The sequence below is a fragment of the Nicotiana sylvestris genome, chromosome 8 (assembly GCF_000393655.2).
Source record: "Nicotiana sylvestris chromosome 8, ASM39365v2, whole genome shotgun sequence".
Taxonomy (NCBI): domain Eukaryota; kingdom Viridiplantae; phylum Streptophyta; class Magnoliopsida; order Solanales; family Solanaceae; genus Nicotiana; species Nicotiana sylvestris.
In genome coordinates, this window is record NC_091064.1 from 67,064,900 (window position 1) to 67,136,469 (window position 71,570).

General features: G+C 37.3%; 2 long non-coding RNA genes across 2 annotated transcripts; both read left to right on the forward strand.

Moving 5' to 3' along the window:
- Window positions 1–29,055: 29,055 nt before the first annotated feature.
- LOC104243243 (uncharacterized) lies at window positions 29,056–46,860 on the forward strand. The gene is made up of 3 exons (XR_011401724.1): window positions 29,056–29,543; window positions 46,089–46,147; window positions 46,809–46,860. It is a non-coding gene; the product is annotated as an uncharacterized lncRNA (long non-coding RNA).
- A 9,591-nt stretch (window positions 46,861–56,451) lies between these two features.
- On the forward strand, window positions 56,452–60,092 carry LOC104232742 (uncharacterized). The gene is made up of 3 exons (XR_712409.2): window positions 56,452–56,575; window positions 56,662–56,917; window positions 59,702–60,092. It is a non-coding gene; the product is annotated as an uncharacterized lncRNA (long non-coding RNA).
- The last annotated feature ends 11,478 nt before the right edge of the window (window positions 60,093–71,570 follow it).

The following is a 71,570-nucleotide window of genomic DNA, read 5'->3' on the forward strand; positions in this document are numbered from 1 at the left end:
GGCCTCCAAATGTTCAGGTCCATTGGGAGTATGCATCGAGGTTTATTTCATCATTAGGAGAGAAACACCTCGAGGCAGTGAGGAGAGACTGCAGATGGGGAGAAGAGGTGGTATTGCAGGTACCTTCTCTGGAAGAGAGCATCATGGCTCAGGTGGAGGGCTTTCTGAACGTATACACGTACCCCTTTATGTTGGGCCCTCTTGATACAGTTGTGCTCGACTTCTATCAAAGATATCGGGCTACCCTGGCACAGGTTCACCCGTCATTCCGGAGGGTAGTATTGATGATGAGGTTCTTCGCGGAGAAAGCCGGGCTTGAGTTCACCCTTATCCATCTCATTAGGTTGTATCGTCCCTTTCATCATCGAGGCCTGATAACTTTGCAATGTCGATCCACTAGGCCCTTCGTTGTCGATGATGAAAAAGATGGGGACCGAGGATGGATGTCACGACCCCAGTTCGCCCTCCGTGAACTGTCGTGACGGCACCTAGTCTCAACGACTAGGTAAGCCTAACAAATGCGGAACATATACGAAACTTGCGGAAGAAATAATCAAAAGCCAAAATAATCGAATGAAAACAATAGTTAAAATGTCGCTCGGTATGTACAACACAACATTCTCAGAATCAAGTACTCTATCCCAAAACCCAAAAACTCACGGAACCACAAGCCTTTGGATATCTACAATGTCTAACTCCAGAATATCTAACAAGGGAAAAGAAATATAGAAGGGCAAATATTTAAAAGCTAGAATAGAAAGGGACTCCTCGGTCTACAGGCGTGGCAGATGTACCTCGAAGTCTCTAGTGCAGTCACCTCGCCTCACGGGTGATAGGACTGAGTCACAGTACCTGGATCTTCACATGAAAAACATGCACAGAAAGGGCATGAGTACACCAAAGCGGTACTCAGTACCAAGCCTAACCTCGGTCGGGTAGTGACGAGGAAGGTCAGGGCCCTACTGAAGTTAAATAAAATACAAAGTATAACGTGTATAACAAGGCAGTATAATTAAGTGCAACAGTAAGAAATAACGTAGAATAGAAAGAGCAACAATCACGGAAAGGAAATAAAACCCAACACAAAGATAACAACCGGGGTACCTTCCAGGATACCATCCTGTACTCCCATTTACATCTCTCCAGAGGATCTCCCGGGATACCGTCCCGTAGTTCATCATATATTTTCGAATGATCTCCCGGGATCCTGTCCCGTAGTCCAACTATCAGTGTGCGGGGATCTACCGAAATCCTGATCCGTAGTCCCAAATATAAATACCCAGTACTGGGGGAATCTACCGGGTGCAGTCCTGTTGTTCCATATAACTGTGCAAGGGGATCTACCGGAATCCCACATCCGTAGTCCCAAATAAATAGACAAGGGGGATCTACCGGAATCCCACATCCATAATCCCAAATAAATAAACAATGGGGATCTACCGGAATCCCACATCCGTAGTCCCAATGTAAATACACAGCAGCAACAGAAAAAATACTCAGAAATGGCAAAATTCATATTAAGGCAACAGGTAATTCTAACCTAGCATGCTGCACAGAATTCAGGTAAGGCAGTTTGAGCAAATAAAGCAATTAAATCACTTAGACATGCTTTCCTAAGCTAACAACAGGCTTAATAGTGCAAGTAATAAAAACAGAAAAGGAAACATTACTAGTAACTACCTAAAGAAAAATTGGATTTCCAACAATTAGCACAAGCACGCACTCGTCACCTCACATACAAGGCCTTTAAATTACCAAATAAACCAATCCTAAGGGGAAGGTCCCCCACGCAAGGTTAGACAAGCCACTTACCTCGAACCGGCTCAAAATCAATCCAAAACCACGCTCTTGCCACGAGTACTTGACTCCAAATGGCCCAAATCTATTCAATTCAATTACATAATTTAAATAACACTTCAAGTAACTGATTCTACAAAGAAATACTAAGCTAATATGTGAAATTAGGTAAAATGACCAAAATACCCCTTGGGCCCACGTCTCGGAATTGGGTAAAATTTATATTTTCAGAATCCTCACGCTCTCCCGAGTTCATGCCTACCAAAATTTTTTATCTAAATCCAAGGTCAAATTCCCAATCAAAAGTCGAATTCAAGGTCTAAGAACTTTCTTCCAAATTTTTCCCAATTTTCATCTCCAATCCAAAATTAAATGATGAAACTAACTATAGATTGATGGAATAAAACTAGAAAGGGTTAAAGAATTGTTACCCAATGATCTCCTCTTCAATTTCCTCCCAAAATTGCCCTCTCCCGAAATCCAAGTCGAATTTCAACTTTTGAAACTAAACCCTCAAAATTTCATATTTCTGCCCAGCTATTTCTGCATCTACAGTCAAATAATTGCATCTGCGTTACTGCTTCTGCGGTTCTTACTTAAAAGCCCAATCTCGCACCTGCGACCTCAAATTCCACATTTGCGGTCACGCAGATGCGGTTCCTTATGCTGCTTTTGTTGTTCCTAGCCCCCTTCCTCATTTCCGCTTCTGCGACCTCTAAGCCGCTTTTGCAGCGCCGCACCCGCGGGACCCAAACCGCAGGTGCGGTTATGATAGATAACAGCTGAAGCTGCAAACTTCAAACTCCAAAAATCTTTCCGTTAACCATCCGAAATCACCCCGAGGCCCCCGTGACCTCAATCAAACATGCCAGCCAATCCTAAAACATCATTCAAACTTGTTCCAACTTTCAGAATGCTTAAAACAACATCAAAACACCTATTTTTCATCGGATTCAAGTCTAAGAATTCCAAAAACTCTAAAAATACGCTTTCGATCAAAAAGTCTATCAAACCTCGTCCGAATGACCTGAAATTTTGCACACATGTCACATTCAATCCTATGGAGCTACTCCAACTTCCGGAATTCCATTCCGACCCTCGGATCAAAATCTCACTATCAAACCGGAAACTTCAAAATTCGACCTTTCGGTATTTCAAGCCTAAATTAGCTATGGACCTCCAAAACACAATCTGAACATGCCCCTAAGCCCAAAATCACCCAACGGAGCTAACAGAACCATCAGATTTCCATTCCGAGGCTATCTTCACACTGTTCCGACTACAGTTAACTTTCCAACACTTAATCTCTCATTTAGGGACTAAGTGTCCCAAAACTCTCTGAAACTCAAAACCGAACATCCCGGCAAATCAAAATAGAAGAAACAAACTTGGGGAAAGTAGTTAATGGGGGATGGGGGCATTAATTCTTAAGACGACCGGCCGGGTCGTCACATCCTCCTACACTTAAACATTCATTCGTTCTTGAACGAGCATAAAGACATACCTGAAGTAGTGAAAAGATGAGGGTAACGACTACACATATCCTACTCGGTCTCCAAGGTCGCCTCTTTGACCGGCTGACCCCTCCATTGAACCTTTACCGATGCAATGTTCTTTGACCTCAGCTTTCTAACCTGCCTGTCCAATATTGCCACTGGCTCCTCAACATAAGATAGATCCTTGTCCAGCTGGACTGAACTGAAATCCAACACATACAACGGATCACTGTGATACCTCCGGAACATCGAAACATGAAATACCGGATGAACTACTACCTGGTTGGGAGGTAAGGCAAGCTCATAAGCAACCTCCCCAACATGCCTCAATATATCAAAAGGGCCAATAAACCTCGGACTCAACTTTCCCTTCTTCCCAAATCTCATAACGCCTTCATAGGAGAAACCCGAAGCAAAACCCGCTCTCCAACCATATAGGAAACATCACGAACCTTCCGGTCCGCATAACTCTACTGTTTGGACTGGGATGTACAAAGTTTATCTTAAATCTCCTTAACCTTCTCTAAAGCATCCTGAACCAAGTCTGTGCACAACAATCTAGCCTCACCCGACTCAAACCAACCCACCGGGGATCTACACCGCCTACCGTATAAAGTCTTGTACGGTGCCATCTGAATGCTGGACTGATAGCTGTTGTTGTAGGCAAACTCAACCAATGGCAAAAACTGATCCCAAGACCCTATAAACTCAATTACACACGCACAGAGCAAATCCTCAAGAATCTGAATAGTGCGCTCGGGCTGCCCGTCCGTCTGAGGGTGAAATGCTTTACTCAACTCCACCCGAGTACCCAACTCATGCTGAATGACTCTCCAAAATTGTGATGTGAACTGAGTACCTCTATCTGAAATGATGGAAATTGGAATACCATACAGACGAACAATCTCCCAGAAATAGATCTCCGCCAAACGCTCCGAAGAATAAGTAGTACACATAGGAATAAAGTGAGCGCACTTGGTCAACCGATCCACAATCACCTAAATAGCATCAAACTTTCTCAAAGTCCGTGGGAGCCCAACTACAAAGTCCATGGTGATCCGCTCCCACTTCCACTCCGGAATCTCTATTTGTTGAAGTAACCCATCTGGTCTCTGGTGCTCAAACTTCACCTGCTGAAAGTTGAGGCACCGAGCTACAAATCCAACTATATCCTTCTTCATCTGCCTCCACGAGTAGTGTTGCCTCAAATACTGATACATCTTTGCGGCACCCGAATGAATAGAATACCGTGAGCTATGGGCCTCCTCCAGAATCAACTCCCGCAGCCCATCAACATTGGGTACACAAATCCGACCCTGCATCCTCAATACCCCATCATCACCAATAGTCACATCTCTGGCATCACTGTGCTGAACCTTGTCCTTGAGGACAAGCAAATATGGGTCATCATATTGATGCTCCCTGATACGATCAAATAAGGAAGATCGAGAAACCACGCAAGCTAGAACCCAACTGGGCTCCGAAAGATCCAATCTCACAAACTGGCTGGCTAAGGCCTGAACATGCATTGCCATAGGCCTCTTCGATGCTGGTAAATAAGCCAAACTCCCCATACTCTCTGCCCGGTGACTCAAAGCATCGGCCACCATATTGGCCTTGCCTGAGTGATACAAAATAGTGATGTCATAATCCTTCAGCAACTCCAACCACCTCTTCTAGCGCAAATTTAGATCCTTTTACTTGAACAAGTACTGCAATCTCGATGGTCAGTATAAATCTCACAGGGAACCCCGTATAAATAATGGATCTTCAGGGTGTGAACAATGGCAGCTAAATCAAGGTCATGAATAAGGTAGTTCTTCTCATGTATCTTCAACTGCCTGGACGCGTAGGCAATCAGCCTACCATCCTACATCAACCCCGCTTCGAGGCCAATCCTCGAGGCATCACAATAGACCGTATAAGACCCCGAACATATAGGCAATATCAAAACTAGGGCTGTAGTCAAAGTTATCTTGAACTTCTGAAAGCTCACCTCACACTCTTCCGTCCACTGAAACGGAGCACCATTCTGGGTCAACATAGTCATAGGGGCTGCAATCGATGAAAACCCCTCCACAAAATGACGGTAGTAACCCGCCAGGCCAAGGAAACTGCGGATCTCGGTAGTTGAGAATGGTCTAGTCAACCCTTCACGGCCTCTATCTTCTTCGGATCCACCTGAATACCCTCATTCGATACCAAAAATGCCACTGAATCCAACCAAAACTCACATTTCGATAACTTAGCATATAACTTCTTCTCTCTTAAAGTATGAAGCACTGTCCTCAGGTGCTGCTCATGATCTTCCCGACTTCGGGAATACACTAGAATATCATCAATAAAGACAATGATGAATGAGTCAAGATACAGCCTGAACACACTGTGCATCAAATGCATAAAGGCTGCTGGGGCATTGGTCAGCCCAAATGACATAACAAGGAACTCGTAATGACCATACCGAGTCTTGGAAGTAGTCTTCGGGATATCTGGCTCCCAAATCTTCAACTGATGGTAACCTGAGCGCAAATCAATCTTAGAAAACACTCGTGCGCCCTGAAGCTGGTCAAACAGATCATCAATACGATGCAAAGGATAATGGTTCTTCACTGTAACCTTGTTCAACTAGCGATAGTCAATACACATACGCATAGAACCATCCTTTTTCTTCACAAACTAGACAGGAGCAACCCAAGGTGATACACTGGGCCGAATAAAACCCTTATCAAGCAATTCCTGTAACTGATCCTTCAACTCCTTCAACTCAGGAGGAGCCATACGATACAGAGGAATAGAAATGGGCTGAGTGCCCGACAATAGATCAATGCCAAAATCAATATCTCTATCAGGAGGCATGCCTGGAAGATCAGCTGGAAACACATCAGGAAAATCCCGTACTACTGGGACTAAATCAACTAAAGGGGTATCAATACTGACATCTCTTACATAAGATAAATACGCGTCACACCCCTTCTCAACCATACGCTGAGCTTTAAGAAAAGAAATAATTCTACTAGGAGTGTGATCTAAAGTACCCCTCCACTCAACACGCGGTACACCTGGCATAGCCAGTGTCACGGTTTTGGCATGACAATCAAGAATAGCATAATGGGGAGACAACCAGTTCATGCCCAAGATAATGTCAAAATCTACCATGCTGAGCAACAATAAATCAGCTATGGTCTCAAAACCACTAAGAGAAACCTAACACGACCGATAAACACGGTCCACAATAAGAGAATATGCCACAAAAGTAGAAACATAAATAGGGGAACTCAAAGAATCCCGAGGTACACCCAAATACGGAGCAAAATAAAAGGGCACATAAGAATAAGTGAAGCCTGGATAGAATAGAACTGATGTATTTCTGTGACAAACTAGTACAATACATATGATGACAAAATCAAAGGCAACATCCTTGGTACGGGCAGGAATGGCATAATATCTGGCCTGGTCTTCCCCTCTAGCTGGCTGAGCAAGTGGGGTAGCAACTGGTGTTGTGATCATAGCCTGAGAACTCTACGGAGCACGTTGTGGTTGAGAACTCTGTGGAGGTGCACTCCTCTCAAGTCTAGGGCAATCCCTCACCACATGGTGTGTGTCACCACACCCAAAACAAGCTCAGGGAGGATGTGACAGTGGGAACTGTGCGGTTCGGGTACTCCAAGGCCCCTGAACACCTGAAACACTGTGTGAAATCTAAGATGCAAACTGAGCTGGCTCACCCACAAAAACTCTACCATGCCATACTCTTCCTCCAAAATAAGGACCAGTGGGTCTCTCTAGTCTACGAGGTCTCCTCACTTCCCTATACTCTTTCTCTTGACCTCGTCTGTCCTCTCTCTCCTGGACCCACCTGTCCTCTACACGGCGAGAGGTCCTCACCATTCGCTGAACTGGGATCACAAGCTGTGTCGCCATGACACCTGGAACTTGAACAATAGAAACTCGCTGCTTTGGAGTGGGGGTGGTGGAAGTTTGGGTCCCTCCCCCGATCTGTGAAGTAGTTGGTACAACCTGAATAAACCCCTCCTGAACCAATGTACCAAACATGCTCAGTTACTGTGTTAAGGTCTCCTGAATTACTGGAGTAGTAGTAGCAGTAGGTGTATAGGGTGTTTGGGCTCAGGCTGGAACTGCTGGTGGCTTCTTGGTGGCAGCTCGCGTGGGTGCTCTGGCTGCACCGCGTGCACATCCTCGGCCTCTACCCCGACCCCAACTTCTGGCGACTCTCGTAGGGGCGCGGGTGCCTGATCATCTCTAGTAGCGTGTGTCCTCATCATAGGTGAGAGAATAGAAGATAGAAGTTTAGAATTGTGATATCAAAATATCGCACGACGAGGAAATTAAATGAAATGAAATTTTCCTAATAGTTACATAGCCTCTCGTAGATAAGTATAGACATCTCCATATTGATCAACGAAACTCTAATAAACCGGCTTGTGATCCATGACTACTATGAACCTAGAGCTCTGATACCAACTAGGTAAGCCTAACAAATGCGGAACATAAATGAAACTTGCGGAAGAAATCATCAAAAGCCAAAATAACCGAATGAAAACAATAGTTAAAATGTCGCTCGGCATATACAATACAACATTCTCAGAATCAAGTACACTATCCCAAAACCCAAAAACTCACGGAACCACAAGCCTTTGGATATCTACAATGTCTAACTCTAGAATATCTAACAAGGGAAAAGAAATACAGAAGGGCAAATGTTTAAAAGCTAGAATAGAAAAGGACTCCTCGGTCTGCGGACGCGGTAGATGTACCTCGAAGTCTCTAGAGCAGTTGCCTCGCCTCACGGGTGATAGGAGTGAGTTGTAGTGCCTGGATCTACACATGAAAAACATGCGCAGAAGGGGCATGAGTATACCACAACGGTACTCAGTAAGTGCCAAGCCTAACCTCGGTCGGGTAGTGACGAGGAATGTCAGGGCCCTGCTGAAGTTAAATAAAATACAAAGTATTACAGTGTAGAACAAGGCAGTATAATTAAGTGCAACAGTAAGAAATAACATAGAATAGAAAGAGAAACAACAACTAGAACAGAGGCAAAATAATCACGGAAAGGAAATACAACCCAACACAGAGATAACAACCGCGGTACATCCCAGGATACCGTTTGTACTCCCAATTACATCTATGCAGAGGATCTTCCGGGATACCGTCCCGTAGTCCATCATATATATCCAAAGTATCTCACGGAATCCTGTCTCGTAGTCCAACTATCAGTGCACGGGGATCTACCGGAATCATGATCCGCAGTCCCAAATATAAATACCCAGTACTGGGGAATCTATCAGGTGCAGTCCGTAGTTCCAAATAACTGTGTAGGGGGATCTACCGGTGTGATCATGTGATTTTTGCCCATACAAAACACTCCTATAAAATCCCAAGAAAAAATAGATTTCTGTTAATTATTGGCCATTTTAGGAATTTCTGTAGAATTTTCTAAATTATTTGCATTTTTCTGTACATGTTTAATTTATTTAAATCATGAAAAAATACCAAAAATATCATGCATTGCATTTAGGATTTGTTTTTATATTTTTAGAATTAATCAGTAATTATTTGTTTTATAAAATTTGAAAATCACAAAAATAGCTCATTTTACATTTTTATCTTTTAATTCTTAGTTTATTGATTTTTCTCCTTTAATTTAGAGTTAAGTGATGTTTACAATTTTTATAGTTAATTAATTAGTTTAATTTCACATTTTAGGTAATTTAGGATTTTTAATTGTTAGGATTTTTAAATAAAATAAAAGAAGAAGAGAAGAAGAAAAAAAAGGAAAAAGAAAAGAAAAGAAAAGAATATGAAAATAAAAGAAGAGGAATATGAGGGTATTTAATTTTCCGGAATTGGACCTCCAAAACAGCCCAAATTATGCTCCAAAACCGGCCAAATCCACCCAAAATCCAAGCTCAAACAACTGATCAACCCGGTCCAGCCTTCCCTTGCCCTAATGACCCCGTTTTGGTTATACCACATCACAACCATTGGATTTTAATCATCCAACGGCTCAGAACTGGATTCTCACTTAATATTTAACTGTCCAAAAGACGACCCACCCCCATCAGATCCCATCTCCTCACTTCGTCTCCCTCCTCTCATGCACCAAACTCTAGCCGCCCATGAACCCCACGCCGCCTCCATCATGAATCACTACCGGAAATCGCCTCACGGCCAAAACTTCAACCGTTCCAAATCGCTTCAAACTTACACCCTATGACCTTTACCCCTCTCTAAGCCCCAAACCACCCTTAGCCCCCCTCGAATCACCTCCAGTTTGTTCGAATTTCGGATTTTAGATCCTGGAAAACCCAAAGTATTTTTCTCATCTTTGCCTGGTCAGTGAATGGTCGGATGAAATCCAAACCACCATTGGTTGATTGTCCCTGTTAAGGGAAGTTGATTAATGACGGTTGAGGATTCATTTTCTTTCTTTGAAGAATTCGCCCTAGTTCATGATGGATTCCTGAAGAAGACAAGGTTTCTCTTTCCTCTTTTATTTATTTCCTTTCTGATTTTCCCTCTTCGTTCATTCGTCATGGCTATGTTTTGCTCTAATTGCATGGTTGGTTTTTCTAGCTTTAAGTTTATTAATCATGTTTCTGTTAGTTGCTCATTTATAATAATAATTTGGTTTAGGATTAATGTTCGAGTTGGCCTTTAGGATTTTAGTTTCCTTTTTCAATTGGTTTGTTTGTTAGTTTTTAATGAAAATAAAATCCGCACTTTGCATCATTCGATCCTATGTTTTAGATGGTTGATTTAATTGTTTCCAAAGGTGAAATAGGTTATTCATTATTTGTTAATTGTTAAACGTAAGTTTCAATTGATGAATGTTTGAATTGTTTCCGATTTCAAAACCTTGTGGTACCTTTTGATTCAATTTACCTCTGATTTCCATTAGAGAATTGTTAGTCTAGTTTGTGACTCTTCAAGACTTTTAAGGCTTAAATGAACAAGTGAAAACTTTAGGGACCCGTTTGAATTAGAAAGGTTAGGCTAGAACCTGAAATAAGTAGCAACCTAAAGGGTAAAAAGGAGGTTTCACTTGGGCTAAAATCCAGATATTTCTAGAAAAGTGTACAGCTGTCCTAGATGTTTAAAAATGTGCTGAAATATAGGACAGTTGTATCAAGGGCTGTTAAAAAGGACTGTACTATTATTCCTTAGGATAAGGAATATGCTAAAAGATGCCCTCCCCTTAGGCAGCCTATATATAGACTCTATCTTTTTGAAAAATACAGATCTGGATAGATATTTTCATCAGCAATTTCTCTTAAAAAATTCTAGTTTTCCTCTAAAAAATTCATACTCAAAACAGCTTTGAAAACTCAAAAAAAAATCTCTCAGTCCTCACAAGCTTGAAAGATGGTTTGAAAAGAAAAGGTTTTCTTGGTCGATTAGCTGGGGTTCTGGGGTTTCAGCTATTGACTCTGGGGTTTTAAGTTTGAGTTTTGGGTCTGTTGAAGTTGTCTGGTTCATTGTTGCTGTTTTCTGCTTCTGAGATCTCTCTATCAGTCTTGTCTCCATTGTTACTTTTGTTTCAAGGTACATATGACCATTTCCTTGGTTGATTCCTATGTAGTTTGAAATCTCTGAATGAATATAATTTGTCTCATATTGTTTAATATGGTTTGTGTAAGTTTGTTACATTTTAAATGCTGAAACTACAGCAGTGTTAAAGTTAATCTTTCCCTCAGAATGCATTAAGTTTTCTAAATTTATAGCTTGTGTCATAAAGTTCAGTCTCTTTGTTAGGCTTTATTACTAATTACCTTAAGCTATTTATGCACTTCTGTTTCTTTTTCTGCATTAGTTAAAACTTGTTCAGGCTCCCCTCCTTAAGAATCATGTTTGTCCATTTGGGCCTTACCCTTACATGGTCAGGTCCATGGATTAAATTTCCCTTTCCTTGCTTTTGAGTCTGTCTAGTATTCACAAAGCGGCCTGCTATGATTTTTAGTTTGAAACTTATAGTGATTCATGTGTTTAACTTTTAGTTTGGCATTAATGGAATCCTTTTCTTTTCTTTGAAAGTTATATGGCATATGACTGATTTTATAGAAAATCACTTTTTCCTCTCCTCCTATCATTAGTAATATGAAATTATTTAGGATTCTCTGCAAACCTTGAGCCAAACACCTACAGATTTGGTCATTAGTTGACCAAATCAGCAGGTCCAAAGGCCTATAAATTCAGAATTCAGTTGCCCGAGTCTACTACACTTCAATGACATCCACACGAGAGGCACAATTTCTTCTTTTGGATAGACAATGTCCAAGAGGATCAGTGTTCCTTCGATTATATGGTACTAGTTTGGTTAGTTTAGATTAGTATTTGAAGTATTTTGTATAATTACTATGTAATAATTTTATTTTATTTAAGAAAACTGTATCTGATGAGAAATTTGTAATGAGTAAGGCTTTTAACTGCTTTTAAGTTAGTGAGGATTACCACGAGATTTTGTAAGAATAGTGGAGCAATAGGCTGGGTTGTGAGCTCAATCCATCAGAGTAGTGTTACTTCCGTTTGGAACAGGGATGATTTTTAAAGCCCCAAATGATTTGATCACTGAAAGGAATTTGGACCAAGGCCATTGGGCCTGGATCTTGGGCCCAAATTTAGGCCTTTTTTAGTTCTTCATAAATTGTGTTTTAAGTGTATGCTTTTTTTCTTGCCTCTAAAATCATGGGATTAATTTTCAAATGAAATGGTAATTTGGTATCTAATGCTTTGATTTCATTTTTGATTAGGCAAAAACTAATATTTAGTCCTTGTTAGTTTTAAGGGTAGACAGGCCCAAATTAAAAAATATAGTCATTGGGCCCGCCTAATTTTGATCCCAATGTGGGCTGCCCATTTCAGTTGTAGCAATGATGCTTTTAAGTTCCCTTTCTGATTTTTGGGCCAATTCATGAGCCCAAATTTCACCTCTCAAAGCTGATTTGGTAACCAACGCTATTGCCCCTCTTCTTCTTGTCCAAACGACTTTAAAAAATAAACTTAGTCTATAGTTAATATCCTCTTTGCTAAATTCAAGTTAGTTTTTTAAATGAATGCATCATTATAATCTTTTAATTAAAGAAGTTGTTTCTAAAACAATTTGAGGTGTGCAATATTTTAAAACCCATAACCTATGAACCTCATAAACTTAATTAAAATTTGTGAATTTGACGTGTTCCATGATAAATATAACCCCTAAGTCCATGGCCCTCATATAATTAGTAATAACTCTTTAATATCGAGGTGTGCCATTATTAAATTTTCCATGGCCCTCTCAAACCTCTTATTAATTTGAACCATCGTAGCTTGATTTAAACCCGATTTAGATCAGCATTGCGATTATATATACGTTTGCATAATATATATTTCAAATTTAACTCTAAAAAGACTCGAGGGATGCGTTCGCGTAACTTCAACCAAACTTTCTTAATAAATCAACAAAAGCATTATAAATTGTGGACACGTTCGCGTGATATGATTTTGACGCGCCAAAAGAAAAGAGTATACGTACACGTAACTCAATTCTTTAGTTACGAATAATCAAGCAATTAAAAGCGGCTAATAGATAAATGCATATAGGTCCTAAAAATGAGTAGTTAAACAATTTAAGCCAAGTATAAATCGCTAAGCGACCGTTCTAGAACCACGGAACCCGGGAATGCCTAACACCTTCTCCCGGGTTAACAGAATTCTTTATCTAAAATTTCTGGTTCGCAGACTTATAAAATAAAGTCGAAACTTCCTCGATTTGGGATTTAAAATAAACTGGTGACTTGGGACACCAAATAAACTATTTCAAGTGGCGACTCTAATAAATTAATTAATCCCATTTTGATTAATGTCACTTTAATTGGAAAAACTCCCGTATACCCCTCAGGTGGTAAAAAAAGAGGTGTGACAGCTCTGGAAACTCTGCTGGGGATTAGAACCCAAAACTTTCGGTTCAGGGTTCAGGGTTCAAGAATTTGAGCTTGTTAATGCGATTTTTATTTGGCTTTATTGTTGATATTACTGTATTTTGTGGACTTAATGTGCTAATTGTCATTTACCGCTTTGATATTACTTGAACCGTATTTAAATGTCTTCTTACGCCACCCCTCTGAGTCTTCTGAAAATGGTGCACACTTTCGCATGGACCGCTTTTTCTGTAGAAATTATACCAAATAGATCGAGGTTGGGCCAGCAACAAGGCCGGGTAGACTTTAGTGCTCCCGCTACGTTGCCCCCTCTTCGGCCCCAGTTGTTTGCACGGGTAACCCAAGTCTAGAACACAAACCCCAAGTTATAAACCTATAATAACGCAACCTCATGCCGGATCCCTAGTAGGAACGATTATTTGCATCACGTGCATTTGACCTTGGGGACTCAACACAGGGGTTGGGTCCGTCTAGGACAGGGGTACTCAAAATAAAGATCATCTTGATGTATCCTATGTGCTATGTGAATATTTATCTATTTCGGCTTGCATGTTGACCGACTAGGAAAAGGAAATAAAGAGAAAAACCAAGAGTGAGGTAGGATAGAAAATTTATCCGGTTCTAAAAATCTCGGTATTTGAAAATGTCCCGAAACTCTGCCAAATTTTTGAAAAAAGAGAGAAAAAGGAAAATGTATTTCAAAAGAGTGAGTCAAAATCATGTTTTTATGTCAAAACTGACCTAACTACGCAGGTTTGATTCTCACCGGATGTGGGATACGTAGGCAACTCACATAAGGTTCGGCCTCATTTTTACAAATAATAAAATAAAGTGTGGTTTAGGTCTTTGGTCAAAATAATAAGCCGACCCAGCTTCGGTTGTATTTTAAGCCGTTTCTTACCAGAATAGCCTTATATTACCTTTCAATTGTCGAAAGGCTATTTTCAGGAGGAACGGGCAAGTCTGTCTAAAAGGTGTCTTTTCCAATTAAATACTTACCCCCGGCCTCAATATTTGTTTGGAATTGTGAAGGGGCCACGTTTGCAAAAACGACCATTTTTTAGCAATAAAAGGGGTCTTTGTCCGTTGATTTTCTTTAGAAAACTTGTTTTGCAAAAAAGAGTCCACAATAGTCAACCCTAATCTTAACCCTCCATAGGTACAAATGGATACTGTCCAGAACCTGTCACAAATGAATACTGTCCGGGACCCATCACAGAACCAGTCACAATCTGTTATAGAATCGGCTCAGTTGCAGCTTCACATGTGGTGGAATGATTTAGGTAAAGATGGCCAGGGTTGGGTGAAAAAGCAGTTGGGTTCCCTTATAGACATCATGAGCATCAAACCCCGGGAAGATTTGATCAAAGCCTTGGTAACATTTTGGGATCCTGTCCACAACGTGTTATGTTTCTCCGATTTCGAGCTCACCCCTACTCTAGAGGAAATGGTGGGATACATTGATTTTGGCCAAGACTTGAGGAAGCAACAACTCATATTCCCAAGGGCTCCCTCTGTGCACAAGTTCTTTGATCTTCTGAATATTAGTAAACAAATGAATAAGGCCCACGTGAGCAAAGGATGTTGTTCTTTCTACTTCTTGTACTTCAGGTTTGGGCACTCAGCCGGGTTTGAAACACATGAAAAAGGGGTTGAATAACAAACAAGACAAGAGCAAATGGCAAATTCATCGTCGGTTTGCCTTCATCGTGGCATTTTTAGGAGTCATGTACTTTCCAAATGCGGAGGGCACAATAGACACTCGTATGGCCAGAATCGCACAGATCCTCGTCCCTCAAAAAAATCACACACTTGTCCCGTTAGTGCTGGCAGATGTTTACCAGGCGTTAACCTTGTGCAAATTTGGGGCTTAATTCTTCGAGGGTTGCAATATTCTTCTTCAAATGTGGATGATTGAACACCTTCGCCATCATACTAAGTTCATGAGATATGCTTCGGACGGGAACAATTTCATCAAAATTGTAAGGAAAGGGTGGAAGACTACAAACCCCCAGAAGGAGTTGAAGCTTGAGTCTCCTATTTAAGAAATCTGAGAGAAAATCAAATTGAATGGACCATAGGATGGTTTCCGATAATAGAAGTCATATACATGGCAGCCTCAAAAGGCTACTTGATGATGATGGGATTGAGGAGTATCCAACCATATGCACCACAAAGAGTTTTGAGACAACTGGGAAGATATCAGGTGATACCCGAAGATGCAGATCTAAGTACCCAAGTCATTGAATTACACCCAGAAGCAATGCTACCCGAGGCTTTAGTTCAACAAGATTGGAATGGTTGTCGGGATCTAAAAAGTGACACCCAAGTACCAGACCTGGCTAGGGGCAAAGTTTATCCCAATTATGTTGCTTGGTGTGAAAGAAGGTTGTATGTGAACAATGAGCCAAAGCCCAAGCCCGAGAGGCCTGCCAAAAGGCCCCATGTTCAAGCTTTTGATGACAAAATTCAGGAAAGGTTGGCCTAAGGAGAAAAAGAAAGGAAATATCAAGCCAGCATCCACGCTTTGCGAGAAGAGTTGAGAAATGTCACCTTCAATAATGATCTACAGGCACGAGAGGCCGAGGGTGAAAGAAAAAGGTTGGTCCAAGAAAATGAAGCTCTCAGAGCCTAGGTTCGACAACTGAGAATTGCAGCCGAGAACCCGGGCAGAAGCAAAAAAGATGAAAGGCTCATCTATAACCTTACACAAAAGGTATATGACTGTGAAGATGATTTGCAAAAAACTGAGTCTGATCTAGAAAAAGTACGAACAAAGTTGGCCAAAAATGCAGAAGGACGGGCAGCTTTCATTCAACAGATGAAAGAAATATATGAAAGAGGGGTCACAGGTTGGGAAAAGGAGATTAACAACCTCGAAGGTAAAATGGCTAAACAAGCCAAGGGCTTCAAAGCCGAGAGAGAACATTGCTACACTTTGATGGCACAGCTAGAGGGAGACCTACATCATTTGCAAGAACAGAATCATCCCGCCACCCAGGTCTTAGATGCTAGATCCCAGTAGATTGGGCGTTTGTTGCAAGAAAAGGGCATCATAAGGAAAAGGGTCAGGAGAATCACCGATTACATCATGATGAAATGCAGTGTGTGTGAGGACATGACCAGGTCCATGTTCTTCGCCACGGTAATGATCTTTGTCCGCCAGATAATGGAGGATCTTTATCGTCTCCAAGATGACATGGCGCGTAGGACAGGGTTGGAGGCACTGATGTACTCTTGATTGTATTTTCTTTTTTGAGTCTGTATTTTCATTTTTAAAGTATGTTTCGAGTCTCTTTGAAGTTTTAAATTCCTAGAAAAAGTATGTTTCACTTCTTTTGTAATTCAGTAAAGTAGAAGTTTTATTAATGAAAATTAGGAAAACCCTAAAAAATTGTTTCTTTATTTTTCGCATTTATTTCTTGAACTACGTGATGATCTGATTCACGCGGCATCGTGATACGTAGGCAATCCTCATCGGATCCGGTCATAATTTTATAAATAACTCAAATGAAAGAAAAACCAAAAGAAAAGAAAGAGAGCAAAAGAAAAACCAAAAGAAAAGCGACAAAAGCAAGAAAGAGAAAAAAAAGAGGAAGAGAGGAATAAAAGGAGAAACATTAAAGAGCCAAAGTGGAAAGAAAGGAAAAATGGAGAGATAAACAAAGCCGGGATGAAACATGCAATTGTTGCGAAACATATAGAAATACATTTAACTGTATAGGTGCATCACACCCCAATGTGTGATTACCTATGTGTTATTTGCTTCAAACTAACCGGTTTGCTGTCTACTTTTGAGTTTAGGTTCAATATTAAGGTGGTTGGTTTTGTGGTAATTTGGCTTCACATCCGTACTTTACAAGATCAAAAGGAAGTGTAGAAATATCATCGAAAAGTCATCTGCCAACAGTTCCTATCCTAGTGGATAGCCCGATCTCAGCCATCCCAACTTCTGAGTCAGCAACTGCTGAGGAAAACAGAATTTTGCGTCTCTGCATGATGGAAATGTGGGATGCCTGGTCCAATGGCAGAGAGCCACCGAGTGCGATACCTGGATTCCCTGAGTTACTTCCCATGGCAAGTGGGACTTCCAACGTCCCAATAAGTTATCCGAACACCCCACTTGGATATCCTACCATCTCAGCCCACTTTGCTAGAACACCTTCTGAGGTTCGCCCCCAGGTGTTGATTTCAGGTGCGACCTCCAACATATTCACTACGCCACCTTGTTCGGCCATGACATAACCCACTTTGCCCAGGCCTAGTTTTGATCCATCATCTTTCACCTTCCAAGTACCACCCTTCCCACCGAAACCTACCCAGTTCACTACAAATGCTTACTCTTAGCCACCCAGGTACGAGTATACCGCAGGACAGGAAAAACCACAAAGAACCCTGAACAAGAGGAGATTACCCAAAAAATGAGGAGCATGGAGTAGAGTCTAAAAAATATACAGGGTTTGAGTGTGCAAAAGAGAGTATCCTATGTTGATCTGTGTATGTTCCCACACATGCATTTACCCCTAGGTTTCAAAACCCCAAAGTTTGAAAAGTATGACGGTCATGGGGATCACATAGCCCACCTCAAGAGTTACTGCAACCAATTGCGGGGAGAAGGTGGAAAAGAGGAACTTTTCATGGCCTATTTTGGAGAGAGCCTGGTCGGCGTTGCTTCTGAATGGTACATGGATCAGGATATATGTCGTTGGTATATTTGGGATGACCTGGATTGGGATTTTGTCAGGCAGTTTCAGTATAACATCGACATAGCCCCTGACAGGAATTCGTTGTTAGATCTCAAGAAGAAGTCCTCGAAAAGCTTCCGAGAGTATGTTGTCAAACGGCACGAACAAACAGCCAGAGTCAAGCCTCTAATGGATGAAACAGAGATGGTTAGTGTTTTTCTTCAAGCCCAAGAGGCTAATTATTTTCAAAATATGATGTCTGCGATGGGGAAACCGTTTGTCGAGGCCATCAAAATTGGTGAAATAGTCGAGAATGGTCTAAAAACAGGGCGCATATTGAGTCAATCTACTATAAGGGCTACCTCCCAAGCAATTCAAGGCGGATCTAGAGGTGTGGCGAACCAAAAGAAGAAGGAAGAAGTGGCAATGGAAACTTCAAGTGTGAGAAAACCCCGTCCACCCAGAAATTACTTCTCCACAAGCACCCCACAACATTATTATCCCTATCATGACGCGGCCTATGCTATGGATCCTCAGCCATATGCAGTAATGAATGTCCAACCATACGCTAGGCCACCACAACAATTCCACCAAAACCGTGCTCCATTTCCCAGAAATCAACCTACTCACCAAGCTCAGTATAATCTCCGGCCTCCACAAAATAATTTCCCCTATAATGCCCGTGCTCGGGAGCCGCCCAGGAAAACAAACTTCACATCTATTGGTGAGTCATATTCTAGCCTTTTCCCTAAATTGGTCCAAATGGGTTTGTTATAACCGGTACCCCCAAATAGGCAAAACCTAGAGTCACCTTCTTACCAACCTGGCACCCGATGCGCCTATCATTTTAGGGTGGAAGGGCATGACACTGAAAACTATTGGACTCTCAAAAGGGCAATTGAAAATTTGATAGAGTAAAAGAGTGTAGTGCTGAAAGATGAAGAGATTCCCAATGTGATCAACAACCCATTGCCAGCTCACAACAACGGGCCGGTCATTGGAATGATTTGTGAAGATAAAGAGTTTGACCCAGCTCTAAAAGCCATCATTGCCATAGCCGATGTGACAAAGAAGCCAAAGGCTGCCGCAAAGCAAGATAAGGGGGAGAAGAAGAGTAACTCCACTCTTCGAAGTGAAGAAAAGATTTTGGAAACCAAAACAGGGGTAGTACCCCCTAAAGACGCCATTCTTTATGTTCCCCGAGCTCACAGGAAAGAACAATTGGCATTGAGTCCCCCTAAGAGGCTCGAGTTGAACAAGAGACTTAATATGTATGTACCCAAAGAGACCTATGTGGCGCAAGGACCAGTAATTCCACCCAGTTTGAGCGAGCCCGTGATCATTAGCCGCACACCACAAAGGTCTATGAAAGACCCCACTGCAGTCCCTTGGAACTACAACAGAGCAATTGTGACATACAAAGGGAAAGAAATTACAGGGGAAGTAAATGAAACCAACCCATCTGAGAAGTACCTCCTTAATCTGGAAGAAGTGAACAATGCCAAGCAAAAACACTTCCCGATCAAAAATCCAGTTAGTGCCAAAGAAGTAGAAGAGTTCTTCGAGAAAATGAAAACTACGGACTATGAGATAATTGACCAACTCTGAAAGTCTCCTGCTCAGGGTTCTTTGTTGTCTCTGTTAATGAATTCAACCGAGCATCAGAAGGTGTTGATAAAAACCCTCAATGAAGCTTATGTCCCAATTGAAACCACTATTAGGCAACTGGAAAGGATGGCAGAAAGATTCTTCGCAATCAATCAGATCTCCTTCAGCAAGAATGATTTGCCCTCTGAAGGGGCCGCCCACAACAAAGCCCTTCATCTGACAGTTAAATATGAGGGGTACTATGTGAAGAGAGTCATGCTAGATGGTAGGTTCGGAGTTGATATCTGCCCTCTCTCAACTTTGAAAAGAATGGAGATTGGGACAGAGAGACTCAGGCCTAACAACATCTATATACGTGCCTTTGATGGCATCAAGAGAGATACCATAGGAGAGATCGATTTGATTTTGACTATTGCTCTTGTGGATTTCGAGGTGACCTTTCAGGTCCTAGACATGGACACTTCCTTCAATTTCCTCTTGGGAAGACCTTGAATTCACGCAGTAGGGGCTGTACCTTCCTCTCTCCACCAGATGGTAAAATTTGAATATGACGATCAGGAGATTGTAGTCCATGGAGAGGACGAGCAGTCAATTTATCGGGACCTATCAGTCCCATGTCTCGAAGTTAGGGAGGGAAGTGAACATATAGTCTATCAAGCTTTCGAGGTTGTGGTCGCAGACCAATATGAAGAAGGAAGCCCTTGTCCTCAACCCTATCTTTCAAATGCGTCAATTATGGTTGCCAAGGAAATGATCAGGCATGGTTATAAACCCGGGAAGGGGCTTGGGACGTCATTGCAAGGAATCATGGAACCTATCACTCTGGCTGCTAGCGAGAAGTTATTTGGTGTGGGTTTCCAAGACATGCCAGCTGACGAAATATGGGCAAATGAGCGAAAGAACAACGGTTGGGTCTTGCCTCAGCCAATCCCGCATCTATTCGAAACCTTCGTCAGGCCCAAGTACAATGAAGAAGAAGAAGATCAGGCCTTCACGGCCAAGGAAATTGAAGAAATCTGTGGGGCTAGGAGACAGATGTTGTATGAAACCCACATGGTTCAGCAAAGAGAAGGCTCAAGCATTGCTGCAGTGTTGTCATGGGACCCAATGCCAAGTTGCAAAATTAGAAGGCTACTCCGTTCCCAATCAGGCAGGAATCTCGGTAGTCCAGTCTTGCCACCTTTTCTACTTCACGAGTTATTTCAGGGTGTAACTCGGATGTTTCTTTTAGTTTATTGTCTTTATTTCCAATGTAAACCATGTTACCTTCAAAATTCAATGAAATGCAATCAATATTTCATCGTTCATCTCTCTTTATTCTTTTTTATTTTTGTTACTTTTTCTTATTTCTTCTTTCAATTCTAATAATGCAGCTTTAAATAATATGACATGCTTGCGGACTTCATGCCCAAATCCAAACACGTTGTCTAATTGTGAAATAATGAACTACGAACCAAAATACGATGAAGAAGAGGCTTTTAGGGAAGTAAATCGAGAATTGGAACAATTTGAGAATAAACCTAAGCTGAACTTAAATGAAACCGAGCCGGTTAATTTGAGTAGTTCTGAAGAGGTCCAAGAAACCATGATAAGCATTCACACAGATGAAAGAACCAGGGATGCATTGATCCAATTTTTGTTCGAATTTAAAGATGTGTTTGCTTGGTATTACGATGACATGATATGATTAAGTGTCGATTTGGTGGTTCATAAACTACCGACTTACCCCGATTGTCCCCCTATCCAGTAAAAGCAGAGGAAGTTTAAAACTGATATTAGTGACAAGATCAAAGAAGAGGTCACAAAACAGTTGAAGGCAGGAGTGATCCGAGTGGTCCGATACACCACATGGCTAGCCAATGTAGTTCCCGTACCAAAGAAAGACGGGAAGACCCGAGTGTGTGTTGACTACAGAGACCTGAACAAAGCAAGTCCCAAGGACAATTTCCCTTTGCCAAACATCCACATCCTTGTTGATAACTGTACTAAATATGAGATACAGTCTTTCGTGGATTGTTATGTAGGATATCATCAGGTGTTGATGGATGAAGAGGATGCGGAAAAGACAGCTTTCACCACACCCTGAGGCACCTACTGTTACAGGGTCATGCCTTTTGGTTTGAAGAATGCTGGGGCAACTTATATGAGGGCCATGACTGCTATCTTTCATGAAATGATGCACCAAGAAATTGAGGTGTATTTGGACGATGTGATCATTAAATCCAAAATACAGGACGACCATGTTCGGGACCTGAGAAAGTTTGTTGAGCGGCTACGCAAGTATGATTTGAAGCTAAATCCGGCTAATTGTGCATTTAGGGTTCCTTCTGGCAAACTCTTGGGATTTATAGTCAGTCGGAGGGTCATCGAGCTAGACCCAAAAAAGATAAAGTCTATTTGGGACTTGCCTCCTCCAAGGACCAAGAAAGAGGTAATGAGCTTGCTGAGAAGGTTGAACTACATCAGCCGATTCATCACCCAGTTGACTTCTAGATGTGAACCCATCTTCAAGCTGTTAAAGAAAGATGCAGAAATTAAATGGACAGATGAGTGTCTAGAAGCCTTTGACAAAATTAAAGAATATCTGTCGAACCAGCAAATCTTGGTCCCACCTGAACCTGGGAGGCCTTTGTTTCTGTATTTGACAATCTTGGAGAATTCTTTTGGATGTGTCCTTAGGCAGCATGACGTGACCGGGAGAAGAGAGCAGGCAATCTACTATTTGAGCAAAAAGTTCACAAGTTATGAAGCCAAATATACCCTGTTGGAAAGGACTTGTTGCACCCTAACTTGGGTCGCTCAGAAGCTTAGGCATTACTTGTTGCCCTATACCACTTACCTCATCACCAGGTTGGATCCTTTAATGTACATATTCCAGAAGCCAATGCCCACAGGGAGGTTAGCAAAATGGCAGATCCTGCTCACTGAATTTGACATAGTCTATGTCACCCGCACGACAATGAAAGCCCAAGCTTTAGCAGATCACCTAGCCAAAAACCCTGTTGACAATGAATATCAACCTCTGAGTACTTACTTTCCGGATGAGGAGGTGAATTCAGTTGAGGTAACATCAGAAGACACCAATGCTTGGAAAATGTTCTTCGATGGAGCTGTAAACGCGAAGGGCGTTGGAATTGGAGCAATTTTGATCTCACCCACTGGTCAGCACTATCCAGCTATAGTCCGGCTTCGATTTTTCTGCACGAACAACACTGTTGAGTATGAAGCCTGCATTATGGGTATGAATATAGAAATCGACCAAGATGTCGAAGAACTATTAATCATGGGAGATTCAGACTTGATTATCCGACAAGCTTAGGGAGAATGGGAAACCCGGGATGTCAAGCTTATTCCATACCGGCAATATGTGGAAGATCTTAGTAAATGGTTCAAGTCAGTCAAGTTCAAGTACATTCCTCGTTTTCACAATGAGTTGGCCGATGCACTCGCTACTTTGGCCTCGATGTTGCCTTATCCAGGCAATCTCCACATTGACCCGTTGGAAATCCAAATCCAGGAAAGGCATGGTTACTGCAATATGGTCGAGGTGGAGCCAAATGTCCAGCCATGGTATCATGATATCAAGAGATTTCTGAAAACGAAAGAATATCCTAAGCAAGCCAATGGAGACCAAAAGAGAACCATTAGACAGCTCGTAAGCGGCTTCTTCTTGAGCGGTGAGGTCTTGTACAAAAGGACTCCGGATCTCAATTTGTTAAGATGCGTTGACGCCGAAGAGGCTGGAATAATCATGTATGAAGTGCACGCAGGAGTGTGTGGACCCCACATGAATGGGTACGTCTTGGCAAAGAAAATCCTCCGAGCAGGCTATTACTGGATGACTATGGAAAAAGACTGCCTCAGTTTCGTCCGAAAATGTCATCAATGTTAGGTGCACGGTGACTTGATTCATGAACCGCCTACAGAACTGCATCTCATGTCAGCACTTTGGCCATTTTTTGCCTGGGGTATAGACGTCATTGGGCCGATCGAGCCAAAAGCTTCAAATGGGCATAGATTCATATTGATCGCTATCGACTACTTTACAAAGTGGGTTGAAGCAATTACTCTCAAATATGTCACCAAAAAAGTTGTGGTAGACTTCATGCACTCTAATATCATCTGCCGTTTCGGTATTCCTGCAACTATCATCACGGATAATTCTGCAAACTTGAATAGTCACTTGATGAGGGAGATATGTGAGCAGTTTAAGATCACGCACCAGAATTCTACTCCTTATCGTCCCAAAGACAATGGTGCTGTCGAAGCAGCAAACATGAACATCAAGAAGATTCTGAGAAAGATGATCCAAAGTTCCAGGCAATGGCATGAAAAGTTGTCATTTGCACTGTTAGGATATCGCACAACTATGCGCACATCAGTTGGAGCCACTCCGTATCTTTTGGTTTACGACATTGAAGCCATGATACCCGCAGAAGTTGAAATCCCTTCTCTTCGGATCATTGTTGAAGCTGAAATTGAGGACAGTGAGTGGATCAAAACCCGTCTAGAACAGTTAACCCTGATCGACGAAAAGTGAATGGCCGCAGTCTGCCACGGGCAGTTGTATCAACAAAGAATAGCCAAAGTGCGGCCTAGAAACTTTGAAGTAGGGCAACTCGTTTTGAGGAGAATTTTCCCTCACCACCAGGAAGCAAAAGGAAAGTTCGCTCCTAATTGGAAAGGCCCAAACATTATCCGAAAATTGTTGTGGATACCAGTTCGGCTCGAGGAGCCATTTCCGGTCCTGCTGTGCCTGGAGTTTTTTTGTGGCTTTGCAGTAGAGCAATCGCCAACTGTTGTGCCTGCAATATTTCTGTAACGACCCGACCGGTCGTTTTGAGCTCTAGCGCGTCGTTCAGCAGTTGGAAATCATGAACAGCTTCATGTCAGGTATATTGACTTGTACGTATGGTCGGAGTTGAATTTCGGGAAATTCGGAGTCAAATTGGAAAGAAACTTTTCATTGCGGTAACTTTAAGTTGAAGAAAATGGCTAAGAATGGAATTTTGAGTAAACGACCTCGGAATTGGGATCTAAAAGTTCCAGCATGTTCGTATGATGATTTCGGACTTGGGCGTATGTCCGGATTTGGTTTTGGATAAACCGTGAGCATTTCGGCGTATATTGTGGAAGTTAGTATTTTAGAAGAATTTCATAAATTTGGGTTGGAAGGCATTTCATAGTTATAGATGTCCGTTTGGGATTCCGAGTCTGGGAATAGCTCCGTATGGTGATTGTGGAGTTGGGAGCGCGATCGGAAGTGAATTTGGATGTCCGGAGGTCATTTTGAAGTCATTTGGCTAAATATAGAAATTTGAAGGTTTTTGAGAAAATTCGACCGGAAGTGGAAATTTTGATATCGGGGTCGGAATGCGATTCTGAAAGTTGTTGCAAGTCTGTAATGTCGAATGTGACTTGTGTGCAAAATTTGAAGTCATTCGGACTAGTTTTGGTAAGGTTTGAGACACTTAGTCTCTTTTGAGGAAGCTTAAGTTGGAAAAGTCAACCGGATATTGACTTATATGTTAGAGGGCTTGAAATGCGAATTTTATGGTTCGGATAGCTTCGTTAGGTGGTTTGGAACTTAGGAGTGTGTCCGGAATATTTTTGTGATGACCGGTGTAGAATTAAGCTTGAATTGGCAAAGTTAGTATTTTGGCGAATTCCGGTTGATAGGTGAGATTTTGATCTGAGGGTCGGAATGGAATTCCGAGAGTTGTTGTAGCTTCTTTATGTCATTTTGGACTTGTCTGCAAAATGTGAGGTCATTCGGACGTGGTTTGGTTGGGTTTTTTTATCAAAAATGGAATTTGAAAGTTCTTGAGATTCATAGGCTTGAATCCGATGATGATTTGATGTTTTGATGTTATTTTGGGTGTTCCGAAGATTGGGACAAGTTTGAATGATATTGTGGGACATGTTGATATATTGGTTAAGTTCCCGAGGGCCTCGGGTGGATTTCGGAAGGTTAACGGAATGGAATTCGGACCCAAAAAGAAAAGAAAAAGCTGCTACAATTTCTGCTGCTAAGCTGTCTTTGGACAGCAAATGTGCAGTCGTGCAGCGTACTTCGGAGGCCTATATCGTTTGATCTACAAGGAATTGTGAGATGATTCAAACACAAAGGTTGTAGCCCTTCGTGTCTAGTTTCCAGAAAGCTAAGGAAATCGTAATTTGGACATCTTTAGAGAAAGTTATGATCGATTGAAGATGACTGGTGGAGCAGTTTCTCCAGAATTTTCGGATTTCATGGAGCCGACTTTAGAAGCTCATATCTCGGGATATATAAAAAGTTATATGGTGTAAAACCTATCAAATTAAATATCTTCGAGTCTAGTTTCTAAATCTTCAAACCGTTTATAATTTGGATATTCATACAAGACGTTATTGGTGTTTAAACAGAAGGTGTCCGATAAGGGAAAATTTTAATAGGATGTACAACTTGTATAGCACAAGTGCAAGGTACAACTCGACGAAGCACGGACAGATTCCTTAAACACGGATTTGGCTTATTTCTTTCATTTCTTTCATTTGGCTTGGATGAGAGAATTTCAAGGGGGATTTTATCAAGCATCAAAGGTGAGTTGTTTCTACTTATTTCCAAGTTAAATACAAGATTATATGTGAATTAGAACATGAAAATCAGTAGAAAAGTGGGGTTTTAGGGCTTGTGCTTTTAAGATTTTCTAGGGTCGATTTGAAGGGTCAAACGAGCTCCGATTTTTGTGTTTTTTATATGTACGGACTCGTGAGAGGACGAAGAACATCTTGGTATAAAAATTTCTGAGTTTTAAGACGTGGGCCCGGGACTTGAGTTTTGTCAAATTCGTGAATTTTGATATTTTTCGATTGCTTTCGATTGGGTATTGTCCCTTTAGCATAATGCGACATATTCGTTGTGATTTTGGGCAAATTCGACGCACGTGGAGGCCAATTCGAGGGGCAAAGGCGTCGCAAGCTAAATAAGTAGCCGGTTTGAGGTGAGTAATTTATGTAAATGATGTCCTGAGGGTTTGCAACCCCGGAATTTCACATCGTAACGCTATATTGAGGTGACTTGCACGCCGGATAACGAGAGTGGGGTAGAGCACCATTGGGTATTGTGACTTAATCCGTCCCGAGAGATGTTTTTACCGTATTTTCTACTTGGATTTAATCGTTACATTTAGGTTTCTCGCCAATTATTTGAATCCTTCAAGGATTGACATCACTGTTTTCGCATACATGCATATCATTTGATCTCAGTCCAAGGTTTTAAATACTGTTTTGCAAACTCAGCCATCTTTCTAAGATTTGAAAACTTAAATGATATTTCGGGGTAGAGCACCATTGGGTATGGACTGAGCATGGATCGGGCTGCGTGCCGCAGCAGTGATTTGAAACAGTGGTAACAATGACACTGTATGATGTGACTTGAAACAGTGGTAACAATGGCACTGTGTGATATAAATTGGTTAGGTAACAATGACTGACCAGGACTTGATTGATGCCACGAGATGGCTTGTTATTGCGCTTAGGCTGTAGGAGCCCCTCCAGAGTCTGTACACACCCCCAGTGAGCGTCGTCGACGATAAATAAATATGGATGGCTCGGGCTGCACGTCGCAGTGGGTACTAGAGGGTACCGTCATATGCATTGCATTACACTTATGCATTTATTCCTCATCTGCATTATCCGCCATAATAATTATGTGCTCTTATTTCATTGATTGGTTGCTTCATACTGTTCTGAGCCTGAGGGGTGATACTGTTCTGAGATACTAAGCCCGAGGGGCTGATACTATTCTGAGATACTGAGCCCAAGGAGCAGATTTCTACTTATTATTTTGATACTGAGCTCGAGGGGCAGATTTCTACTTATTATTTTGATACTGAGCCCGAGGGGCAGATTTCTACTCGTCATTTTACTGCCAAATTACCTTTTTTTTACTGGTTTTAAAGAAATTTCACATGATGTTTCACTGAATTGTTATTTTAAATGATTTCACTGCTTCTGTATAGAGTGTTATGTGCCTTAACGTGTTTTCTTACCCTCAATTATTATTTATATTTATTACTCACTGGGTCGGAGTACTTACATTACTCCATGCACCATGTGTGCAGGTACAGATATTCCTGAGGCATAGAGCGAGTTTTCTGCTGTTCAGTTTTCATCGGAGTTATCGAGGTAGCCGCATGGCATTCGCAGACCCGTTTTCTCCCTTATCTTCTGTATTTATGATATCTTCATATGTCGTTCCTAATTCCATACCTTGTAGAATTTTAGTAAACTCTGTAGTAGCTCATGACTTGTGACACCCCGGTTAGGGCTGAGTTGGGTTGGATTTTCGTATTTTATCTATACTTTCCACTATTGGATATTATTAAACCATGTTTATACTATAATTGTGTTAATTAATTGTCTTAAAAGGATGAATTGGGTTGAATGACTGACCTTGTCTTCATGAGAGGCACCATCACGACCAAGTTCGGGAATTGGGTCATGACAATTTCAAAAATGACTTGAAGGCTAACCTCTCGTTCCTCCTGAACCGAGGTTTTCTGAGCCTCTTGTTGGTGTTCTTGGCGTATACTCCTGTTGGTGGGGGAGCTTATGTCGACGCGTTGGGCGTTGTGTGAGATCACGTCTACGGGAATCGGTTCTGGTGCATCCTCAGGGTTTCGTGGTGGTACACCAATACATGGAACAACTACACCATTCTCCCCATGGTCCTCAAGACTGTTGTTTTCATGCACGTTCACTGAGTTAGACATTTTGACCTGAAATTAAAGATTCTTGGACGAGAAAAAGTCTGAAAGATAACTTACATTACGAAGTAAACCAACAAGAAAACAATCACTATTATTTTTAGCCCCACGGTGGGCGCTAAACTGTTTACCTTGAAAATGGTAATTACAATTAGATTTGATTTTGTGGTTCTAAAAATACGTGATCTATTTTTATGCTAGTTGTTAGGCAATAGATGCTAAGTATTGTGAGCACCTAATTTTTGTTCTACATGAAAATGACTCCTAAAAATAAACCAAAAATAATTTTTAAGGAATTTTAGAAGTTTTTCTTTATTTATTTGCATTTCATGCATTTTTAATATTTTTAAATCATAGAAAAATGATAAAAAAAATATCACTTTTTAATTTCATGTCATCTTAGGTCCAATTTGCATCTAGCAATTAATTTTATTAAGAAAAATCACAAACAATGATCATTTTTTACATATTTAGCTTTTAGTCTTTAAAAAGTAGTGTTTCTATTTAGTTTTAAGTTAATTAGTTGTTTTAATAGATAAACAATTTTAATTTTTACAAATTAGATTGATTTAGGATTTTATTAGATTGTAAAATCAAAGAAAAAGAGAAAAAAAAATTGATTTAGTCTTTCTACCCCAAAGTTAATTAGCCCCAAATTCATGACCCAAATCCCTTCAAACCAAAAACATTGAGTTCATACTCACTCCGCATTTGACCTAACCTAATTCCTACCGTTATAAAATAATGTTAACCCCTAAAATCAAGGAATAGAACTTAATTCCCAAAAAATGAAAAGAAGGCAGCGGCAAATCCTCTGAAAAATCCATCTCCATCGTCATTTTTTGACAAGGAGGAAGCCAGCGAAAGGGCATAAGATGAATCGGGTGCAAGCCCTCTTTCTCAACCAAAGAGCACTCTAAAACTAAATCGAAAATACTCCAAACAACCAACAAAAACCAGCTTGAAACCAATCTCTTCCGCTAGCAACAAACAACCTCTATTTACAGAAGCTACAATCAAGTAAGCACAATTAGTCTCCTTAATGTATTCTCTTATGACAACAGCCGTATTGCTCAGATCTCTTCATCACCGTGACATAGTTACCTCTTCTCGTTCTGCTTGTAAAACTTAGAATTCGAGGTCGTCAGTGTTTTCCGTTCGCTAGCTTCAGTTCCGGTCTAGACGAAGAAGGAAGCAGTTGTGTTCCCTCGGTGGATAGTGGATTTGGTGACTAGATGTACAGGAGTACCATTTATTTGAAAAGATGAGGTATATTCTTTTACCTCAATTTTTAAACTTCACGTTTTTTTTTGTTTGAAAAAATGAGGATATACATGATTTGTTTGCTGGTTGTGTCATACTCTACATTTGGTTAAGATATTATTTTTCGTTCTTCTTTTTGTGTTGCAAATGAGAATGAAGCTTTGTTTCTTAGCATGAGCATATTAGTTAGTTTAATTTAATTTTCTTTATTTATGTGTTTATGCCTTATCATCATTGAGTTAGTATATTAAATTGTACTTCTTAACTTGAAATTTAGACTATCTAGAAAGTATGGAATGGACCAGGTGATTGTTGGTTGTAATTTGTTAAGGTTCTAGATTTCTTGAAAACAAATTTCAAAGCAAATATTGGAATAGGCACAATAGATTTTAAACGTGCGCACCATTTCATTAATTTTGAGGTTTTCATTTCTTTTTGTCATTTTAGTCATTTAGGCCATGCATTTGGGTTGAATTTAGTTGGTCCAGCTTTTTCTTAAATCTAACATATAGGACAATTCTCCATAGAATAACTTACATACACCTAGTATATTTTTAAGCACGCTTTTAATAAATCATCGTGATTATGTTTACGTTCGCGTAACATAATTGCGAATTTGATTCTAAAAAAAAGACTCGAGGGATGCGTTCGCGCAACTTCAATCAAACTTTTCTTAATAAAATAAACAAAGCGTCATTAATTGTGGACACGTTCGCATGACATGATTTTTGACGCGCCAAGGAAAATGAGTATACGTACGCGTAACTCAATTCTTTAATTACTAATAAATCAAGTGATTAAAAGCGGTAAAAGGTAAATGCATATAGATCCTAAAATGAGTAATTAGAATTCCTTACTTAGAATTTCTGGTTCGCAGACTTTTAAATAAAGTCAAAAACTTCCTCGATTTGGGATTTAAAATAAACCGGTGACTTGGGACACCAAATAATTTATTCCAAGTGGCGACTCAGATAATTTAATTAATCTCATTTCAATTAATGTCACTTTAATTGAAAAAACTCTCATATACCCTCGGGTGTGTAAAAGGAGGTGTGACAGGTATGAGACTAAAAAATAAAATAAGAACATGAAAGCAATATGTTTAAGCAAACCGAGTGGCTGAGAATCGGGGCCTCGATGCCGAGCTCGATACTAAGCTATGGACAACCGACGAAGGACTAACAGTTTTGAGAGCTTTGATGAAGGCTCTTTATGATCAATAATCTATACTATATTAAAAGCACGAAGACCCTTAGCGAAATGTCGATCGCCTTTTTTACCCTTTAAAAACATATTTTACATTGGACAAAATTATAAAATAAAAAAACTTTCCCCATATTTAGGAGTTCTAAATTAAAAAAATTTAATATAATTTAGTGTTTGATATCTTCTCCTAATAAGAATACAATATATTAAGACATAAAAGAATACAAAAAAAGTAGGAGGAAATTTTTTTGTTTGTTTCCAACAAGGAAAATTCACGTTTTTGTGTGATATTTTTTATTCTTTGTCCTTGTTTAATCATAAAGACCAATTTTGCCTTTATTTTTCTTTCATATGATTTATTTGTTGTTTTAAAAACTTAAATCATAAGTATTTTCTTAGAAGCTTGGTTGTTAAATTCGTTAAAATTTACTACGACGTTAGGTTTTGAAATAGTAATTATTGTTGAAAAATAGTAATCATTAATTTGTGATAAAAAAATTAATTATCATAATTTAATTTACAGAAATACCTAAATTACCTCAATGCATATGTTAAAATAAATAAATGGAAAAGGACTTTTATTTTTTGGTAAAAAAGAACCTAATATTATTACTAAGAAAGTTTGTTACATAATTTAACTTTTAAACATGAATTAGTTACTAAACTCATCTTATAGCTAATAGGATTTTTTGTAATATATAACTGATTCTGTCACTAAGTAGGATAGCGATGAATTTTATTATTTAACTACATAATTTATTTGTCGCTAATTTTTTTCTCTTTGTAGTTAACTTGTCTTAGAATACATGGTACCTAGATGACTATTTTGATATGAAATTAATATAAAAGAATGACATTTAACAAAAATATGAAATTTATTTTTGTTAAAATAAATTCAGTCACTTATTTTAATTCAAAAATAATATTATATAAATTTTTAAAAGTTTTATACTCATTTAGATAGGTTACACGCGCAACGCGCGTACTTTAAGACTAGTGAGCAATAAATGAAGAACAATTAATAGAACATAGTAAATGTAAGCAATAAACGTAAATAATAGAATCAAGGGAGAATGTGTTTAAGTTAGAGAGCAGATAATGTTCTTGTTCTTGTATTGAATGTTGTGTTTTGTTACAAAATGACAAGGGTCCCCTTTATATATGAGGGAGAATCCCAACATAGTACATATGTATTTATTACAAAGATATGAGGTTGGTACAGACATTTAATATCACGGTACGGGCTTGAACTAGTCTAATAGACTTTGTTAGCTTTAATCACGTGCCTTGAAAACTTCCCGTTTGTCCATCATAGTTTTTGATTTGCACTACCTCGAGGTCGATCATTAAGAACCCTCGGGGTCGAACCTCGAGCTGGGTCTTGAGGCTTCAGGGGCGGTCTCACGAAATGCCATAATGATCATAAAATCGGATCCTTTTATTTTTACCGTATACAACACGCATCTACGAAATGAACTATACTTTTCACGCCAGGTCATCACTCAAGAGAGTATTAAATTCACTTAAGTTTAGAATAAGGAGGTAAAAGAACGCCCGTAAAATTTAGGTGTGTAAGTAATTTTTCGGACAAGTTTAACAGGTACTTTATGCATTTTCTCAAATTCAAACATCAAATCCATGCAAAATATTCTTCTTTTGAAAATTCTTAATCTTGACATATTTAATTATATATGTCTTTGTCATTCCATTCTACGTTGTCTTCGAACATTATTAATTTTGGGCAAAATACATAGGTTACCCCCTGAGCTATGGACCAAATCCCTATTATACACTTTTTGCGGACGAAAATTATCTTACACACTCAATCATTTCAGAGTGTCCCTAAAACACACAACTTTTTTCTTGACCAGTTTTTCAAAACATGTGTAATATCACGCACCAGTCATACAACGACACGTGTCATTAACTTAAAAAAATGAAAAAGAAAAAGAAAAACAAACCCCACCCAATTTTTTTTAACAAAAAGCAAAAATGGAAAGAAACTCATCTCCTTGAGGCTTTATCGTGCCTTCAATCAGAGCTTTTCAGCTCATATCTCTTTCTTTATCAACATTTCTCTTTCATTTTTCATCCATTAACATACACATATTCAAGAAAAAATTATAGATAGATGAAAAATATAACCTAGTTTTCACCGTCCCATCACCATTACTCACCTTCCACAGCCTTCTCGGTATCTCCATTGTCACCGACCACCAAAGAACTCAGACCTCCACCTTACAATTCAAACAAAAGAAATAGAAGCCCTAAACAACTGGTCCTACCTTCTGATGCATTTTTTTTGTTGAAAATTTTTCAGATATAACAAGTGGGTTTTCTCCATGGCTGCCCCATTGAAAAGGAAAAAAAGAAGAGAAGATTCTTCTACATTGTTCTTCTAATCTCACTTGAAGATTTCATTACAAATTCTTCTACACTGTTAAAAATTTCTTCCTGAATCGATTTTTCTAGATATTTTTCCTCGATCTATTACAATTTTAACAGATTTCTTAATTGAAAGTGGATAAAATGGATAGTAAACATCTATATTATCTCCAACTTGAACCAAATTATTTTAGAAAAATAAAAAAAGGAAGATATTGGAAAAGGACAAAAAGAAAATTTATTTAACCGTCGGATAAGTTTTATTAAATCTGAACCCTTTAAATAAAGCATGAGATGTACAGTTTTTATAGTTCAGACGCCTTATTTTGTTTGTAAAACATGCACCTGCCACTTAGATAAAGAGGTGTGTCTTAGGCACAATCTGGAAAGGTTGAATGTGTAAAGTAATTTTCGTCCACAAAAAGTGTGTAACATGGATTTAGTCCATAGTTCAGGGGTAACTTATGTATTTTGCCTTAATTTTGCTATATTTAAATTGCAATCTGGTTTGATATTCTTAATAATGATGGCGAAAGTATTCTAGGTTGCGTTTTTCAATTTTCTCGATTATAAAATTTCAGCTACCTCAATATATAATTGGAGTCGTTTTCGAAAATTAAATAAAAGTTTGGCAAACATCACAATTCATATACATACAAAATTTATCGTCATTGTACAATTCCGAATAATTTCAATCTTGTGATGAACAATAAAAGTAGATGAACAATATTGCAGAGAAAGAGAGAGAGGAAATTCTTATTGAATTTTGGGATGATTTACAATGGGGTAAGACCCCTTTATTTATAGGAGAAAAATGACTTAGCCACAAAGTAAAACTCTCTATAAGATAGACATTCACTCTAAATAGAATTCTATTCATAACACACCCCCTTAAATGTCTACTCGATAAGTAATATGTCTCATTAAAACCTTAACTAAAATAAAACCCAGTGGGAAAAAATTCTAGAAAAGGAAAAAGAGTACACATCTCTAATAATACGTCTTTTGGTTGCCTCGTTAAAAACCTTTCAAGGAAAACCCAGTGGGACAAAACCTTGTAAGGGAAAAAGAGTGCAACGCGCATTAACTCCCCCTGATGAAAGCATCAATTCACATCATTGAGCCTTCGCATCCCGATTTTGTACACTAGCTTCTTGAAGGTTGACGTTGGTAGAGATTTTGTGAACAAATCAGCCATATTATCACTTGAACGAATCTGTTGTACATTGATATCACCATTCTTTTGAAGATCATGTGTGAAAAATAACTTTGGTGAAATGTGCTTTGTTCTATCTCCTTTTATGAATCCTCCCTTCAATTGAGCTATGCATGCTGCATTATCTTCATACAAAATTATGGGTAACTTGTCACATTTCAAACCATATTTGTCTCGAATAAGATGTATTATAAACCTCAACCACACACACTCTCGACTTGCTTCATGAATAGCAATTATCTCAGCATGATTAGATGAAGTAGCCACAATTGATTGCTTAGTCGATCGTCAAGTTATGACAGTGCCTCCACAGGTAAACACATAACCTGTTTGAGATCGAGCCTTGTGTGGGTCAGATAAATACCCAGCATCAGCATAACCAACCAGATCGGGACTGCAATTGTTGCCATAAAATAAGCTCATATCGGTAGTCCCGTTTAGATACCACAATATGTGTTTGATTTCATTCCAATGTCTCCTTGTAGGAGCAAAGCTATATCTTGCTAAGATATTAACTGAAAAAGTTATGTCAGTCCTTGTAGTATTAGCAAGATATATTAGTGCACCAATTGCACTAAGATATAGTACTTCAGGACCAAGTAGCTCTTCATTCTTTTCTTGAGGTCGGAATGGATCCTTATTCACATCAACTGATCGAACAACCATCGGAGTACTTAATGGATGTGCTCCATCTATATAAAACCGTTTCAATACCTTTTCTATGTAGGCAGATTGATGAACAAAAATTCCGTTTGCCAAATGTTTGATTTGCAAACCAAGACATAATTTTGTCTTTCCGAGATCTTTCATCTCGAATTCCTTCTTTAAATAATCAATTGCCTTTTGGAGTTCTATAGGAGTTCCAATAAGGTTTATGTCATCAACATATACGGCAAGTACAACAAATTCCGATGTTATTTTCTTTATAAAAATACATGGGCAAATGGCATCATTTTTATAGCTTTCCTTTAATAAATACTCATTAAAACGATTATACCACATTCGTCCTGATTGCTTTAGACCATACAACGATCTTTGCAATTTGATTGAAAACATTTCCCGGGACTTTGAATTATTTGCGTTTGGCATTTTAAATCCATCGGGAATTTTCATATATATCTCATTATCAAGTGAGCCATAAAGGTAGGCGGTAACCACATCCATTAAATGCATGTCAAGCTTTTCATGGACAGCAAAACTAATGAGATAGCGGAAAGTTATAACATCCATAACGGGTGAATATGTCTCTTCATAATCGACACCAAGCCTTTGTGAAAATCCTTGTGCAACAAGGCGTGCCTTATATCTTTGTACCTCATTTTTCTCATTTCTCTTGCGTACAAAAACCCATTTATAGCCAACAGGCTTAACACCATTAGGTGTTTGGACTACAGGCCCAAAAATTTCACGTTTTGCAAGTGAATTCAATTCTGATTGGATTGCTTCTTGCCATTTTGGCCAATCAAGTCTTTGTCGACATTCTCCAATAGATTGAGGTTCAAGATCCTCACTTTCTTGCATAATGCTAGATGCAACATTATATGCAAAGACATAATCCACCACTATATCCACTCGATTCAAATTTGTCTCAATATCGATTGGATTTATTGATAGTTCCTTATTTTCTTGAGTCTCGGGCTCAGTGGTTTCCTCATGAATCTCAGAATTTATTAAATCGTGGATTTCTTCGTAAGATTCTTTCGTGGTGTCATTTTGATCATTTGTTTTCCTTTTTCTGGGATTTCGATCCTTAGAACTTAATGGTCTACCACGTTTTAGGCGTGCTTTAGACTCATTAGCTATGACACTAGAAGATTGTCTAACTGGGACATCAATACGGATTGGAACATTCTCTGCAGGGATATGTGATTTGTTATCCTTTTCAAATCCGTAAATGCATCTGGCATTTGATTTGTTATTCTCTGCAAATGGATAATCTTTTGCACCTCTTTTTCACAAATAGAGGCACGTGGATCAAGATGAGATAATGATGAATTTTTTCACAAAATTTCCCGTTTGGTTTCACCAATTTCTCCGCCTAATTTTGGGAAAAGTGTCTCATCGAATCGACAGTCTACAAATCTAGCAGTGAATAAATCCCCCGTTAATGTTTCAAGATAGCGAATAATGGAGGGCGATTCAAACCCAACATATATTCCTAACCTTCTCTGCGGACCCATTTTGGTACGATATGACGGTGCTACAGGCACATATACTGCGCATCCAAAAATTCTTAAATGAGATATATTAGGTTCATGACCCAAAACTAATTGCAACGGGGAATATTTATGATAATTTGTCAGTCTGAGACGAACTAGCATTGCTGCATGCAAAATGGCGTGACCCCAAACAGAAGTGGGCAGTCTCGTTTTCATGAGTAACGGTCTTGCTATCAATTGCAGACGTTTAATTAAAGACTCTGCAAGACCATTTTGAGTGTGAACATGAGCTACAGGATGTTCCACGTTTATCCCAATTGATAAGCAATAATCGTTAAATGCTTGGGATGAAAACTCAGCAGCATTATCAAGTCTAATAGATTTAATTGGATTATCGAGAAATTGTGCCCGTAATCGAATTATTTGTGCCATTAATTTTGCGAACGCGAGGTTGCGAGATGACAATAGGCACACATGAGACCATCTAGAAGATGCGTCTATTAAGACCATAAAATATCTAAACGACCCACTAGGTGGGTGAATAGGTCCACAAATGTCCCCTTGTATACGTTCCAAAAATGCAGGGGACTCAATTCCAACCTTTGTTGGTGATGGTCTAATAATTAACTTGCCTTGATAACAAGAAGTGCAAGAAAATTCATCATTTAAAAGAATCTTTAAATTCTTTAATGAATGCCCATTTGAGTTTTCTATAATTCGTCTCTTATCATAATTGATCCAGGATGTCCCAATCGATCATGCCAAAGTATAAAAGTATTGGAATTAGTAACCTTTTAGTTTACGGTAGAATGTGCCTCAATTGCACTAATTCTTGTCCAATACAGGCCACAAGATAAAGATGAGAACTTTTCAATAACCCTCTTTTGGCCAGAGACATTCTTGGTAATGATGAGGTATTCAAGATTATTCTCATCTATTGTCTCAATATGATATCCATTTCGACAGATATCTTTAAAACTCAACAAGTTCCTCTTGGACTTGGAGGAGAACATTGCATTCTCTATAATAAGTGTTGTTCCCTTAGGCAGGGTTATAGTAACTCTTCCAGAGCCTTCAATTAATTTACTACTACCAGAAATTGTAGTAGCATCTGCCTTACACATACTTAAATGAGAGAAATATTTCTTCTCTTTGAATATTGTATGTGTCGTACATGAATCAATTAAACAAATATTTTACAATTGAACTTTGATCCAAGTTTGCTTTGTGGAATATCCATATTTGTTTCCCATAGGTTGACATACAAAAAATATATATGAATAAATATAAGTATTTTCAAAGATAAAGGAAAAGTGAAGTCAATAACTCAATAATGACTTATAATGTAATTTCGAGCAAACTTTGTTTATGATACGAACAATTACATAGCAAAAAAAATAATATAATTATGCCTTTCATTGAATGACTTAATAGTCTTGCACAATAGGAAAATAAAGACGAAATTGGATCAAAAAATATACTCATTGACTTGTTCAATTAATGTGTCAGATTTAATCAAACTGGCATACACTAATTTAGGAATGAATTATGATTAATTGATTGAGAGGAAATCCGTATTGGTGTTTGTGACATAACCAAGTTTTGTTTATGAAAGAAACTGTAATGGTTCACATGAACATGTGCCTTTTGTGTGATGCTGAAATTTTTTTCGTACAATTAGCAACTTAGCATGTCAGTTGCGAAAAAAAATAAAGATTTGAATTTCCTTGGAAAAACATTTAAGTAGCCTTCACATAACCTCTTGGTTATTTGCAAATCATAACGTTACTTTAATATAAAAAAAATATATTAATCTTTAAAATTAAGAAAATTGAAACATTGTTTAAAACGAATACTAACACTATTCCATAAAATAAATAATATGGATTGATACTAATGACTACTACTCATGTAAAGAATTATCATTACATAATGTTTATTCACTAACTAATACAAATAAGCAAAATAAAAATAAAATCAAACTACTCAATCTTCTTTAACCACAGATCCATCACTGATCAAGCGGTCTATTTTTCCATCACGACGCTCAAAGAAATCTGCCACATTCAAGTGGGTGATGTCAAAATCATTGTCAGAGACAAAATTGGCTTCAGGGCCTTTATTCTTTAGAGATGCTTGATAAAGCTCAACCAAATGTCTTGGTACACGACAAATATTTGCCCAATGCCCTTTTCCACCGCAACGATAACATTCAGTTTCTGAACCATTTGCCTTTGGCTTCTCATCTTTTCCTTTCCACTTTTGGTGATTATTTTTCTTTGGAGGGTGATTAACACCAGGAAAATTTCTTCCTTGTCTACGACCACGTCCACGACCACGACCACGACCATAACCACGAATAGAGTCACGGCCTTTTCCACGCTTAGCATAATAGGAATACACCTCATCCACTTCAGGCAATGGTGTAGACCCAGTGGGTCGATTTTCGTAATTTCTCATGAGCAAGTCGTTATTTCGCTCAGCCACAAGGAGAAGAGAAATCAAAGTACTTCTTGAAACCTTTCTCTCTGTATTGCTATTGCAAGACCATATTGGAGGCATGAAACGTTGTGAACGTTTTTTCGAGCATATCATAATCAGTGATAGTATCTCCACAAAGTTTCAATTTAGAAGTAATTCTGAACATTGCAGAATTATATTCAGAAACAAACTTAAAGTCTTGGAGCCTCAGATGAGCCCAATCATATCGTGTTTGTGGAAGAGTGACCAACTTTAAGTTGTCATATCTTTCCTTTAAGTCATTCCACAAAATAAGTGGATCTTTGACTGTGAGATATTCTATTTTCAACCCTTCATCAAGGTGATGGCGCAAGAAAATCAAGGCCTTAGCACAGTCTTGAGTGGATGCTTTAGTTTTGTCTTTAATGGCGTCTCCAAGACCCATTGCATCTAAATGGATTTCAGCATCCAACGCCCATGTCATATAGTTCTTGCCCGAAATTTCATGGGCAAAAAATTTTCTTTTCATAATGTCAGTCATAATTAAAAAGAGGAGAAAGTTATACCTTAATCTTCTCAAAGAGCTTCTTGAGACGGTAGAGTCTCGTGCTGATAACGTGTGATGAACAATAAAAGTAGAAGAACAGTATTGCAGAGAAAGAGAGAGAGGAAATTCTTATTGAATTTTGGGATGATTTACAATGGGGTAAGACCCCTCTATTTATAAGGGAAAAATGACTTAGCCACAAAGTAAAACTCTCTACAAGATAGATATTCACTCTAAATAGAATTCTATTCATGACAAATCTATAATTATGTATGTCGTTCTCATTTCACTCTTCCATGTGTGGACTTTTTTAATCTTTGTTGAAGTCGCATATTATATTGAACGCGCATCATCCGGAATAAATTAATTCTCTATTCAATCTTAATTTGATTGTATTACTGTTTGAAATGTCCAACTTTTCATTTTAATATTCATATTTATAAAAATAATGACTTAGAATGCTATCCATGTAACTTCCACTATTTAAAACAATATATAGGCGTCAATGGTCAAATTGCAACAAAAATTAAATTGTTTGACCATCTTCAAACATATCTTTTTCATTACCTCCGTTTTAATTTGTGTAGCTATAAATCATCTCATTAAGGATAAACTGAAAAGTTTAAAATTAAATTGTTTCTAAATAAATATAATATTTTTTGGGGACTGAATTATACAAACGAGAGAATATCACATAAATAGGAACAAAAGAAGTATTATAACTGTGAACGATACTGAGTTGAAACAAAAATCAGGAAACTGTTAGAAGAATAAAGAAATATATAAAATAGTAAAGAATCAGAAATATTTCGAGTCCACAATTTTCTTGTACGTCCTTAAGGAATTTTAACTCCCTCACACGTTGCCAAGGTAATGGATTAAATCCTCCCAGGATAAAATGGAATAAACCTTCCTGCAACAGTGACAATACAAACTGCAGGATACCAACGAACTCAAAGAACGGAGCAAAATCACACTTACGAATTTGAGAGAGAGAGACTGCGAATTAGGATGCAGTATATTCAGAAAGAAAGAAGTTCTAGAGTGTTTTTCGTGTCTGGAAGATGCAGCCTTGCCTCAGAATTTATAGGCAAATATCAGAAGAGGTGTCTGGAAAGGTGCCTTTTTAGAAAATACGCGGCCTGCCGCGATCGCGGCCGAACCGCGGCCAGAGAGCCTCTCTGAATCTGACTGCCACGATTCTACCGCGGTCGCGGCAGAACCGCGGCCAGCGAGGCCCTCTGAACGTTCAGCAGTGATTTGGCATTTAATTAATTATTAAATAATTAAATAAATTTTGTCCAAAAATAATCTTATCGATCGATCATTTGACAAATCCAAATCCAAATCCAAAGCCGAGCGAGCGACGACGACGGCGCGAGGGTTCATTCTCTTCAACTCCTTTTAAGAGCTTTAAGAAGTGAATCTATATATAAGCACATAAATGTGATTGTCCCTCACCAATGAGGGACAAAGTGCAAGACAAAAGTTCACTTCTTCAAATTTTCATTTTCCCTCCATTTTATTTCCCTCCATTTCCAATTCACACTTCTTCTCTTTTAAAGCCCAATGGCTTAAAGTCCAACAATCCCCCACATGAATGGGAATGGCTGTATCAAGAAAGATCATAGATGAAAGCTATGTGATTTTGCAAGTAAGGATTAATTGCATCTGGATAAGTAGGTTTCCCTTTGAACTTTCCGTAGTGAACATATGTCGGATATACTCGGTCAATCGGTAGATTTGATATCTTTGAACCGTCGAACTTTAGTGTATACCTAGACAGCCATATGTCACACAACCAACCCTTAACCGTCTTTTGGTTCTCATTGTTGTGTTCGTTTTAGCCATGAACACCGCCTGGTTTCATAAGTGCGTAGAGAATTGGCCTTACAGAATTCTCATTGAAGCGGCTTCTACTTCACACTTACATAGGTGATTCCTAAACGTGTAATCCTTTAGATTGACACTATTTGATAAATACCTCATCAAACTTAGGTAATCATTAAAGAACGTGTAAATTTCTATCCTTGTTACTGAACATTGTCTTCATCATGAGAATGGACCAAAGTTTTTATTTTGACAATGTTGAACCGGTCAATCATAACTTTGTTTGAGCTCCTTGAACCTAGATCTCGAAACAACCAAAATTCTAGGTAGAGTTACCGCCATGTTGACTTGTCCTCGGCCATAGTCCCATTCCCTTAGATGATTTCTCAACTCCCTCTCTAGTTAAGCCTTTTGTAAGTGGATCCGCAACATTATCCTTTGATCTTACATAATCAATAGTGATAATTCCACTAGAAAGTAGTTGTCTAACGGTATTATGTCTTCGTCGTATATGACGAGACTTTCCGTTATACATAACGCTCCCTGCCCGTCCTATTGCAGCCTCACTATCGCAATGTATGCAAATAGGAGCCACAGGTTTCGGCCAGAACAGAATGTCTTCTAAAAAATTCCGAAGCCATTCAGCTTCTTCACCGGCTTTATCCAATGCTATAAACTCTGATTCCATTGTAGAGCGAGCAATACATGTCTGTTTGGAAGACTTCCAAGATACTGCTCCTCCACCAACAGTAAACACATATCCACTTGTAGACTTTGTTTCTGATGAGCCGGTTATCCAATTAGCATCACTATATCCTTCAATAACCGCAGGATATTTATTGTAGTATAAAGTGTAGTCTTGGGTATACTCCAAATATCCCAGAACTCGTTTCATAGCCACCCAGTGATGCTTGTTGGGATTACTTGTGAATCGACTAAGTTTACTTATTGCACAAGCTATATCGGGTCGTGTACAGTTCATGATGTACATTAGACTTCCCAACACACGAGCATACTCCAATTGAGACGTACTTTCGCCTTTATTCTTCATAAGATGATGGTTTAAGTCAATTGGAGTCCTTGCACTTCTAAATTCCAAGTGTTTGAATTTTTCAAGTACCATTTTCACGTAATGTGATTGAGACAAAGCTAGACCTTGAGGAGTCCTCTGGATTTTAATTCCTAGAATTACATCGGCAACTCCTAAGTCTTTCATATCAAACTTACTAGCAAGCATACGCTTAGTAGCTTGAATGTCGGCAATGTCTTTGCTCATTATTAGCATATCATCAACATATAAGCAAACAATGACTACATGATTTTGAACGTTCTTAATGTAAACACACTTATCACATTCATTAATCTTAAAACCATTTGACAACATTGTTTGGTCAAATTTCGCATGCCATTGTTTGGGTGCTTGTTTTAATCCATAAAGAGACTTAACAAGTCTACACACCTTCTTTTCTTTTCCCGGAACCACAAACCCTTCAGGTTGGTTCATGTAAATTTCTTCCTCAAGATCACCATTTAAGAAGGCTGTTTTTACATCCATTTGATGGATTTGAAGACCATACAAGGCGGCTAACGCTATTAGCATCCGAATAGATGTAATTCTTGTTACCGGCGAGTATGTGTCAAAATAGTCAAGACCTTCTCGTTGTCTAAATCCTTTGACAACAAGTCTTGCCTTGTATTTGTCAATAGTACCATCGTCCTTCATTTTCTTCTTGAAAATCCATTTAGAACCCAACGTTTTGTTACCTGGAGGAAGATCAACCAATTCCCAGGTATGGTTGCTCAATATGGATTCTATTTCACTATTGACAGCTTCTTTCCAATATTGTGCTTCTGAGGAAGACATTGCTTCCTTGAAGGTACGAGGCTCATTTTCTAACAGAAAAGTCAGAAAATCTGGACCGAATGAAGTAGATATCCTTTGACGTTTACTTCTTCTTGGATTTTCTTCATTAGGCATACCATCTGTTATTTCCTCCCGAGGTCGTTTTGACTTTTGGCAGGTCACTTCACTTTCCTTTTTATACGGATAAATAGTTTCAAAGAATTCAGCATTATCTGATTCTATTATCGTATTAATGTGAATCTCAGGATTTTCTGATTTATGAACCAGAAAACGATATGCCTTGCTATTGGTTACATATCCAATAAACACACAATCAACCGTTTTTGGACCTATCTTAACCCTTTTAGGTTTAGGAACTTGTACCTTAGCTAAACACCCCCACACTTTGAAGTATTTCAAGCTAGGCTTCCTTCCTTTCCACTTTTCATAAGGAATGGACTGTGTTTTACTATGAGGTACACGGTTGATTATCCGGTTAGCTGTAAGTATAGCTTCCCCCCACAAGTTTTGTGGTAAGCCAGAACTTATTAGCAATGCATTCATCATCTCCTTCAATGTTCGATTCTTCCTCTCCGCAATTCCATTAGATTGTGGAGAGTAAGGGGCAGTTGTTTGGTGAATAATGCCATTTTCCAAACAAATTTCTTCAAAAGGAGATTCATATTCGCCACCCCTATCACTTCTTATCATTTTGATCTTTTTGTTTAGTTGCGTTTCAACTTCACTCTTGTATTGCTTGAAAGCATTAATTGCCTCATCTTTACTATTAAGTAAATAAACATAGCAGTATCTCGTGCTATCGTCAATAAAAGTAATAAAATACTTTTTCCCACCGCGAGATGGTGTTGACTTCATGTCGCAAATATCTGTGTGAATTAAGTCTAAAGGACTTGAATTCCTTTCAACGGACTTATAAGGATGCTTAGCATACTTTGATTCCACACATATTTGACATTTGGAATTAATGCAATCAAATTTTGGCAATACTTCTAGATTTATCATCTTCCGCAATGTTTTGAAGTTTACGTGACCTAAACGCGAATGCCATAAAGTGTTTGACTCAAGTAAGTAAGAAGAAACATTCACTTTATTGATAGGAACTGCTATTACATTTAGCTTAAAAAGGCCCTCATTTAGGTAACCTTTTCCTACATATACATCGTTCTTACTAAGTACAACACTATTAGAAACAAAAATACATTTGAATCCATTCTTGACAAGAAGTGAGGTAGACACAAGATTCTTGCGAATTTCTGGAACATGGAGGACTTGATTTAGAGTCACTATTTTTCCCGATGTCATCTTCAACGCAATCTTTCCAACTCCTTCAATTTTGGCCGTAGATGAATTTCCCATGAAGATTGTCTCGTCGGTGTTACACCCCAAGTTTTCATACGTGAGAGTACATCGTAAGTCATTGATGTAAGCTCGGAAATGAGATTCTATTTGGAAGAAAATAAAGTAAGTTAATAATGTTACCTTGGAGGTTACAAATATTTAAGATCATGAATAACGATTACCAAGAGGGTTGGAAATCTTAGAAGCTAAACCAATTGAAGAAAATAAGTTTCGTCGAAAGTCGACAAGTTTCGAATGTTATAACATGTACTTTGGGGTGAGACTAGGGTTATTAACATGATAAGGAGGTTATTCTATGAGTTATTTTAGTCGTATGATATTCATTTTCTACATTTTGAAGGCAAGCAAGTTGTGGAACAAGAGTTGGCAAAGGTCATCACAAGTTACATTCATAAATTTGCTGAAATTTAGGTCAAATGTATCTGAGCATTTCTCCAAATATACTTGGAATAATGGGGTGTTCTACCTACCAAATTGAAGGTCTACGAGTCTAGTTTCTAACGCATTAAACCGTTTGTCAATACGATATCGGAGTAGAGAGATATTTCCATTTTCGCGAGACCGCGCAAGCAGCTCCCAATGGGACCCACTTAGGCGGTGGTTGACCTACTTCAATTTATAAACGATTTGGACGCCTATTTTTGCTCATTTTTCAACTAAAGTTCGTCTCCAAACTTCTCCTAACCCTCCTAAACATATATCACAAGGGTTTGAAGTGATTCCAAAGTGATTACACCATATTTCAACATCAAAACTTAGTTCTAGTGAAGAACAACACCTCTTTGAGGTTGTGTTGTCATTGAGGATTGTTGTGGGCTGTATTTGGATGAAATTCCAAGTTGTTGCTGCTGTATAAGGTGAGTATAACAACCTACTAATTGTGCTTAAGCTTGCTTGTATGTTGGTTAAGTTGTTAGGATGATAAACTATAAGATAATACTTGGACTAGCTTAAGTCACTTCTATGGTGTTGTATTGCTATTAAGGGTTGTTGTAAAATGAATATAACTTGGATTTTGACTTGAAGTTACTGTAGGAGGTATGTATATTGTGTTCTTGCTTGTACCTAAGGTTATCTTGATATTGATTAAGTTAAATGGATGGGCTAGACCTGAACTAGTGAATAAAGTTGCTAGTTGGGGATAGTTGAAGTTGTGGATTATTTTCGTTGTTATAAATATATGGTATAAGGCTGGAATCATTGATTAATGACTTCATTATCAAGTTAATGATACTTTTATGTTGAAGTAAGAAGTCTATAAGGATTGATAAGGGGTATACGGATTCCAATCGGAGTTTGCCGCTCGTCGTAATGTAGTTGTGACTTGTTGTGGTTATATGGTGTCTTGATATTGATAATTATGTATTGATGGATTGCTCTGGTCATTGTTGTTGGTATATGGTATTGGAGGAGGCCCTTGTTACAATGGAGATGCTGCCCAAATTTACGTAAACGAGCTACTAGCTTAAGTTATAGACTTAGCCTTTGCTCAGCACTGATTTTGAATCTCCTTATACTATGATAGATTGAGTTGACTTGTTTGAAGAGTTGCTTGGAAGGGATTAAGGACTCAACGGGTTTAAGGTATGTTAAGGCACTTTCTTCTTTCTTTTGGCATGGTCTAAAATGAAATGAACATAAACGATACGCTATTTCATAATGACTCTACTCCTAGCAACTAAGGTTGTCCATGTTGTTCTTTCCTTATAAAATTATTCTAAACAAGTGTGTATGATCCTTAAATCCTACTAAGGTTCATATTGATGGTAGGGATGTCCATAATGTTCTTAAGTCACTCCAAAAGGTTTAGAAGATGATTCCATGAGTCTAGCATGCATTATATATAGTATCTATTTTACTCTACCGAGCCGCGCTATAGTCGGCCGGGTACGGCACCTATTGTGCAACCACTGATCAGTTGGGTTTACCGAGCTCCACGTGGCCGGGTACGATTCTACCGAACCTTATGATGGTCGGGTACGCTTTTACCGAGTCCTCTTTGAGGCCGGGTACGATATGATGATGATGCCCACAGAGGCGAATGTTTTAAAAAGTTTATGTATATATATGTATTATGCATTTCATATCAGTAACCCCCAGAGGCACTCTGATGTTACAGGTTGTATCTCCTTTATCTCTCTCTTTACATTACTGTTCTTGTTTATGCTTTCCTGCCTAACATACTCGGTACTTTATTCGTACTGACGTCCCTTTTGCCTGGGGACGCTGCATTTCATGCCCGCAGGTCCCGATTGATAGGTTGACAGTCCTCCTAGTAGGCTATCAGCTCAGCGAAGGTGTTGGTGCACTCCACTTGCTCCGGAGTTGCCTATTTGGTCAGTATGCTTTGGATATGTATTGATTGATATGGCGGGGCCCTGTCCCGACCTTTATGATTTTATGTACTCTTAGAGGCTTGTAGACATATGTCAGGTGTATGGATAATTGTATGGCCTTGTCGGCCTATGTTTCGAGTTTACTAATGGTCATGTCGGCCTTATAGGCCCGTATGTCACATATATTAGTTTGTATATCATGTTGGGTCTTCATATGTTGACTATTCCCTTATGTTTTATTCTTGTTATCTCAGGACGAGTTTTCTAGCTCATTTACTCATGATAACATGATAAGAAAGATATGTTACGTTGGTACTCGGTTGAGTAAGGCACCGGGTGCCCGTCGCGGCCCTTCGGTTTGGGTCGTGACAGAAGTGGTATCAGAGCAGTTCTGTCCTAGGGAGTCTACAAGCCGTGTCTAGTAGAGTCTTGTTTATGGGTGTGTTGTGCACCACACTTATAAGCAGGAGGCTACAGGGCATTTAGGTCTGTCACTCTTTCTTCTTACTCTAGATCGTGCAGTAGAGCTCAGTTGTAAGAATTCAAACTCCTAAATTCGACTTTAGTCATAATACAACGATACCTACTTCCACAAAGATAGTTGGTAAGAGATTACATGTGGATGTGAAAGAGTTGAGTCAGAGGAACTCGATTTCACATCATACTTATGATGAGTAAATATGAGGTCTTCAACAGATCGTGTGTGTACTAAGATGTGTATGCTTCTTAATAAGGAGCCTTAAGGCAAGGATATCTATTCACGAATATGGTGAAAATCTATGAGGGATTCAGAAGCTAGATACAAGTTTCAACAAGTAAAAGAAGTAAGGTGAAGAGGGGTACAAGGCACCCAGATAATGAAGATTATCAATATTTTCAAATCAGGCAGAGAAATATAAGCATTTTGGTACCTTCATCAATGACAGAGGTAAGTACAATTGGCCACACCCATCTCAGTTATGTTCTATGGGAGCTAACAGATATTATTTAAGAGAAAGATGGGATATCAGGATCCAGTTGGAGTTAGAGTAACCCAAAAATTGTGGATAGGTTGTTATTATTAACCAATGTTTCCGAAAGATGGTACAAATGTGGTAAAAGATATCCTTCTAAGACACCCAGATGGTGAACTCTAGAGTAGTACAATCAGATACGAATACTGGAATATTCAAAAATTTCAGAATATAGGCAGTGGGATCCTAGAAGGGACAAATATTTACCTTAGTATGACTCTAGCCCCGAGTAAAAAAAAAGAATGTTAGGCATTCTAATGAGATGAAGCTAGGGGAGCTTATAGGGAAAGAACTTTTTGTTGAAGTTTTCAGAATAAAGTGATAGACAAAAAGAATATTATCCGGAGAATAAGAAGAAAATAAATGAAGCATCATGAGTAAGATGTGATATAGGGGTGATAACAGTAAATCAAAATATGACACGATGACAGAGTCTATAGTCAAAGTGAAGGAAAATACAAGAGGTGACAAGCCTTAAGGCAATAAAAGAGTATAAGCCATAAAATCATATTTTTATTTCGAGAAATGAGTTGGTGACTTCAACGTGATTACCAGGAGGAAAGGTTAGACCCCAGAGTAATAAAAATCAGTATGGGCTGGTGAACAAGATAAAACCGAACATGAATTAGGGCCCGGAGGATTTGATAATGGTCGACATCGTGATGATTTCAAAGATCGTGCTCCAAACAATAATAGAATAGACAACAGACGAATAACCTTTAAAGGTTATTTAGGAAGTCGCTTACCTAAAGCAAGCACTCTGAGCAGAGTTAATCTTAAGGGACTAAATGTGCCAGTTACCGTAGGTGTCACCTTCGTGCGTAAGAAATTTAGTTATCCCTGGTACAGAAGGTTACCATAAGGTGATTAAGGTTCATTGATAATGTGAAAAGACGCCGAATATGAAAAGGTAAAACAAGTATAGGTAGATCGTCGTAGTACTAAATCTTAGTACTCCCCTGAAGGGGGGAATATGGTGTGATATGGTATTAAGTCGGAGTTAAGCGGTTCAGTTAACTATGGAATGGTAAAGGAAGAATGTGGTAAAAAGGAGAAAGGGATGATGTTGCATTTATTCAGTTCCTGCAGATATGTTGCGAATCCAGAACATTATACAAGCACGACACCGGGGAGAGGCAGTAAAAGTTTCCGGCCAGGATGTTATTGATAAATAAGTATGAATGGACATTTGATACATCTGGAGCTAGTGGTGAGAGATAAGTTAAGACAAAGGATATATCCCAAGAGGGATTATGCAGAATAAATATATATATATATATATATATATATATATATATATATATATATATATATATATATGAGAATGGACCAACGAGTAATTAGTAGTTGATTTAGGAAGAGCCCAGTTATGGCTAGACAAGAGGTCACGGATAAATCAATAGATCATGCAAGATAAATGTAGTGAACTGCAGCATAATGAATTTAGTCTCGCAGATACAAGATCGCAATCATTTGAAAAAAATTCAGATAGGAGTTGAGGCAATTAAAGGTACCACTTTTAAAGGTTTATGAAAATAAGAGAGAGTGTCACTAAGGAGACAATAAAAATTTGAGCTTAGAAGTAACCCTACGAGCACAAAGGCATAAATTTATGTAACTAAGGATTATTATAGGCAAGTAAGAATAACGAAAATTACCTTCGGGTGTACGATATATCAAGCTCGCAACTTTACAAGAGCCAGAAGGTCTCCCTAAGTACTACAATGAAAGACTAGTTGAGGAAATAAGGAAGAAGGTTTCCACCTAAGCATAGTGAGCTAGAGAGTAAATGATCCTGTAACAACAGTCTCACTACAATATTGTATACACTCCATAAGAAAGTGGCACCTATCATGGCTAATGAATGGTAAAAAAAGAAGCTATCAAAGGTGATGTTTGAGATCATATAAGGTACAAGAAATTATAGTATTCGTGGGCAAAAAGGACAAGCCAAGTATTCATGCAACAAGTGATAGAACGACCATCAAAAGTAATTGCTTACATTTAAGGACAACTGAGAAGGCACAAAAGGAAATTTATGGTGCTATCAAGTTAAAGGAAGGTTGGGAGTAGTATAAATAGATCGGTGTAGGTCCTAAGGTAAAGTATTGTAGAGCAACAAGGTTTTAGGTAGATAGGAGTAAGGATATGAAAAGATGAGTGAGAAGGTGACGAGAATATGTATGTCCTCGGGATTAAACCCATCAAAACAAGGGAGCTGATGATTTCCATATGAATAAAAAACTCTATACAGCCTGAATGAACCCAGAGGAGTCTAAGACTAGGTGCATTTAGAAGAGATGGAATGTTGCCCTGGCGGTAGAATAAGGGTGTAATTGTGATAGATAAGAGGATGATTCTTAGGCCTTTGATTGAGTAATGATTTAACGAGAAAGGGATTTCATTAATTGCACGGGATTAGAATACCCCCATAAGATGAATCGCGTTGGGATGCAATGAAATATGGTTATTGAAGTATAGTATTATCCCTAGGTGGATCAGGAAAATCACTTCAGATGTTCCCCAATAAGATGTGAGCCCTAGTGACAGTGTATTACGTAAGAGGTTGCAAGTTATCAGTGATAGATTATAGATCAACATTAAGGTGAATAAACAATAGATGGGTACAAGTTCCAAAGTATGAGATGAGATTTGTTTGTTATTCTTAAGATGAATAAAAATGAGGAAGCACTAAAGGACTTAGATTTATACATATAGGATAAGCAGCGAGAGAGTAACCTGGAGTTGGGTAGCAAGTCTCGGTAATTATAAAACGAAGTAAGTTTTATGGTATAGTATAACCTGCCTAGATGTAGTAAATCCATAAGGATAGATATGCAAGGCTATGAAACAAGAGATAGCAATAGTCTTAAGTTCGATAAAGTACCAAGCAAAAGACATCAATACACCTATAGATGCCTAGAGGGACAGCTTTTCATAATTCTGTATATGTTCATACGGTGAGGCTTATAGATTGGCTAAAAGATGGAGGAAAAAGGGAAGACGAGTCGCTAGGCACTCATATAAGGACACAGTCGTACATACTGCATGATATAAGGTAGCAAATGTTACGATGTTGGAAAAATTCCGACCACATGTCATGGCGTGACAAAGAGGCCTAAAAGGGGGGAATGCCCAAGCGTTTGGATTTATTCACAAAACTGTTGCTTAGATGGCAAGATGAACATTAAAGTATTCGTAAGAGCCATAGTTTATGAAATTGATAAGTGCATCAGTCAACATTCGAGGACGAATGTTCCAAAGGGGGGAATGATGTTACACCCCAAGTTTTCATACGTGAGAGTACATCGTAAGTCATTGATGTAAGCTCGGAAATGAGATTCTATTTGGAAGCAAATAAAGTAAGTTAATAATGTTACCTTGGAGGTTACAAATATTTAAGATCATGAATAACGATTACCAAGAGGGTTGGAAATCTTAGAAGCTAAACCAATTGAAGAAAATAAGTTTCGTCGAAAGTCGACAAGTTTCGAATGTTATAACATGTACTTTGGGGTGAGACTAGGGTTATTAACATGATAAGGAGGTTATTCTATGAGTTATTTTAGTCGTATGATATTCATTTTCTACATTTTGAAGGCAAGCAAGTTGTGGAACAAGAGTTGGCAAAGGTCATCACAAGTTACATTCATAAATTTGCTGAAATTTAGGTCAAATGTATCTGAGAATTTCTCCAAATATACTTGGAATAATGGGGTGTTCTACCTACCAAATTGAAGGTCTACGAGTCTAGTTTCTAATGCATTAAACCGTTTGTCAATACGACATCGGAGTAGAGAGATATTCGCATTTTCGCGAGACCGCGCAAGCAGCTCCCAATGGGACCCACTTAGGCGGTGGTTGACCTACTTCAATTTATAAACGATTTGGACGCCTATTTTTGCTCATTTTTCAACTAAAGTTCGTCTCCAAACTTCTCCTAACCCTCCTAAACATATATCACAAGGGTTTGAAGTGATTCCAAAGTGATTACACCATATTTCAACATCAAAACTTAGTTCTAGTGAAGAACAACACCTCTTTGAGGTTGTGTTGTCATTGAGGATTGTTGTGGGCTGTATTTGGATGAAATTCCAAGTTGTTGCTGCTGTATAAGGTGAGTATAACAACCTACTAATTGTGCTTAAGCTTGCTTGTATGTTGGTTAAGTTGTTAGGATGATAAACTATAAGATAATACTTGGACTAGCTTAAGTCACTTCTATGGTGTTGTATTGCTATTAAGGGTTGTTGTAAAATGAATATAACTTGGATTTTGACTTGAAGTTACTGTAGGAGGTATGTATATTGTGTTCTTGCTTGTACCTAAGGTTATCTTGATATTGATTAAGTTAAATGGATGGGCTAGACCTGAACTAGTGAATAAAGTTGCTAGTTGGGGATAGTTGAAGTTGTGGATTATTTTCGTTGTTATAAATATATGGTATAAGGCTGGAATCATTGATTAATGACTTCATTATCAAGTTAATGATACTTTTATGTTGAAGTAAGAAGTCTATAAGGATTGATAAGGGGTATACGGATTCCAATCGGAGTTTGCCGCTCGTCGTAATGTAGTTGTGACTTGTTGTGGTTATATGGTGTCTTGATATTGATAATTATGTATTGATGGATTGCTCTGGTCATTGTTGTTGGTATATGGTATTGGAGGAGGCCCTTGTTACAATGGAGATGCTGCCCAAATTTACGTAAACGAGCTACTAGCTTAAGTTATAGACTTAGCCTTTGCTCAAGCACTGATTTTGAATCTCCTTATACTATGATAGATTGAGTTGACTTGTTTGAAGAGTTGCTTGGAAGGGATTAAGGACTCAACGGGTTTAAGGTATGTTAAGGCACTTTCTTCTTTCTTTTGGCATGGTCTAAAATGAAATGAACATAAACGATACGCTATTTCATAATGACTCTACTCCTAGCAACTAAGGTTGTCCATGTTGTTCTTTCCTTATAAAATTATTCTAAACAAGTGTGTATGATCCTTAAATCCTACTAAGGTTCATATTGATGGTAGGGATGTCCATAATGTTCTTAAGTCACTCCAAAAGGTTTAGAAGATGATTCCATGAGTCTAGCATGCATTATATATAGTATCTATTTTACTCTACCGAGCCGCGCTATAGTCGGCCGGGTACGGCACCTATTGTGCAACCACTGATCAGTTGGGTTTACCGAGCTCCACGTGGCCGGGTACGATTCTACCGAACCTTATGATGGTCGGGTACGCTTTTACCGAGTCCTCTTTGAGGCCGGGTACGATATGATGATGATGCCCACAGAGGCGAATGTTTTAAAAAGTTTATGTATATATATGTATTATGCATTTCATATCAGTAACCCCCAGAGGCACTCTGATGTTACAGGTTGTATCTCCTTTATCTCTCTCTTTACATTACTGTTCTTGTTTATGCTTTCCTGCCTAACATACTCGGTACTTTATTCGTACTGACGTCCCTTTTGCCTGGGGACGCTGCATTTCATGCCCGCAGGTCCCGATTGATAGGTTGACAGTCCTCCTAGTAGGCTATCAGCTCAGCGAAGGTGTTGGTGCACTCCACTTGCTCCGGAGTTGCCTATTTGGTCAGTATGCTTTGGATATGTATTGATTGATATGGCGGGGCCCTGTCCCGACCTTTATGATTTTATGTACTCTTAGAGGCTTGTAGACATATGTCAGGTGTATGGATAATTGTATGGCCTTGTCGGCCTATGTTTCGAGTTTACTAATGGTCATGTCGGCCTTATAGGCCCGTATGTCACATATATTAGTTTGTATATCATGTTGGGTCTTCATATGTTGACTATTCCCTTATGTTTTATTCTTGTTATCTCAGGACGAGTTTTCTAGCTCATTTACTCATGATAACATGATAAGAAAGATATGTTACGTTGGTACTCGGTTGAGTAAGGCACCGGGTGCCCGTCGCGGCCCTTCGGTTTGGGTCGTGACAGAAGTGGTATCAGAGCAGTTCTGTCCTAGGGAGTCTACAAGCCGTGTCTAGTAGAGTCTTGTTTATGGGTGTGTTGTGCACCACACTTATAAGCAGGAGGCTACAGGGCATTTAGGTCTGTCACTCTTTCTTCTTACTCTGTTAGCTTGATTCTTTTTCTTCTTATCATTCTTGGGCACACGACAATCCACGACCTTATGCCCAGATCTTCCACAGTTGTGGCAATTACCCTTGAACTTTTTCCTGCTTGGGTAATTCTTTGGTCCGGAAGCCTTCTTCCTCTTCTTATTTTGTGGCGCCTCCTCAACAACGTTTGCCCCCATTATTGTCGAGTTTCCACGTGACTTCTTTTCAGCATTTTTGTTGTCTTCTTCTATCCTCAGACGAACAATCAAGTCTTCTAGTGTCATCTCCTTCCGCTTGTGTTTAAGATAGTTCTTAAAATCCTTCCACAACGGAGGTAACTTTTCAATGAAAGCAGCGACTTGAAAGGCCTCATTTATGACCATACCTTCAATAACAAATTCATAATTAATAATAAGATAAATCTTATTAATAAAATTATTGATTCGGGTCATACCTTCAGCAAGGAGGTCATGCACAATGACTTGTAATTCTTGGACTTGAGTTATGACGGACCTAGTGTCAATCATCTTGAAATCCAAAAACCTTGCAGCCACGAACTTCTTAAGTCCGGCATCCTCAGTCTTGTACTTCTTCTCAAGTGCATTCCATAATGCTTTTGAAGTTTCCATGACACTATAGACATTGTACAAGCCATCTTCCAAACAACTCAATATGTAGTTTTTGCACAAGAAATCAGAATGTTTTCATGCTTCAGTTACAACAAGTCGTTCATCATCCGGAGTATTTTCAGCCATGACCGGAGGATCCTCCTTGATGAAACGTTGCAAACTCAACGTAGTAAGATAGAAGAGCATCTTCATTTGCCAACGTTTGAAGTCAATACCGGAAAACTTTCCGGGTTTTTCTGCCGGTGCCATAGCATGAGCAGGAGTAGAACGACTTGTAACAGTAACAATCGTTCCCGCAACACTTCCATTAGTTTGGTTTTCATTCGTCATATTTTTGTAAAGTTGAAAACAATACAGAACTTGTTAATCAGTGAAGTTTTTGATATCTTCAAACTGAATACCAAACCAACCATACAACACGTAATAATGGTGAAGTTTTTATATACTTCAAACCCGTACGTTTATTATTCCGACAAAGTTTTTATGTACTTTAAACCGGACAGAAACAATTATAGGAGTAGAAAGAAACAAGGCTTTAGTCTCCAACAAAGTATAAAGAAAGCAGTTTAATAATCAACACAGAAACGTTAGTAAATAGAAATTCCTTAAGCTTGTGAACGATACTGAGTTGAAACAAAAATCAGAAAATTGTTAGAAGAATAAAGAAATATATAAAATAGTAAAGAATCGGAAATATTCCGAGTCCACAATTTTCTTGTGCGTCCTTAAGGAATTTTAACCCCCTCACACGTTGCCAAGGTAATGGATTAAATCCTCCCAGGATAAAACGGAATAAACCTTCCTGCAACAGTGGCAATACAAACTGCAGGATACCAACGAACTCAAAGAACGGAGCAAAATCACACTTACGAATTTGAGAGAGAGAGACTGCGAATTAGGATGCAGTATATTCAGAAAGAAAGAAGTTTTAGAGTGTTTTTCGTGTCTGAAAGATGCAGCCTTGCCTCAGAATTTATAGGCAAATATCAGAAGAGGTGTCTGGAAAGGTGCCTTTTCAGAAAATACGCGGCCTGCCGCGGTTCTACCGCGATCGCGGCCGAACCGCGGCCAGAGAGCCTCTCTGAATCTGACTACCGCGATTCTACCGCGGTCGCGGCAGAACCGCGGCCAGCGAGGCCCTCTGAACGTTCAACAGTGATTTGGCATTTAATTAATTATTAAATAATTAAATAAATTTTGTACAAAAATAATCTTATCGATCGTTTGCCAAAGCCGAAGCCGAGCCGAGCGAGCGACGACGACGGCGCGAGGGTTCATTCTCTTCAACTCCTTTTAAGAGCTTTAAGAAGTGAATCTATATATAAGCACATAAATGTGATTGTCCCTCACCAATGAGGGACAAAGTGCAAGACAAAAGTTCACTTCTTCAAATTTTCATTTTCCCTCTATTTTATTTCCCTCCATTTCCAATTCACACTTCTTCTCTTTTAATTAAAGTCACTGCTTTTTGAAAAGTAATCTAGTTTTAGAAAAAATAACGATTCACACTCAGCGTTTGCACTAACCAAATGAATATATATGACATGTGCCTTTATTATATTATTATCACTTAATTAACTAGCATACATACTCACTTCAAGTATTTTTATCACTCAACAAAGTAAGCTACAGTAGTTTGGTACAAACTAATCATTTTTCTCTATTTAAACTTATGTCATCATCATAATAATTGATTTATATATATGGAAATAAAAACCAAAATTCTGAAACCCATAATTAATTTAAAAGTACACTAACTTTTGTGCTAAAAATGTAAACATTAAATCCATTAAATTTAAATTTGGTATCCGCAATAAGTTATATCACCCCTAGGTTCTGAGTTCCTAACGCCACTAAATATATACCTGAACCTCTCCGTAGTTTTTTCTCTCAGAAGAAAAAATGGCAGAAGAGTCCATAAACAACCATCAAACAAGAAAGCAAGTTTTCTTTAATTCGTTGCCATAAATATATTTCTTTTTTGTCTCTCCTTTTATTTTTAATGTTTAGTATATTCTTAATTCAGATATGCAGTAGTCACAGGGGGGAAACAAAGGAATAGGATATGGGATTTGCAGGCAACTAATGAAGAAAGGAGTGATGGTCGTAGTGTTAACAGCTAGAGATGAGAAAAGAGGAAAAGAAGCTGTTGGAAAGCTGATGAAAGAGGGCAGCTTAGATCAGAATCTTGTTGTGTTTCATCAAGTTGTTGTTGTGGATCCAGCTAGATTTCCTCTCTTGTTGACTTCATCAAATCTAAATATGGAAAGCTTGATATTCTGGTAACATCTCCTTTTTCCAATTATACACAACAATATATATATATATATATTTTCAAATACTCCATCCGTCTCCGTAGCTATGTCAAATTATTTATCATTTTAGAAGTTCAAGACTAAATTAATTATTTTTTAACTATTTTATCCTTAATATTAATTGTTCTTGAAAACCACAAATACCTCAATTATGTGTAAATATTAATTGGAGAGAGATTATATCTTAAGACATAATAAGGGTAAAACAGTAAAAAAATCTCTCCTATTTAATATTTTCTTAAGGGTCATATAAAAGATAAGCACAATGGATAATTTGACACAGAGAGAGTAGGAATTACTCCCTTTTTAAGAGATGTAGTTCAAATTTCGAAAGCACATAAATTTATTTTTTACCCAAATATTTTTATATGACTTTTAAATATTTTGAATTGTTATTGTTGTCACTTAAAATATTTTTTATGTAGTTTTAAAAAATATGTTTAATTAAATTTTTTATGTCCAAACTTACGGTCAAAATTAAAAAGTTTAATTTTCGAAATTTGAAATGCATCACATAAATTAGGATCGAGAGAGTACATAATTTCATAGTTTTAAACCTTATGAAGGAAAACAGTTTAATTTCATGGCTCACTATCCATTTCCTTAAGATAACTTTTTGTAATGTTTAAAGAGTTTTTTTTCACCCAATAAAAATTATCAGATTGTTATGAAATAAAAGCAATTTAGTAAAATATGAACAAGAAATATAGATATAGAGAAGGAAGAGATTTTCTTCTTCAATTGTGTGTATCTTTCCATTGCAATTACATGACCTTTTATAGGCATAAAAAGTAAAGATGATGGACATAAAGTAGGAAATTTAATCTTTAAGTTATTCACAACATGGACATCCAATGTAGCATCCAAAGTAGTATCCAATGTACAAACTATTCATAACACTCCCCCTTGGATGCCCATGTAAGATAATGTGTCTCATTAAAAACTTACAAAAAAAAATATTGGGATGTACATAGTTATTTATAATATGCATTGTCTGCTGCCTCATTAAAAACCTTACCAGAAAAATCTAGTGGGACAAAATCTTGGTTAAGGAAAAGAGTGCAGCGTGTAGTTACTCCCCCTGATGAAAAATCACTTAATGTCTCGAAGACGACGCATTCCAATCGTATATATCAACTTTTCAAATATTGAGGTTGGTAATGCCTTAGTGAACATATCAGCCAAATTATCACTTGAACGAACTTGTTGTACATCTATTTCACCATTATTCTGAAGATCATGAGTGAAAAAAAAAATCGGTGAAATGTGTTTTGTTCTATCTCATTTGATATATCCTCCTTTCAATTGAGCTATGTATTGTCTTCATATAATATTGTTGGAATATTCTCTTTCGAAGAAAGACCACATGTTTGCTGAATGTGTTGAGTTATCGATCTCAACCAAACGCATCCACGACTTGCTTCGTGAATGGCTATTATCTTTGCATGATTTGAAGAAGTAGTAACCATAGTTTGTTTTGTTGAACGTCATGATATGGTTGTACTTCCACTTATAAATAAATAGCCTGTCTGAGATCAACCTTTGTGTGGATCAGACAAATATCCTGCATCTGCATAACCAATCAATGATGGCTTGGATTCATTTGAATAAAATAAATTCATATCAATGGTCCCTTGGAGGTATCTGAATATATGTTTAATACCATTCTAGTGTCTTTGTGTTGGCGAAGAACTAAATCTTGCCAATAAGCTTACTGAGAAAGTTGTATCTGGTCGGGAATTATTGGCAAAATACATTAATGCCCCAATTGCACTAAGATATGGTACTTCGGCACCAATAAGCTCCTCATCATTTTCATGAGGTCGGAATGGATCTTTCTTTATATCAAGTGATCTCACAACCATCGCGGTACTCAATGGATGTGCTTTATCCATATAGAATCGCTTTAAAAACTTTTCGGTATATGTTGATTGATGGACAAATATTCCGTCTTTCATATACTCAATTTGTAGACCAAGACAAAATTTTGTCTTTCCAAGATCTTTCATTTCAAATTCTTTCTTTAAACAATCTACTGTTTTATAAAGCTCCCCGGGAGTTCTAATGATATTTGAATCATCAACATATACGGCGATTATAATCAAATCCGGATCCTTTTACAAAAACAAATTGAATTATTCGTGTACCCTTCTTCCAACAAGTATTTTCTCGGGCGATTATACCACATGCGCCCTGATTGTTTCGATCCGTATAAGGATTATTGAAGCTTTATTTAATAAATTTCTTGGAAACCATAATATGCTTCAGAACAATTTAAATCCTTCAATGATTTCCATTATACGCATATCAAGTTTTTTATGTATTGCCAGATTAAAAGCTGAAATGACTACATCCACCACAAGAGAACATGTCTCTATATAATCAATGCCAGGATATTTACAAATCTTCTTGTGATACAAGTCATCTTTATGTCTATCGACTTGTCTTTCTTCGCACAAGAGCACATTTATACCTCCACTGGCTTTATACTTTCAGGTGTTGGGACTATCCGTCCAACTTTACATTTTTCAGGTGAAATTAATCTTGATTGCGTATATTTTATTTTATTTTGGCCAATCATTTATCTGTCCAAATTTCATGACAGATTTGAGTTCGAGATCCTCGTCAATATTAATAATATTGAGCGCTACATTATATTAACAATATAGTCGATGATCACTTAATATCGGTTCCATTATTATCTAATAAAGACATAACTTATTGAGGTTTTTTTTATCTCATTATTTTCAGGTACCTGAGCCTCTCTCATGAGGTCTTATGAAGTGTTATGTCGTGGTGCTCTTCTAGAGCACTTGCCCCCTCCTTCTTCAAGGAGTTTTATCTTTGGAACCAATTGGTCTGCTGCGCTTCATGTGTGGCATAGACTCTGTCCCTCATGGACTTTATTCTATTTGGAGCATTAACAGCTGAAATATGACATTTAGTTTTGGGTCAGCAAATGCGTCTGACAATAATTTGTAAATGAATTATCACTTGAACTTGAACTTCAAGTTCATATTTTCTTATACGAGGATCTATTTGTATTCATAATTATTCATTTCATGTATCACTTCCTCAGCTGCCCATTTTTTCCCCCTAATATTGAAATCACCAACACATTTCCCAACTTTCTTTGGGAATACATCTTTGTGCATTGTGGTAAAATAATTAAATCATATAGCACATCCATATTTCTATATAGAAATTATTTGGTTCCTGACCCTGAACCGATTGTGATTGGGAGAAATTTTCATAACTTGGCTAGATGCGTACAGGTGCTACTGTATATTAATAATACATCTCATACAAAATTTTATTTTTGAGAGTTTTGTTCTCATAACCAATGATTTAGCTATAATTGGAGGCACATAATTTTTGCTAAACCAACTTGGATTTAAACCAGTATTATTAAGATAAATCATCATAATTTATATTCTGGAAGTGTGCTCTAATAATTTGAGCAAGCAATCTTGTAAAAACCAATCTGCAAGTTGATAACAAATGCACATGTGACCATAGAATAGATGCATCTATTAAAATCATATAATAGTAAACGGTCCACATGGCAGGTGACTGAGCTCATATATTTATCACCTTTTATTTGTTCCAGAAATCAAGGGATACAATCCCAACCTTAACTGGTATATCATGAGAATAAGCAGCACACGAGAATTCTTGAAGAATCTTCTATTACTTCAATATATGCTAATCTAATTCTCAATTAATTTTTCGCATCATATTTGAACCGGGATGGCTAACCGGTCATGCCAACTAATATTTGTTTCTGTAAACCTCTAATTTACTTATGGCATATGTTTCCAGCATCATGCTTATATTTGTGTAGTACAAATAGAAAGAAAATCGGGTAACCTTTCATATTTATCCGGTGTGATTATAGAAATATGAGGATATTCAATCTTTCTTTCATTTATAGTCTCAATATGCCAACCACTTTGACTTATACATTTGAAACTCAAAAAGTTTCTTTTGAGACTTTACAATATCAATGTCATGGATAATTTTATTCATCCGAGTAGTAACAAATTAGTTTTTTGAAGCTCTTAATAATTTTTGTACTACAAATCTTTTATCACACCATTAATATGGTAAATGTCTCATTCACGGAAAAAAAATGTATCATAATAAATTGTCATTGTCAAAATCATCATAAGTAAAATCATTTCTTGCTTTAATTTTTCGTTTAATAACTTTTTATAAGGCATAACAAAATAAATTTTTTTTTGGTGTACCGCATGTACGCGATTAATGATATATTCATGTAACTACACAATAATATTTATTCTCTTTATTCCACTCAAACCTCCCTTAGAGGTGAGTTGTGTGGCATTCGTCCAAACATGCATTGCATGTCTTTATTTATTACTTTTATCACATATTGCCACATTTACCTTTAGGAATAGGTCTGCATTCTCCATGCTTATCAGAAGTCACATTGTCTTCGAGGAATGGATCATAATCAACAACTTGCTTTATTATTCTTTCATACCAATTTAATGGTAAACATTGCCTTCACATTTTGAAGAACTATTCCTAGAACCCTTATTGTTCTCCTTTTTACATTTATCATAATGATGACCATTATTATTTTAGTCTTTGGCACACCCATGTTCATTGGCCAACAACTTGTCTTCATTTAGACTTATTATGCACTGCTTTCACATTCACATCATTAATGAAGTAAATCAAGTGGGACAAGCTTCATGCATTTTCACGAAAAATACATTATTCTTCTTTAGTCATTATTATATCATCAATATGGTGCATAGGATACAAACCTAATGTCTTACTTATATAAAGGCATGTTAGGCTATGATATGTTGAGATCCGGGCCCAACTCTTATCATAATGGTGCACCAGGACTCAAACATAATGTCTTACCCTCATGGTGCATTGAGACTTGAACCCATTGTCTTACCCTCAACCAATGTCATAATAAATCAAAATATACATAGATGCACCCTCAAGCCTTTAAATTTTTTATCATTTTGTGACTACTCATAAAAGAAGTGATATCATTTTGTGAAATACTCATAAAACCAAGTGATATTACTAAAGTCATCTGATGTAAAATGTTCACGTCTAAATTTTTCAAACAAAATTAATATAATAGGCATATGCAGATCAAGTATAGTTTAGTATTTTGAATAAAATGTGAAGTGAGATTAACTTACTTTCTTTATCTAAATTGGATCTCTTAATCTGATGCAAAACTATTTCCATTAAATTAAAAATAAAATGCTGATAAATGCAACCAAAACCAAATGTTATCTTCATTTTGTGGCTATTAGCGGACCGGAAGATTTCAGCTTTTGTCCATGTTTCTTCACAAGCAGTAAAAGATTGGTCCACGTGAATAAATAACATAATTGGAAGATAAAAATATATATGTAGGAACAAGGAAGTATGTAACAAATTGCATTCAAATCAAGAAGTCAAGTAATTTATCTTCACTAAAATATTAGAACAGTTGAAGAAAATCTCTAACTGTTAATTTTAAACAATTCACAAAGCGAATTTCATTCAACACTAATCATCACAATGTGTTACGTCCACTAAACATGATAGAATGCTTGGTAATTGGAGTTAACTCTTATCAGTTAACTTGTCCTTCTAAGTTCTATATTAACAAAATCCTTGAAGTGATGAGTTTTACAATGCAATAAAGTGTTAAAGTTCTAGTTTACGGTTCTGAGGTGCTACTAATGTAAATGGGAGGTCTGGAAAGACTTAGATATTGCAAATGTGCAAACTTTATGATCAGTTAACTAATTAAGACAAGGAAATATTAGTAGATGAAGAAGCAAATGATGAATGACAAAGATTATGAGAAAGATCTTTAGTTGCTTTACAGTATGCTAAAGAATACCACTCCTCTGGCTAGCTACTCTTTGATTTATCTTTCTCCACATGCTTAAATCTTTTTAAAGTGCTCAAGAGAGAGTATCGTGCTGATAACGTGTTATGAAATAAAAGTAATTTAGTAAAACATGAACAAGAAATATAGATATAGAGAAGGAAGAGATTTTCTTCTTCAATTGTGTGTATCTTTCCATTGCAATTACATGGCCTTTTATAGGCATAAAAAGGAAAGATGATGGACATAAAGTAGGAAATTTAATCTTTAAGTTATTCACAACATGGACATCCAATGTAGCATCCAAAGTAGTATCCAATGTACAAACTATTCATAACACAGATAAAATATTTTTCAGATAAATATTATCGGGTAATTGGTGGAAGGGAATAACTTTTATCTCATGAAAATGATAATATGTCGAGTTCTATATGTTTATTGCGATAAATGATACGTTCACTAATCATAAATTCTCAAGGCTGACATGGCAAAACCATGTTCACACTTTCTGATCTGGCATGCCTTATGTGGCTTTTCGGAGGTCGGATAAGGGTTTTTTTTTACATTTTATTTTCTGAACAACGTAGTAAAAATTTATGGACGGAATTTGACTCCACCAAATCCAGAAGTGGACAGCACAATATTCTAGGAAATAACTCCACATTTTGCTTTAAATGTTTTCAATAAAAACAAATGGGGAAAGATTGCTATGCGATTTCTATCCCTAGCTTGTAATAACTAAATTTTGGTTTTCCTTTTAGTAACGAAGTCTTTCTTTAACTTAGCCAAAAAAAAGTAAAATTTTATACATTTTTAAGTGACAAAAATTAAGTTTTGACTTTACAGCAAAAGAAGAAGAAAAAAAGCGAAAGCTAGTTTCACAATATGTGAAATTTATCCAATATTTATCCTTGAATTAATTATCTAATCTTTTTGTACTGAGATTAATTAATATCGTTTAATCCAAGATACATTGAAAATAAACAGACTATAATATATATTTATCATATCGTTTGGTTTCTTGTCAAGTTGGAGTTTAGTGGACGAACAGTGGAGACATAAAAAGTCCCATATATGTGGACCAAAATCAATCTTCTATACATTCTTTTTGTTTGATAGGAAATCCATATCATTTGTAAATAATTTGTTTAATTTTTCAATTACTAATCACACGCTTTACAAATGATTAATCACATGTACTAATGCATGTATTAGTACCAAAAATTTATTATACTGCTAATGCATAGAATAAAAGTTAAACATTTGGAAATATCTATTTAATAAGCATATGAAACACACGAAACAGATCAAAATATTTGCAAGTACTCGATTTGTTAAGAAATTTTTGTTTATTGGAACTCTCAAAAACACGAAAACGAGACAAGTTTACTTTAATTTAACTCTAATATGAGACAACATTAAGTACTACCTCATGTTCACAATAAGTGACCAGTTTCCTTTTAGCACGCCCATTAAAAAATGCTAAATCCTATACAAAAATACCTAGTATGATTAAACTACCCTTATTAAATTGGTCACATAGTTATAATAAGGAGTGAGAAAACCTTTTAGGGATATACACATAAGGGTAAAAGAGTAAAAACAAATTGAATTTTTTCTTGATTACCTAACTGGACACTTATTTTGAACCAAAATAAAAAAGTAAACTAGTCACTTATTGTGAACCGGAGGGAGTAGTTGAAAGGGTTTACTTTAGAACTAAACTAAACCATCATAATCTATTTGTACGAGTTGGGATTTAATTAATATTCAGTTTATTTTTATTTTTCCACGAGAATATATTCAGGAGTAAGATAATTAACTTGTGTATTTGCTCACTTTACCTTCCATAATTTTTATTTTTATTTTTATTTTTGAAAAAAACCTTCCCTAATTGGTAATTAAGAAAGTGTGAAAGTGGATATTGTAGGTATATAATACCGGAATTAATGGACTAATGATCGAGGAGATGTTTCAATCCTTCCGGAGTTAATCGAACGAGATGCTACTCGAGGTTTAGGCCTCACAACTAAGGTTTCTTCATATATTTCCCTTTAATTTCTCTTACATTTTTATAACAACCCGATGCTATTGAATTTGTTTTAAAGATTCATACAGCCGACTCTAACTTTATATAGAATTGAAGCATAATTTGTTGAGTAGATGATTTATCAAGTTCATGCAAAGTGTCATTTTGTCATTTGCGAATATTAGAGTCTCGTAGCCATTATTTGAAGCTTATGTCATGTTAAACTAGCCACCTATTTCAAATTTTCTTAACCAATAGGCTGTAATAAGTGTTCCACATAGTTATTAAGGAAAATATGAAAAGTCATAAATAATTCAATTGTGTGAAAAAATGTACTCACCGATAGTAATTAAAATTTTGAATTTTGTATTAAATCTTTTGACATGGTTATATATAAAATATACTAATTAATGCAGGAGGATGAAGCTCCAATCAAGTCAAATGAAAAACTCATTGAGACTTCTGAATGGGCAGAAGAATGTGTACCACTAATTATTATGGAGCAAAAAGAATGATTGAAGCATTTATTCCACTACTCCTCTTGTCTCCTTTACGAAGGGTTGTTAATATTTCTTCATTGCTTGGAGAAATTAAGGTAATCCTAACTTAACCTTTGAACTATTTCCTTCAAAAACATAGAAATTACTTTTTTTCCCCTCCTTTTCTATTTGCTAATAACGACTTAGTAAAATATGGTAAAAGTTTATCCGCACCCAACAATTATATATATATATATATATATATATATATATATATATATATATATATATATATATATATATATTGTGTAAGTTTCATAGCTGAATTATTAGGGCCAACATTATTAAACTTGACCTCTAAATTTAACTGTAGTACCTAATTTGAGATAAGTACTAAGAATCAAATACAATAACAATAACATATCCAGTATAATCCCACCAGAAGTACTAGAAATCAAATATTTACAATATAAAAAAAAAGTAAAAAGTTGGAGCTCACAATATCACATTTTTCTTGCATTTTTATCATTTTTTTCTTTTTCACCTTCCCATGTTTGAAAGAGATCCTTACAGAAATAGCCTGTCGGAATATATATTTTTTAAATTTAAGCGATTGAATGGATAACTATTTTTATCAATTTTTATTTTGTTGAAATACCTATTCAGCTGGTATCAAATGAATGGGCCATAAAAGCTTTAAGTGATGGGAAAAGCCTTACAACCGAAAAAGTGGATAAAGTATTGAATAAAGGAATTTTTACATTCCTGTGCCACATAGGAAACCTTATTACCTTCAATGTTTAAGGTTTGACTTAATTACACTTAGTATACCAAATTACCAATTCTATACCATAATTAATTAAGGGTATAATTAATTGTACATTTTTTACTCTTTAATTAAAGGAATCTGCACGTTTCTCTCTCCTAACCCCTCAGTCCCACCCACGTTTTACTCATACCCACGTTCTTTTTACTATTTTCCATCTTCTGAAACCAAATTCTCCCTCTAAATTCACAGAAAATTGAAGAAACCCTTCAACAAAGTTGGTTCCCCATTTTACTCCAGTTGAAGTTCATCAATGAAGAACAACAAAGTTCATCAAAATTGAAGTCAAATCTTCAAAGTTCATACACACATTTACCTTCAGCTTCAAATTTTCTCAATGAAGAAGAACAAACCTAGAGACAAGAGAGCAGCAATTCCACCATTGACAGCCATTAAAAAGCTTTGAAGCTTTGAATTCAAATTTGGGTTTTCAAAAATCATTATTTGTTTTGATTGGGTGTTGTTGTAAATAATTGGGAATATGTTTTGGAGTTTATATCTCAATTTTGAGGGGTTTTGGTGAAGATTTAGACTTGGTTTTGGCTGAATTTCAGATTGAAACTCGAAGAAGAAGAAGAAAAAGAATAAGAAGAAGAAGAAGAAGAAGAAGAAGAAGAAGAAGAAGACATATTGCAGCAATTGTAGATAAATTGTAGAAAAATTGTAGATAAATTATAGACTATTTTTTCAGAAGATTTGTAGAAGTTTTAGTCGTTTTTGATTTGTTAAAACAGAAAACAAAGCATCTACAATCAGAATACAAATAATATACAATTTATCTACAAAATATCTGCAAACTGGGTACATTGAATTTTAATATCCCAATTCCCATTCAATTGTAGTTTAATTGGTATTTTCGACATAATTGCATTTTTTGCAAAATATTTTGTAGGAGTTTTAGTCGTTTTGGATTTGTGAAAACAGAAAACAATGCATCTACAATCAGAATACAAATAATCTACAATTTATCTACAAAATATCTACAAACTGGGTACATTGAATTTTAATATTCCAATTCCCATTCGATTGTAGCATAATTGGTATTTTTGATGTAATTGCATTTTTTGCAGAAGATTTGTAGGAGTTTTAGTCATTTTTTATTTGTTAAAACAGAAAACAAAGCATCTACAATCCGAATACAAATAATCTATAATTTATCTACAAAATATCTACAAACTGGGTACATTGAATTTTTATATCCCAATTCTCATCCAATTGTAGCATAATTGTGATTTTGACATCATTGCGTTTTTTCAGAAGATTTGTAGGAGTTTTAGCCATTTTTTATTTGGGAAAACAGAAAATAAAGCATCTACAATCAGAATACAAATAATCTACAATTTATCTATAATTTATCTACAATTTCTGCAATATGTCTTCTTCTTCTTCTTCTTCTTCTTCTTCTTCTTCTTCTTCTTCTTTTAGTTTCAATCTGAAATTCAGTCAAAACCAAGTCTAATCTTCACCAAAACCCCTCAAAATTGAGATATAAACTCCAAACCATATTCCTGATTATTTTCAACAACACCCAATCCAAACAAATAATGATTTTTGAAAACCCAAATTTGAATTCAAAACTTTCAAGCTTTTTAATGGCTATCAATGGTGGAAAATATCTGGAAGAATATTTACTTCCATAATTGTAGCACGCCTAAATAGGAATATCTGGAAGAATATGATTTGATCTGATTTACGCCAAATCTTTTTAGAATATTCTGTTCCTCAATTTTAGCTCGACAAATTAGGAATATTCAGCTACTATTAATTAGTATTTAATGATTGGTATAATAACTATAGAAAAAATGTGGACAGGGCGGGTAAATTAGAAATTATGCACATTTTTGATAATAAAGTTTCATATATGGTATAGGAAAGAAAAAATCACTTAAATTTCTTATGGACTTCAAGGAGGGTTTATTAGAAGAAAAGGGTTGGCCCACTGATATGGCAGCTTATAAACTCTCAAAAGCTGCCTTGAATGCATACACAAGAATTGTGGCCCAAAAGTATTCTTCTATATGTGTTAACTGTATTTGTCCGGGCTATACGGAGACAAATATTACTTGTAATATTGGGCCTTTGACTCCAGAAGAAGCTGCTGAAAGCCCAGTAAATTTGGCCCTTTTGCCTGAAGTTGGGCCGACGGACCAGTTCTTTTTCCGGAAGAAAGACCTCACATCATTCTGAAAAGCAAAAAGCCCAATTTAAGTGTTGTGAAGCTACTTAGCTGAACATCGCATGAACTTGTAATATTATATTTATAGAACAAAGAAGTGGTTCTGAAATTGCTGTGGACTAAACAATTGAAATTAAATGAGGTTTCTTTGTTTTGGGTTTCACTGGTAGAAAAGAAATGAAATTAAAAAAGGAATGACCATGCAGGTGAAAAAACAAAATATATATCTTAGTGAAGACAAGAAAAGTGAAATCATATCTTCCATCATAAAAATATGACAAATTGGTCAAAGTATATTGTAACATTTCATGTCTATATAAGAAGGATATTCACATTTTGCAACGGAAGCTCGGTTCAAGCCTTAGACGTAAATTGAACTAGTATTGGCAGGGACGAAAAATGTGAGAGTAGTAGATGCATGTTAAACTGAAATATTTCAGTACAATCTGTGATAGAAACGGGTTCTAAGCAAAGATGCGTCAATCTAAGATGGTAGGAATGGAGAAATCATCTTTAACTTCTCATTCATTGTATGCTCATCTATCCACATTTATAAGTCATCCTTGCGTCAAATCAATGACTATATGTCCAGTTTGTACATTCACCTGCCTCGAACTAGGCTGGTCAGACTCTCATCGAGGAGGTGGGGCCGAGATTCTAGTCTGCATTTTATACACTTTTCACAATCTTTGCCTTTGAACTAGAATATAAGGAGTCCGAAACCAAAATATAATTTTTTGGACTCAAAGAATAACAATATGTGGAAAAAAAATATAGTGACCAAAATATATAAAGCGTCTTTCTTGCTAACTTAACCTTTGGACTATTTCCTTTAAAAATATATACATATATATACATATATATATATATATATATACACACACACACACACACACATATATATATATATATATATATATATAAAGCGTCATTGCCTCCAAATCTGTATAGATACATCCAGTATCTGCGCCCAAAATTACCATCGGACCAACATGCATTCATAATCGCACGTTAGCCACAATAGCACCTTGGTTGGTCATTGCGTCCAGACATTTGTTAATGCAAGAAAAATGATAAATTTATGGAAAGTTTTGCTATTTGTTGTGGTTAAGCGCATATAACAACTAAAATGCGCTGGTCATTTATAGGTAAGAAAAATAAATAACGTGGTATTTAACTGTGCTATGTTTCACGTGCTAATAATTATTTACGGTACAATAATGCTTTTCTAGAAGATCTTTTCCAGAACGACAGCTTTATCAGATTTACAAGACAATACACATAACGTGATTTGTAACCGCGGTATGCTTCGCGTGCTAATAATTCTTTACGGTACAATAATGCTTTTCCAGAAGATAACTTTTTCATAACGACAACTTTTTCAGGTCGACAAGACAATACACGTAACATGGTATGTAACTGTGCTATGCTTCACGTGATAATAATTATTTCGGGTATAAGAAAGCTTCTTAAACTGAATCAAGTCATATGTATTTCAAAGTCCTTTTGAATAAACATTACAACATCCATTAAAAAAATGCCACTACGTGTATTAATGTTAAATATCAAAAAGATTGTTTTGAAGGTTGTTTTTTTTGGGGGTTTATGTTAGATTATTGTACTGAAGTATTAATGTTAAATATCAAAAAGATTTAACAACAATGGAAACATAATTTTTTTCCATACATTCTGCAAGATAAACAAGTACATACACTTATTACAACCACATTACAGAAACAAAACACTACGTGTATCCTTGATAGTTGGGCACATCAGATGAACTTCCACCAGGAGCTAGATTACCACCGCCACCCAAACCAACTAAAGGACATTTACGACGGTCATGTCCTGTTTGCGAGCATATGCCACATTTACACGCATAAATGGTATCACCAACATCTATTTGGTTCCATATACACATTCTTTTTTGCATTTGTAGCTTACGCAAATACTCCTTGTTGTCACACCTCCTTTTTACCTACACCCCGGGAAAGGGTATAGTATATTAGGGAGTTTTTACAATTAAAGGACAATCGAAATGGGATTTATTATTAAAAGATTCAAAGTCGCCACATGGGAGATTTATGGTATCCCAAGTCAGCGGTTGAATCCCGAATCGAGGAAAAGCTTGACTCTGTATTACAGTCCGCGAACCAGAAATCCGGGTAAGGAATTCTGTTAACCCGGGAGAAGGTGTTAGGCATTCCCAGATTCCGTAGTTCTAGCACGGTTGCTCAACTATTATATTCGGCTTAATTATCTGATTTTTAATACATGTTTTAACCTATATGCAATTTTAACTTTTTGTCGCTTTTATTCAATTTTTTAAAGAAGATTGAACATCGTTTAAAACACGTCTTTGGATCGCGCAACATGAAATGCACCCGCAATCCTAAACATATTTTATTTAACGTTTTAAAATTTTGATTTGGGTCACATGAAATGCACACCCGAGTTTAGGAAGGTAATGTTATTAAAATAACGTGCCTACAGCAACTACGCATTTTGCGAGGGCCATGGAAAATTTGCTAAATGGCGCGCCTCGAATTCTAAGGATTTAAAAGAAATAATTAAATGAGGGCCACACATTTATCATTTTTGTTTGGCATGGCGCACCTTGATTTATTCTAATCAAGAGGTTTCTAAATTAAATTACGAGGGCCATACTTTATTCAATTGGTTATTATGGCACACCTCCAGACTATTTTGAAAAGAAAACCAATTAATTAACTATGAAGAATTGAGGAACTTCTACTTATTTAAATAAAATCTCGAATCTACTAACTAATTAGCAAACCTCGAATTAAAGGGGGCAGACTATTCGAATGACATAGTTTGAGCCTGACCACGGCGTCTAGATGAAATGAAAGGGGCAAGCCAAGACCTGATGAGGTCCTATAGCTCCAATTCCAATGGTCTCATGGCCTGGGGCCCAAACAATAGCTCAATTCTTTGAGAACGTTCAGGCTAAGGCAGACGGGATTCAAGGTCGAACCCCCAGGCACGCAAATGACATACAAAATCGAGATTGTTGGCACAAACCCAACAAGGCTCTCAGCAAAAAACAAAACACTGGCCAATCCCGCTTGAATCAATCTCCAATTAATTTCAATGGATAACTCCAGAATTTCAAATCAATTTGAAACCTTCTGTTCAGAGCATATTATAGACGAACGAAACCCAATAAAATCATCCCAGCAAACAAATACGAATCTGAACATGTAACATAAACTAA